The sequence below is a fragment of the Vulpes vulpes genome, chromosome 13 (genome assembly GCF_048418805.1).
Source record: "Vulpes vulpes isolate BD-2025 chromosome 13, VulVul3, whole genome shotgun sequence".
Classification (NCBI taxonomy): Eukaryota; Metazoa; Chordata; class Mammalia; order Carnivora; family Canidae; genus Vulpes; species Vulpes vulpes.
Window position 1 is genome coordinate 16,103,729 of NC_132792.1, and position 72,089 is coordinate 16,175,817.

Consider the following 72,089-nt stretch of genomic DNA (forward strand, 5'->3'; position numbering starts at 1 on the left):
CTAAGCTAAATAGAACCGTGGGTTATGTTTACACCATCACCATTGGCACCTTCACAATACAGGAAGCCCCATTCCTGTCTTCCCTCGTGATTTCTCAGTGAATAAATGGAAAATCCAGAATTAATAGTGTTGGTATCTTTTTGTGTTTCTATGCAGGGAGTAGAACATCTCTTGGTATGTGTTAGAGGAAAGATCTCGGGGAGATCTGAGGTTAAGGGTGGAATCTTCTCCACCCTGCATTTACCGTGACCAGCAGAATTCAGGCATGAGAGGTTTTCTGCATAAAGCTGAAAGATGGGGGTCAAAGTCATACAGACCTGGGCTTAAATCTTGGCCCAGCTATTCCCTGGCTCTCTGATTTTGAGTAAATTCCAAGTTCCCTGAGTTTCACATATTTAAAATAGCAATGATAATAATAATAAAATAAGGGAGTTATTGTGGGGATTCAATGAAATAATGTGTATAAGGCAGAAAATTGCAATGCATAGAATATCCAATATGCATTGCTTGTTATTACTGATACTTCTATTATTATTATGATGACCATCATTTATGTTGCATTACCTGGATTAGGCTGACCCTGGGGATTTGTACTCCATCTTTCTTTCTTTTTTTTTTCTTTTTTTTTTCCATCTTTCTTCTTCCTAAAAAGTCCTTCTTTGTTTGATGAACTTTTATTTATCCTTCAAAGCCTTTTTCAAACATGTAGTTGGACACATTAAGACTCAGCCACCTTAGTATCTTCAAAGTCTACCATAAGAGGGGCTAACAAATATTTGTTATTGTTCATTGAATAATAACCAGCTAGAAGGAGGAGATTGTGCAGATTACTTGAGAGATCAATATGCATTGTAGCCTGGATGTAAGGAGTCATCCCAATATTGGTTATCATTATTGTTAATAACAAGAGCACTCAGTCATGGAGCGCATCCTCTGATGGTGCTATGGAGAAGCTCAGGAAGTAGTATAAGCTAGGACACTGTGGAGAAATGTCCTATATTGGCCAGCTGATAGGGATAGCTTGCCTCTACCATGCCTTCCCACTCTGAGATTGCCAAACTGCTATGTGACCAGTGGGCATGTATGGAATAAAACAAACATTAGCCTTGGAATCCACAATCTCATAGTCAATCCTGGATTTCCCCGTCACCAGCTACATTAGTTCAGAAAAATCACTTACTCTAGGGTTGTTTTTTTTTTTTTCTGTAAAATGAGGATGATAGCAAATCTCCTTCATTTATGTGAGGAGTATTTGAAGTAATGTTTATGAAGGCATTGCATAAAGTTCCATGAATGAGTAGCTACTATTAATGACTTCTGAGATAATAATTTTAATAATGGAGAATAAAGGCTGCTAATTTGAAAGAAAAAATCAACCAACCAAAATAGCACTCACTATATGCTTGCTTGAAATTTTAAGACTGGTGAAGAGAAAAAAAAACACCCTGGAGAGAGAACTATTCCATAATTTGGGAAAACAGCTTAACGGATCCCTTGCTTTCCATGACAAGCCCCAGAGAGAGTCTAGTTACCAATGATTGAAACGGAGAAAGCATTAGAATCCTTTTGTGGAAACAACCATAGGAATTTTTATTTCTTTTCCCCCAAGTAGGCAGAAGCAGGAGGACAGAGAGGAAATTTGCTAGATAGGGAAGGGGCTTGGTGCAGGGAGAAACGATCTAGCAACACGTTGTGTGCTAGGCCCTAAGAGGGAAGTGATCCAACCTAAGAGAGAAATCCCCTTGTCTAAGTTGGGTACTCAGTGATGTTTGCAGCCCATATTAGGGTTTCCAGGTCTGTGCTGTCATTCAATTCTTTTATCCCCATGCCATCAGTAAAGACAATTATATATACTAGACAAATTGCCACTTGAGTTAATACTTTGGGGGAAAGGAAGCAGATGGGGTGGGCTGCATCCGTGCAGAACAGTACAGAGAGGGGGGCAGGTGCCAGAAGGAGCTGTTACCAAAAAGTCCAGAGGTGATCAAGAAGTAGTGAAACATACAAGAGGTGATATCCAAAATGCACAAGAGGTGATATCTACAATGTCTTCATCCTCCTCCCAAAATTTTCAGAAATATTTGTGAGGGGACTGAATTTCTTGCGGCGAGTGAGGGATATAGTTTGAATATTTTTACTTCCACATTAAAGATAAGTCTGACCTAGAGGGCCAGGGTACTTGAGATCACTTGGGGAGTAGTTGTTTTCCATTTGATTCTGAACCAGGAGGCCAGTAGGGATAAAACTTTCCCTGTTCACTTTTGTGACTCTGGTGCCTAGCACAGTGCTTGGTGTTTAGTAGATATTGAGTAAATGTTTGCATTGCATTTAAAAATTATTTGTTTAAGTAAATGTTTAATTCTGGAGTATTTCTAGATTTACAGGAAAGTAGCAAAGATGGTCCAGAGAACTTTCATACCCTTCCCCCAGCCTTCCCCATTAATGTCTTATATTACCATAGTATATTTATCAAAGCTAGAATATTACATTATAATAAATTAAAACCCAGATTTTATTCAGATTCAGCAGCTTTTCCACCAGTGTCTTGTTTTTTTTTCTTTAGGGATCTCATCAAGGACAGGACATTACATTAAGTCACGACCCTGTAGTCTCCTTTGGTCTGGACAGTTCTTCAGTCTTTTCTTATTTTCTATGATCTTGTCAGTTTTGAAGAGTCCTCATCAAGCATTTTGTAGAATGAACTTCAATTTGGGTTGTCTGTTGTTTTTCTCATGATGAGACTGGATCTCTGGGTTTCTGGGCTGGCTCATTGCCCACTGGTTTAAGATTCTTCCCTAAAGAAGTTGCAAGTGGGAAGATGTCTATAGCTGGTGAGATGACCTGGTGGGCACAGTTCAAGGGGTGGGCTGCAGTCTACAGGGCTTGCTCTCTTCTGTGCCGAACTGCCATGCTCCTCAGCTCAGCTACTTCACAGTCAGGGCGAGAGGCTACTGACAGATGGGCACAAAGCCATCTGTATTCCTGGACACACAAGCCAGTGTGTGAACCTCTCTAACAGCTCTTGGCCTGCAGCAGGCCCTTGATTCATGGTGGCTCTTATCATCATGCATCCAGGGACCTAACTTTTCATGTAAAAAATGAGTTTAGGATTACCACCTTGAGAGAGCATGGAATTACACACCTAGCTTGTAGTGATTTCCTTGGCTAAGTGCTTCCTTTGTGAATATTTCTGAGGGGAAACTAAGGTCTTGGGATGGAAGGAGAGAGAGGGGAGAAATAAGTGAGAATCCATAATATCTTCTTTGAAACTTATTATCCCAAAAGGTTTCTATATTCCTCTTTTTTACTGTCTCCTCTGACTGATATTACATTAAGTAATATATATAATTCTTTGCTTTTTAAGTTATTTTACCTTGAAGGGTTGACTTCCTGGTTGTTCAGTTTGCATTCCCACCTGACTGGAATCATGTTGGTCTCACAAGAGAGACCCTGGATATAGAAAAGGGATTTGAGGTCTAGAGTTAGAGGATTTGAATGCCATATCATACATCAGGGTGTCTGTCCACTTGGGTAAGCCCATCATTCTCTCTGAGTTTCAGGTATTCATCTATAAAATAGGATGAATAAAACTGACCCTGTAGGAGTGTTACAAGGACCAAAGGGAAAGAGAAGTGTATGTGATGAGTGTTTGGTAGGCGATGAAGTCCTGTTGAAAGTTGTGTTGCTACTTCCATAATTTCCCTCTTATCTCTAAGGCAGAACTGTTGAAATTATATGGAAAAGGAAAAAAATATAACTGAATGGTTCAGGTCTCCTGAGTGGATACTGAAGGCCAGACTTGTGGATAGAAGCAGGAGGAAATAGGGAGAGGACTGACTTTTGCATACAAACATTTCCTCTCCTTGATTGACCATAGTTTGGGCTTCTGTCCAGAGCTTGCTGGTGTCATTGGACTCCAGCCAGCAGCCCAGTTCCAGGGTGTCCCTAGGCCTCTGATCCTTGGGTATCAGGGCTTGAACTGAGAAAAAGTACATACTGGAAGGAATGATGTTTGGTGAACACCAATCCTTAGATGGCATTGATCTTGGGGTAAGGAGGTAGAACCTATAGGAGCTTGGGTTTTGCTGCACACCCTTCTTACCTGTTCTGTGAGTTGGGGCTTATAAACAGTGTTAGTGTTTCAAATTCTAGGCCCCCAGGCAAAGCACTTCCACAAAGACCACTACTTTTTTCTTAAATGGATGTCATTCTCTCCTCTTAACCTCCCCCATCCCATTGTGTAGGCATTTCCCATTAAATTCTTCCCTGAATGGCAGGCGAAGTTTCCAGAAGACAGCAGGGCCTTTCAGATCGGCAGATTTAGGAAAGAAGCAAGGATAGAAAAAAATTACAATTTTTAGGAAACTATAAGTTCTTTATCTTGGATGCATTTGGGAAGATTATGTTCCCAATGGCATCTTGTAATCTCTTCCTGCCCCCCACACTCCTACTGCTGCTGGGATTATGGTCCTTGTCCCTTAATATTGTATGCTCTTTTTTTGACTTTGCATAGCACTAGATTTTATATACATTATCTCATTTAATCAGCCCAACACCAGAGTGGTTGCATGATTGCCTTGCCTGTTGGCACTTTCTGTTCCATATTATAGTGACTAGTGCACTGAAAAGCCTTGTTACCTACTTAAGGCAGAATTTTTCATGAGGACATGGATTGTATTTTGCTCATCTTCATATTTCTACAATACTTTGCTCAGTGATCGACACATAATGTGTTCCCTAGGTTATTGTTGAATAAATAAATGGATTTAATGATGGTCTTCCATATTTTTATGGCAATATTTTGCTCTAAAAACAATGGGTGTTTTCAGAGGGTAAATGTATTTCCTGAAACTGTGCCAAACATAAACCTTATATTCAAGAGCTACAGATGAAAGAAATTGTTTTGCTCAAGCTATTGTATTTATTGCCTTTTCTCTGGTCCATAAGCCCTTTGGAATTCTGCTGTCCTTTTGGGTATGAGAAAAGAGAAATCAGAGCCAGCCATCAACATTACTAAAAAGGCAAGAACAGAAAGAAGTATAAGACGACTGAGACCTGGACAATGGCCCTGTGTTAATAGCTCATCAAAAGAGGTAAAGGAACAAAGTTGTCCAAGACTAGAGTATGAGCACAGGCATAGGCTTTGAGAAAACTTAGTCCCTTTAAGAAACTGGGCTCCAAACCTTCTTGTTTTCTTCTCAAGGAAGTCTTACAGCTGGAGTAAGTAGAAAGTTGTATAATTTTCATACATCTTGGGCTTTGATAATTCCTGGCATGATGATTTGGAAACCAGATCTCATCTAGAGGCTAAGCCAACTACATTGACCCATATCTCCATTTTTCTTTGTGAAATTCTCACTTTTGGTTCCTCAGAGCTATGAGGAGCTGCTTTGTGTGCTGGACCCGTGAGCTAGCCCGTTTAGTATTACATCTCTGACAAGGGGTCGGGTGGGGGCATAGCTATTTTCTTGGATGTGACTGTCATAGGTAATAGGTATGCTCCTGTTTTCCAACTTTTCTTGGTAACCCATGGCAAACATTGAATAGGTTTTAACCCTTCCTGAAACGACGTGATATGTTAGCCTGAACCATTTCTTTGAAGTTAATAATGTTCATGATTTTTATTGCCTACAATGGAAAAACTCCCCTTTATTTGTTCAGAATAAAGTAACAGGTTTAGAGGAAACTCTCAGACTTGGGTCAGACGACTTGAATTTTAATCTCAGGATTGCTACTTACTCAATTTGCATTTCTACAATCAAATCTTTCTGGGGATACATACATGCATATATGTATACACAGAAGTAAAATGGTTTAGGGGATTTGCAGTTAGTTGGTCTGATCAGTGTGAATATTGGAATCAGATGGCCTGGTTTATAAAATTCCTTCCATTACATACCAGCTGTGTAATTTTGAGACATTTATATAGTTCCTTAAAGAGCCTAAGCTTCCTCACTTATAAAGCAGATAGTAGCAGTACCCAATTTAAAGAGTGGTTGCAGGGAATAAAGCAGCAAATTAGTGCATGAAAATGCTTACCACAGTAGCCAGCCCATAGTAAAAATTTAAAAAATGTTAGCTATAAAATGTTAGCTAGATGTTAATATCATTATTGTTATTATAATTTACATTCACATATGCTAGTTGTACAATCCTATATGTCACTTAAAATCTTAGCTTCAGATTTGTTATTTGTGAAATGGAGGAAATATAAAACCACTTTCACTGAATTATTGCTTTATAATCAGAAATCACTATATAATTCACTAGAAATCTCTTCCTTAGGGATTCAAAGTGAGTGTTCGGTAATACTGGTATTTGGGATTTGCTGAACTAATGTATAGTTATTTTGTCCACATCTGTAATGGTTTAATAGATTTCAACCATATCACTCCTTGGCATGTGGGTTGTTTTGTTGTTGTTGTTGTTTGTTTTATTTCACTCTTTGTCTTCATCTGGCAGCTTGCCCAATCTTTTGGTCATTGGTTTAATTTTTTCTGGACCTTCTCCATCTCTGTTGTTATCATTCTTATGGAGCTATGACCAGAACTTTCCTGGAATATACACAGATGTCAAAAGCAGAAAGAAGACAGCAGAAAGTTAAAGTGTGTGTTGATGATGTTCAGTTTTGTTTTTGTGACTATGTCCTGTTCAATCTGGGAAGTAAGCGAAAGACAGATATAATTAAACAACTCCCCAAGTAGTATCCAAGCCTAAAGAAGGTTTTCTTAGGTCAAAGCCAGTGAGCTCATATGGGCTAAGCATTTTTTACTGACATGCCTCTACCCAGCTTACAGGCTAGTTGTCATTTACTAGGCTGACATATTTAACTCGGAGTGTATGACAGAAAGGGAAGGAGTTTTCTTTTATGAAATACAAAATACTTTTTTTTTTTTTCTGTGAGCTTCACTTCATTACTACCTAACTTATTTGACAGACGGGAAGAAATAACGTAGAAAACTACCCACTCCTCTGAATTGGCCCATTCTTCTAGAGAGTTATTGATCCCTGAAACTGTCAACAAATCACAGCTAGAAAAAAGTCATTCCTGCCAATGAGAACTGGAATAAGAATGCTCATTTTCTGGCACATGGCAGAAATAATCTTGATTGTTTTAAAGGGAGCCTACCCTCCAAACTCTTTGGGAGAAAAACAATGACCATAAAATAACTTTAATAATATTTGATGAAATTTTGACCTAACTAAAAGGTTTCTGGGTCTTTCATGTTGAAACAGTTTGCTTTTAGGGACATAGCTTTAGATACATTTACTTCCAAATGACAACATATCATTCATATCAATACATATCACAGATAATTCAAATTTGCTGAATTTGGAAGTTTAACTGCTTGATCAGTGGCAGAAATGCACTGATCCGCTAGAGTTTTTAAAGTAGTTGTAATAAAAGCAAATGTTGAGTCTTTTTGTGTCTGTTGCTGGAATAGTTCATAGGCTATCAATGCTCTGACCTGGGAACTTAGAGATCTCTGAACTCCATCATTTCATGGTTTTGGAGTGAAGTCTTTATTTATAGGCACTGTTGCCTCTGTTGTGTTTGATGTCTGATTAGCTAGTGCTATCTGCCTGCAATTCAGGGAGAACTGATAAAGTCATTCTCAAATTTGCTGGCTCATTAGAATCACCTGACAAATTAAAATGGTTTGGACCGAAGTAATTTGAAGCACTCCAGTTAATTCCAAAGCATACTGAGGGCTTTATTTTATAATGGCATCCCTGGTATGTCTGCTAAGTGACCCCTCATTAGTCACTTAGCCCTCCTATATTCTAATTTCTTTGGGTAGAAACTTCATGAGGTAGTTACTAGTCACAGTTTCTCATATTAATTGTTAAAACCACATTGAAAGCCATATAGTCAAGTAAGATCTATTGTTCTCCATTCTTAAACATACATTCTCAGTATTGATTCTAAGCATTTCCCACCTGAACAACTGCCATCATTTGAATGCACAAGGGGACTTTTGTCTGTTTTTCTTTGATGTTGCTCCAGTTCTTAGAATAGAGTCTGGCATACACATAATAATATTAAAATCACTTCAGTGGAGAGGGAGTAATAAACTCTTAAAGAAATTGATTATACTTTTATTTTCTGCAGTTTTTTATATGTATATTTGTTAATACATATACAAAGATTAACCATATGCTATATTCTACTTGGTTCTTCATAAAATTACAGTTAGAATATTTATGAATAATGAGAAAAATATTTTCCCATATTGTTTTTCCAGAAAATCAAAAGCCACAATCCCTAGATTTCTTTAACAAGTTTAAGAGATAAGAACAAGGATAGCCCCGGTGGCTCAGTGGTTTAGCACAGCCTTCAGCCCAGGGCCTGATCCTGGAGACGCTGGATTGAGTCCCACGATGTGCTCCCTGCATGGAGCCTACTTCTCCCTCTGCCTGTGTCTCTGCTTCTCTCTCTCTCCCTCTCTGTGTCTCATGAGTAAATAAATAAAATCTAAAAAAAAAAAAAAGAGATAAGAACAATAGGGACACTTGTGTGGCTCAGTCCATTGAGCATCCAACTCTTGATCTCAGATCAGATGTTGATCTCAGGGTTGTGAGTTCAAGCCCCATGTTAGGTTCCATGTCTGGGTGTGGAGACTACTTAAAAAAAGAAATAAGAACAATAAAAATGACAATTTGAATACTTTGTATGAACCATGCATGTATTTATTGCCTTACATCCATTTAATTCTCAAGAAGTTCCTCTTATTATTTCCTTTTATAGAAAAGTAGATTGGGATTTAGATGGGAATCCTAGTGAGTAGTTAATCTATTGCTCAAATACCACCTTCTATTTTTTTCTTCACATGTGGTCTCCTTGTATCTGTAACATTGACATGCCCACAGAGCACAGTTTCCTCTCTCAGGGTTTCATATGAGACTGTGTCATGGTGAGATCTTGCTGTTTGTTTACTTTCAGTCATGCTGGGCTTTGTCTACATCTATTCAACATAACTGCCAACTATCAGCCACAGAATACCCCTTGGATATACATCTCCTCCTCTTGTGACAATTCCTTCCAGATTTAAGTCACACACATATTCACATTCACACACACACAGCTTGAACCACTTTGCTTCCATGCCACTGAAGACACTGCCTAGTCATGACCTCATAGGAAGTATAATGTTTGATGAGTTTTGACAAATACGTATGCTGGTATAATAATTTCTACAGTCAAGATATAGAAAATTTCCATCATCCCCCAAATTCCCCAATGCCACATTTCAAGAAAGTTGTTCCCCCCCCCCACCCCTCTCCCCAGGAACCACCAATCTGCTTTCATCACCATAGATTAGTTTTGGCTTTTTTAGACCTTCATATAAATGGAATCAGACAGTATGTGCTCTTTTATGTTTGCTTCTTCCTCTCAGCATGTTGTTTTTGAGATGTGTCCATGTTTTGGTGTGTATCAGTAGAATGCTCATTTTTATTGCTGAGTAGTATTCAATTATAATGCAAAATTACAATTTGTTTTTCATTCCCTTTTTGATAAACATTTGGGTTGTTTACAATGTTTCTGTTATGAATAAAACTGCCTTTTGAACATTTTCATTACCTGCCTCCAAACTTGAATCTCTTTCTTGGAAATTTAAAAAAAAAAACTACTTTTATGACCTCCTTAATGTCATTCCCAATTTATTTTTTAAAACCAGTGAAGTCTTTTATTCAGAAAATGTAGTGAGGAAAGCCAATTTTAAGAAGCTGTTTTGGTGGCAGTGGTGAGGGAGCCTGAAGTTTGCAACTTACCAGCATTATACTCAGAATGCCTCCCAACTATGTGTAGCTTGAAATCCCATAGAATCATTTGAAACTCGTTGGTGCAATGGAAAGATTACTATCCTAGGAGTTTGGATCTCTCAGTTCAAGGAGACTTCAACATTAATGTAGAAGAGGGACTTTGAGGTGGCAATTTAGGTTGAATTTGTAGACCTAGCACATGACTGACTCTGTGTATTAGTCTGCTTGGGCTACTATAACAAAATACCACAAACTGGTATTAACTGGCTTAAACAACAGACATTTATTTTCTCCCAGTTCTGGGGCTTGGAAGCCTGAGATCAAGATGCTGACAGGATTGGTTTCTTCTAAAGCCTCTTTCCTTGCAGATGGCTGCCTTCTTGCTATGTCCTCACATGATCTTTTCCTCTGTGTATGTACATCCCTGGTGTCTCTTTTTGTGTTCAAATTTCTTCTTATAAGGACACCAGTCAGACTGGATTATGGCTCACCCTAAAGGCTCATTTTAACTTAATCACCTGTCTCCAAGTACAGTCACGTTCTGAAGGCTAGGGCTTCAAAATAGGAATTTTAGGGGAACAATCCGGCCTACAACAGTATTTATACTGAGGGTGGTTTGAGCAAAGGTGGGATTAAGAGTGAAATTAAAATCAGCCCCAGTTACTCCTTGACAATCAGCTGTCTGAAATTTAAATTATTTTACTCATCAAATATTAATTGGGTACCTACTAATGTATTCTAGTCACTTAAGGAGTTTACAATCTAGGAGATAGACTTGTAAAGAAATAATTACAGGTAAAAAAAAATTAGGCAAATTCTAGTATAGTTGAAACTGTGTATACCCTGTGACCCAGCTATTCTACTTCTAGGTACATATCTTCTGGTAATCCTTGTACATATGTACAGGGAAACATATTCAAGGTGGTCCAGTGCACTGTTAATGTAATAGATAAAATTTGGGAACAGTATAAAAGTTCATCAACAAAACAATGGAAAGTGGATTGTATTGTATTTACACTGTGGATTGTTTTAAAGTAATAAAAATAAATCAACTTTATCTATTATGTATCAGCATATGGATTGATTTCTAAAACATTGATCTCCAAAACACACACACACACACACACACACACACACACACACACACATATATATATAACAAGTGCTGCACAAGTTGTATGGGGAGACAGACACATCAAAATAACAAAATAAAATAACATGAAAGAAAAAGCTAAAGAGTAAATCTGAGGTGGTAGTTGACCAGAAAAGGAAGAGGGCAAAGAGTCCTGGAGAGGGGAACTTCTGGTTCTAGGGAAATAGAATTTTTACTACAAGCTTTATATCATTAGTAACTTTAGGCTGCAGAGATGTTTGATGTCTTATCTGCTTAATTTACCACACTCTTGAAAACAGAAATTACTGCAAGGTTAGTGAAAACCTAGGGATGATTGAGACACTGATGAAGACCTGTGCCCACTTAGAGAATTTAAGAGTTGGCTAAAGTTCCACCAGTAAGATCCAAGTCTCAATCTCCAGTTTTCAGTGGAAGTTGCTATTAATAAAGAAGTCTCTTTTTAGTATTGTGCTTCCAAATGGGTTTCATCCTGAGAGTCACGGATTATGTGTCCTAGTGGCTACTTAGAGTGCTGTGCTCTGAGGTTTTATATGGGCTCAATGAGAAATCATGCCATGAATGACTAGTAATGTCTGCCACAAGTGAGGAAAGAAGAGTGGTAGTGATTGTTATGAGTATCTGCAGTGCTAGATTGAGTCAACCATGAATCCACAGATATAGGAATCCAGATAAGCCTGTAGCCTCCTTCCCACCCCTCTTCTTTTGTCTTTCCAAAGTTTGATAGTTACATCACTATGTTTACTTTTTAAAGAAATGTATTGGTTATCTTTTCAACTTAAAATAATAGACATCCTAATGAGCAGATGAGGATACTGAGGCCAGAGAGACAAACAATGTCATTTGTTAAAGGGGAGATGGCTGGCCAAGTTGACTGAGTCTAGAACCACGGCTCTTTCAATGTTATCAAGCTGCCTCCTTGACAGACCTTGGGTACCAGTGGCATTCATTCTTTCATGCATGCATGCATGCTTTCATTCATTCTTCACATATTGATTTGATGACCACTTTGTGCCAGGCACTGCATTTCTCACTTATTTCTTGATGTGGGGATGGATATTTAGGAGGCTACTTTTTCACTACAGAGGACGCATGATCAGTAAACAGTGGCTACTTCATGACTTTTGGAAAGTTACTTCTCTCTAGGCCTCTGTTATTCTATAAAATGGGGATAAAGATAAATTCAAACCTATTAAACTTATCATAAAACACTTCATGAACTAGGAGAATTGCTAACTACTAATATTAGTGGTTAGCAACTCTCCTAGTATTAGGGCATAAGGATAAGTTTTTCTGGAACTTTCTCAAACTCAAACTTTCTGGATCATAGGCATCTCATATTTAAAAGTGCTCTTGACTAGTTATAAATTTGGAAAACTGACTTTATGTCACTTCGTATAGGGGAGAGAGTTTCCCAAAGAGTCAATTTCTGCTCCACCTCATGGTCTTTGTGAAAACTGTCCTTTCTAGCACACATTCACTCTCTTCTTCCTGTACACCCCAGTTTCCCCATCTTTGAAAGTGGTTGGGGGGGATGAGGTAACTAGGTGATGGACATGAAGAAGGGCATGTGATGTAATGAGCACTGGGTGTGATATACAACTGATGAATCACTCAACTCTACCTCTGAAACTAATAATACACTATATGCTAATTAATTGAATTTAATACAATTAAAAAAATAAAGTGGATGAGAATGTTTCCTTAAGACAGTAAAATGATCAGTGATTGCCAGTAGCTTCATGGGGAGGGAGAGAGGGATGAATCAGCAGAGCACAGAAGATTTTTAGGGCAGTGAAACTTCTTTATAATATTGTAGTGGTGGAAGCATGTCATTATACATTATTGTCAAAACCCACAGAATGTATAACCCAACGAGGGACCTCTAATGTAATCTATGGACTTTAAAGAATAAGGTGTCAATACTAGTTCATCAGTTTGAGCAAATATGCCACACTAATGCAAGATGTTAATAATAGGGGAAATGAGGGTGGAGGATAAGAGGGAAATGGAAACTCTCTGTACCCTCTGCTCAGTTTTTCTGTAGTATTAAAAATCCTTTTTTAAAAAAGAAATCTAACTACAAAATGCTTCCTTAGAGGACAGCTGTGAGGGTAAAATGCTTAGCACAGAATATATAAATTCCACTGTAAATAAGAACTCCCTTCCTGTAAGAACAATCTTTGTAGCTTTTAGGTACTATTCAGTTACTCAGTTTTTGTGGCTAACCTTGGATTGTCAAAATTCTCTAAATCTACACATCTAACCAATTTGAGGGGCTGGTTAAGGTATCTTTGTGAAAAACAAAAATGATTTTTAGATGTATTTCAAAATAAGCTGCAGAAAATTTGACATCCCTTGAAGATCCCAGCAGAAGCCTTTATTTTGCATCTGTTGTGAGGTAGCTCCCAGGGCTTCACATGCCAAGGGAATGTCTGAGAATCTGAGTGACAGCCTGGCTCTGCATCTATGTGCAGCGCAGACCACATGGGGCTTCAACTGACACGGCAGATGCCAAGCCAGCCAGCAACAGGAGACAGGCCAGAGCAGTCCTGGGACTGATTTGTGGGTGGTTCTGCAGCCCAGGCTCCTCTGAGAAGTCCTGTAATTGCCTTGCACGTCCTGCTTGGAAGTGGGCCTGGAGCACAGGTCTGCTTAGATTCTCTATGCTGCCTTAGCACAGCTCGTCCTTGTCCCATTTTCCCACAAACCCATAGATCTCCCTCTGGGAGCATTTTTATTTTTTTACTAGAAAAAAAATTTCAAGCCATAGGGAAGATAGATGGCCCATAAGGAAGAAAACCCAGAAAGTAGGCAAAGAAACAATAAAGAGACTAAATTAAGCCTAGGGACTCAGTTTGATTTCCCCTGTGGTCATGAGCTTTGATTTCTAATATTCCTCAATCTGGTTTCAGGTTAAAATCACAGACTCTTAGAGCTGAAGACTCACCCTGTCTGATTTCCTCTATTTCTAGAGCAGGGCTTCATAGCCCAAAGAGGTGACACTAATTGCATGGGGCAACTCAGAGCTCGAATAGAAGGCACTGTGCCTGCCTTTGGTCTTTTGAGCTACCTGTTTCATAGCTAATCTTTCTCTAAAGAGAGCCTTTTCTGCTAATACTATTTTTTCCCATTGACCTCTGGGAGGAAGGAGACATGGTTATTTGCCAACAGACTCTGAGCCCCAGATGTATGCCTTTAGATTTATCCTTTCTATCATCTCCCTCTATTTTCTTTTGATTTATGATAACAATTGCATTTTGTTAGAGGCAAGGGGCCTCCCTTAGGTATATTTTAAGTGCAGTTTCTGCTAGGGATGTTGGAGAATTGTGTTATTAAATTAGTGAGCTGGCAATATTAACAGCTTTTAACATTAGTGATGAGAAATAGTCCTGGAGACCTTGAACTACATGACCTAAGTCATAGATATTGATGTTTAAGTATGAATCAGGGAGTCAGACTGAAGACTCCTCAGTTCAGCAAGGATGCAGATCGGAATGCAGAAGGCAGCTGCCAGGCGGGCACTGTGAATGTGTGTGGGGAATAAAGTTACGGCAGTAAGGGAGCACTATGAGCATTAACATAGTGTCCACTGAACAGATTGGAAATTTTGACTTTGTAACACTATGACTTCTTATCAGCTGCTTGTCTGCTAAAGATCACTGAGATATTAGCTTCATCTTTGATTTCATAGGGATAATAAGACTTGCAGCAAAGGGATTTATGAAGACCAAATTAGTTCATAGATGTGAAAATGTTATGCAAATGTTAATTAAAATCATGTTGGTGTGTGGTCAGCAGACTGAGAAAGTTTCTGGCACATGATAATTATGTGGGTGGTTGATAAATAGTAGATGAATGAATGAGCAAAACAGCCCAGAAAACTATAGACAAATTGGGGGGAGTATCATTGAACTCCTACAACATCGATTGCTACTATTAGGCAACATTTATCAAGTGTTCTTTATGAGCATGGAGCTGTGCTGGGCCCACAATATATCATTAATATTTAAAAGAATCTGCTCTTGGGGCTCCCAAGTGGCTCAGTTGGTTAAGTATCTGACTCTCGGTTTCAACTCAGGTCATGATTTCAGGGTTTTGGAGTTGAGCTCCGCATCATGCTGTGCACTCAACAGGGAGTCTGCTTGAGAATCTCTTCCTCCCCTACACCCCTTCCCTTGCTTTCTCTCTCTCTCTCAGAATAAATAAATAGGGATGCCTGGGTGGCTCAGCGATTGAACATCTGCCTTCAGCCTAGGGCGTGATCCTGGAGTCCTGGGATCAAGTCCCACATCAGGCTCCTGCATGGAGCCTGCTTCTCCCTCTGCCTGTGTCTCTGCCTCTCTCTCTGTGTCTCTCAAAAATAAATAAATAAATAAAATCTTAAATAAATAAATAAATAAATAAATAAATAAATAAATAAATATCTTTAGAAGAAGGTAGTGGTATTCCTACTTTATAGATTAAGGAATGAAGGCACTTTATGTAATGATTCTGAGGTGGATTATATTATCCTCCTTGATTCTTCACCCTCTTGCGACTTTACCATGTGCTTCTGGACTTCCTTCCACTGAAGAGATATGAGTATTTTGAGGCCTCTTGATTTTGGGTTTGGTTGTTAGACAAGATTTGACCAATAGAACTTGGCAGAAGTGATGGCATGCCAGTGTCCAGCTGAGACCTCGAAGACTTGTGTGTTTTTGCTTGCTTTCTGGTGCTTTTACCATTGTTATGAAAACATGCCCAGATACTGGGAAATACAGTTTGCTGATTCCAGGAATAGAGCAGATGTGTGGAGCAAAGCTGCCTCAGAAAAGCTTTTCTGGTCATCCTGAAGGCATGTGAGCAAGTGCTACAGGAATCAGAAGAGCCACCTGATTTGAGTCTAATTTGGAGTAGCCAATTCTTGGTTGACCTGCAGACATTCAGGTGAAATCAGTATTTTTGCTGGATGCCACTGAGGTTTTGTGCTCATTTCTTAAACAGCAAAAGCCAACTGGTGCATTGTCCTAAGTCACAGAATTAGGATGGTCTAAGTTGGGATTGGAACCTGGATTTGTCTGAAACCAAAGCCTTGCCATTATGCCATGCTTGCAGACCTATGAAGGGGAACTGACCTGAGAAGTTCCTAAGGGAGGTAATTAACAATCACTACTATTTATGGGACACCATAAATATGTTATCTTCCTGAATCCACGTAGCCATGTACAATCTACAAGCCAAAGCAGTAGGTTATTATTTCCATTTTATAGATGAGGCTTGGAGAGGGTAAGTGGTCTTTCCAATGTTCGCATACTATAAATTGGCAGAGCCAAGATTCGTATCCAGGTTTGTCTGTCTCCAAAGCCAACACACTCTCTGCTTCTGCTACATTTGGGTAGGTTTCCTGGTGTGCATGCATGTGACTCTGTGTGTGTGTGTGTGTGTGTGTGTGTGAGTGTGTGTTTGTGTGTCTGCATATGTGTGAGTATCTTGGGAGGAATTTTAGGGGAAATTTATTCACTCTGTTTTGTCTCTTTTTCTTGTCTGACTGATTTGCCTGCAAGGTGAGGATCCAGTTTCCAAGACAGAGTGTACTCCATGGCCAGGAACACAATGTGTTCTGAAATTTCTACCAAGGGAAAAGGAGTGTTGTGTTGTTGTTTTTTTTTTCTTCCTTACTACATTCATGCTTTTATCAATGGCTATCATTGTTTGAGTTTTCAAAAGTCATCTCATTTTTCCTGCGTGACATTTTCTCCCTTTTCTTAACAAATTGGCATGTGGGAAAGTGCATTGCATCTTTAAAAAGGATTTTTCAAGAAGCCTCACCAACATCGCCCTCCCAGAAGACTGCTCATGTTGAAACCATTGTCAAAATATGGCATCCTGCCATTGGTGAGAATGGAACTTGTCATTTACTCCAAAGGCTATTGTGGAAATTTGTCTTCTAGTCCTATCCCAAATCGGCAAGATTTATTTTCCTCTCTTTATGATGCAGTCACAGCTCTTAACTTCTTTGAGTTGTTTAGATGGTGAAAACCAGCCTTTGGAGATGAGGATGGTGTAAGGTGCATGACAAAGGGAAGTGCAAGAGGGTGGATGAGTTCCATGGGAATGTATCTCCAGTGGGATCTGTAATCCAAAAGCATTTGTGGCCCAAGTAGAAATAGGCATGTCTGAAAATCACTGTCCATGACAGAGGTCAGGAGGACAGGAGGCTCCAGGGCATTGTAGGCTGTAGTGCTAAACTGTAGATTTTGGTGCTAAACTGGAATAGGATCACAGCTCCACCATTTAGTGTACATGCGAATTTTTCAAGTTAATTGGTTTCTTGGCATTTTAGTTTCTTCATTTACAATAAGAAGTGTTAATTGGGAATCTTTTAGCTTCAAGTGGTAGAAGGCAATGTGAATGAGCTTAAGAAAAGTATACTCCAACAGCCCACAATATTGGAAAAACCTATCTTCAGCTCTGGCTCCCTGCGGGTTTTTCTGGCTTCGGGTAGGGCTGGATTCAGGGGTTCAGAGGTGTCATCTGAGTTCCCTTTTCCTCTATAGCTCAGCTTTGCCTACTTCTACTTGTTCTCAATCGTAGGCTACTCCTCTATGATGGCAAGATGGCACCAGGATTTTCAAATTCCTCAGAGCACATGGACTCAGAGAAACAGCAAGTGCCTTTCCAATGTGCTTGTGATCTATCTCTACATGGGAGTGCCTGTACTAGATGTCCTTTGTATTTCTTTCCAGAGATACTCCCCAGAAGGAGGAACTCTCCTCCACTCTGCCTTAGGAGAGTACATGGAACATGTCAATGTCTTCCTTGCCTTCTGATTTCTGGATTTGGCCAATGTGGATCCCTGGCAGGATATTGAAGGGAGGAAAGAGAGTGAAGTTAGGATATTTATTCCCTCTGCTTCCTCTCTGAGATGTTACTCTCTGAGTATGTTCCCCCCAATAGTTCCTCAACTGAGGATTACACCTAGCAACAATCTCTACATGGCTCCCTTTGCCTCCAGATTATACCCACTGCTCCTGCTCTTCAGGATGAAAAATGGTACCAGTCCTCACAACCACTAGTCCTGGGGTACTGTTCCTTCTCATGTAATTTCTCCAAATGCTACATTTTGAAAATAGTCCTATTAACCTGTCCTCAAATGATTTAGAGTGTGCTCTCTGTTCTCTGCTGGGACCCTGACTAGTAAAGTAAACTGTTTAAATGTGTAGAGACCACTGATATAAGTTAGGCATCAGTGTCCAGATGCTGCTTTCCTTAGCATTTTCCCCAGCTTAGTGGTTCCTACACTAAGCATTTATGTTCACTCTCCTTTGCACTTTTGCTCACTCCCATGGACAGCTTGCCTGTTGTGTAAGGAGGTCAATATTTCTGTCTCTGGCACTCACCTGTATGTGGCATATGCAGTAATTGCAATCTCTTACATTTGTAAAATGTTTTTTTTAAGATTGTATTTATTTATTCGAGAGAGAGAGAGAGAGAGAGAGAGAGAGAGGCAGAGGGAGAAGCAGGCTCCATGCAGGGACCCTGACATGGGACTCAATCCTGGGTCTCCAGGATCACACCCTGGGCTGAAGGCGGCACTAAACCACTGAGCCACCTGGGCTTCCCTGTACAATGTTTTGAGATTAAGGAGGCACTTTCACAGACAGCCTTGGAAGAATTTGTTGGCATAGGTGTTATAGCCTATATGTTAAAAACATGAAGAGTATAGTTCAAATGGGCTATGTGGATCACCTGGGTTACAGCCAGTTGTGGCCAAGCTGGAGTCCAACCCTGGGTCTGTCTAATGTGTAATGGATAAAGGGACATAATTAACTCATGGTTGTGTTCCTTTTAGCTGAAAATCATTTTAAAAGAAAAAAAATTAAATTTGTTTAGTGTTTCCGTGCTCTTTATTTGTTTGAGCACTTCAATTTGCACTACTGTAACAGAATACCATAGACAAAGATGTGTTTCTCACACTTCTGGAGGCTGGGAAGTACAAGATCAAAGGTATCTCAACAGATCCACTGTCTGGTGAGAGTCCTCCTCCTGGTTCATAGACAGCTGTCTTTTCAGTGTCCTCACTTGGTGGAAGGCTGGCTTCCTTTTTGAGGGCACTAATCTCATTCATGAGGGCTCCACTCTCATGACCTAGTCACCTCCCAGAGGCCATCACATTAAGGATTAGGTTTCAACATAGGAGTTTTGGAATGGGAAGACACAGACTATAGCGAGGACAGAGAAGATTGTCTGTTCTTTCCGTTTGTTTGTTAATAGGAACATTTTTCTGAGATAGGCCAGTCTGGGAAATACTAGTCTAGATGATATGGTGTAACCACTAGGCACATGTGGCTATCAAGCACCTGAATTATGGTAATTCTGAAACGAGGTGTGCAGTGAGGATAAAAATGCACACTTGCATTTGGAAGACTCAGTATGAAAAGTAAGGCCTTCATTAATATTTTTTATATTGATTACATGTTGAAATGATAATATTTTGATATGTTGGATTAAGTAAAACATATTATTAGAGTTGTCTGCCCTTGTTTATTTTTACTTTTTAATATGTGGCTACTGGAAAATTTAAATCACATACGTGGCTTGTATTCATGGCTCACACTGCATTTCTACTGGACAGCGCCCACACAGTGTTGCTTGAACAGTCCTTACCTCCCCATGACTGACCTCATTCTCTGCCTCTGCTGCCTCTCAGATCTCATTTCTGAGCACTATCCCCTTGCTACCTCTGTTGCGGCCATAGTGTTCCTCAGATATGTTGAGAACGACTTCCTAGGACCTTCGCATTTACCATTCCCTCTGGAATGTTCATCTCTGCCTAAACCCTCATTCCTGACTTCTCTTTGTGCATCTGCTCATATATGACCTTATTAGAAATCTCCTGATGTTTTATTTAAAATGTAGGTTTTGTTATTATTTAGGTATGGTGAACTCAACAGATCAGAACAATTGCTTTTGAAAAGATATTTTGTTACTCACTGCTCCCAAGAGGAAGGGGCACTTGATGCCACACAAGGCCACATAAGAAGCATGAGGGTCGGGGATCCCTGGGTGGTGCAGCGGTTTGGCGCCTGCCTTTGGCCCAGGGCGCGATCCTGGAGACCCGGGATCGAATCCCACATCGGGCTCCCGGTGCATGGAGCCTGCTTCTCCCTCTGCCTGTGTCTCTGCCTCTCTCTCTCTCTCTCTCTATCATAAATTAAAAAAAAAAAAAAAAAAAAAGAAGCATGAGGGTCAAGTAGTCAAGTAGGAGGCAGAGGGAGTAAAGGAAATGTGAGCCAGAACCTTTATTGTGGTTTCCTTGTAAAAGAGCAGGTTTAGGATTGGCTACTTTGAATAATTTCAGCAGGCTCAGAAATGTAAGGGCTCTCCTCAGTTGTCTGGTACCTGGGAGGAAGGGGGTGGTGGTGTGGGCTCTGGATTTGTGAGTTTGCATAGGAAAGGCATGCCTCTGGGCCAGTCACTTACTGTCTCCAGGAATGGGCTAGCCTTGGAAGGAGCAGTGTTTCCAGGGTCGGTCAGACTCCAAGTTGTCAAGCATTAGAAATACAGAAAATAAAAAGACATGATTAATACACCTATTGCTCTTCATACACATCTTTTTCTTTTTTAGCACTAATTTCTACCTAGCATATTTTATACTTGCTTATTTATTTATTGCCTGTATCTTCCACTGAAGTATAAACCCCTTGAGAAAGGATGTAGTGCTTGTGTGTGTTTTTACTGCTTTGCTCTTAGCACTTAGAAGAGTGCGTGGCATGTGACAGGAGCTCAATTAATAGTTTTTGAACCAAAAGAGGAATGGATGAATGGATGACTCAGTTGAGGGATTTTTTTCCTACTAGACCCAGATACTACCTCAGAATCCTCTTCCACATGCATTCTAAGCAGCCATGACCAATCAGGATTGGCAGTCTCGATGAGACCCATTCACCACGATGCTGCAGAGAAAGCCTTCTACCCATTGTCTCCACAGGGCATGTCTCCTGAAAGGGAATCTTAAACACATTCGCTATGGTAGATTTTCTCTGAAGATGGCTGCCAATAAGTCCTCTTGCCTCCCTACACATGTTTCTCCTTCTGCTTAGAGATGGAGTCTGTTTCTCCTCTTCTAGAACCTGGGCTGGCTTTAGCCAGTGGAATGGACAGAAGTGACACTGTGCCAGCTCTGGGACTAGCCTGTAGGGGAGGTGGCAGCTTCTGTTTCCATTCACTCCAAACCAGCTGCCATGCTAAGGAAGTCTAAGCCTTATCCTCTTGGAGAGAGAGGACGTGTAGAGATAAGACTGAAATCCCTCACACTAATACCAGTCACTGAAAAACTCCTGCAGCTGGGCAACCAACAGCCAGCACTAAGGTGAGAGAGGCCTTGAGAGAGGGCTCTGCAAGCTTCCAAACCACCCCAGACATCAGCCTGATGTGAGGGACACGGTGTAGAGCAGAAACACTGCCAGTTAAAGCCCAGATCACAAGAAATAAATTGTGGTTGTTCTACCCCACTAAGTTTTGAAGTGGATTGTCATATGGCAAAAGATAATTGATAAACCCACCTTTTCCTATGTCCCCATCCTCTGCTGATGATCACTTTGCCCTTGGCCGAGGCCAGTGGCCTGCATGGTCATGATGCTACCCTGATAATGCCTCCCCTCTGGCCCGCTGCATGGTTCTGGGAAAGGTGGTAACAGAAGTGGAGATGGTCTGATGGGGTTTTGGAGTCAGGCCAACTTGAGGTCCAGCCACTGCCAGCTTCTGAGGATGGTCACACTTCACTGGGCTTTTATGAAGATGAGAGGTGACGTGTGCGTGTGAAGTGTCTGGCACAGAGATGAAAAACAACCAGCCCAAACAAAATTCATCCTCAAAATTTTCTTGCATAAGGCTTTGTCTTACTTTTGGAAAAGTGAGACACTTCCAGCCAAGCACAAGTAGGTGAACTGTAGGGACTTTGAACGTTGGCCCCCAGGAAGTCCTTTCAGAGGCTTTGTTGTAGCAACAAGCCAACAACAGCAGCCCATTCTCTGGAAGTCCTGCCCTCTGGGCCTGCAGCAGGGCTCCAGCACAATCAGGGCCTATCTGCTGATTGCCTTGACAGTGACACACAGCTCTGAAAAGAATATGCTCTCCCAGGGCAGACTATTTTGTAAGAAGACAATGAAATCCAAATTTACTAGTTACTGTATTTGGGGTTAGGGAAGGAAACAAAAGCTCTCCAATTAATTGTTCATCCTAGGCCATTTTATTGCCTCTTAACATTGCCTTTTTCTCACCAAAACCAGTACTGCAAGGAAGTGGCTATGTGGATGCTGACAACTAAAAGTGAGAGCTGGCTGGAATTCATGGTTAAGAAATAGGAGCTGTCAAGTTGGCTTTCCTGTTGGGAAGCTGATCCAGCCCAGGAGCCAAGGATGGGCTAGTGTAGACAGGCCTGACTTCACAAAACAGACATGGGGATTAGGAGGTGCCCAGAGTCTGTGGGTACAGGGATGAAGCCAAACTGTTATCCCTTTAGCTCTCCTAGAGGGAGTGAAGATACCCAGCAGTTATGCACGGGAATGGCACACCAGAGAGCATCTGTTCCAATTGGCCGGTGTTCCATTCTCATTGGCTGATTGATTGCTTAATGCTGTGAGTACAACCTCTACTGAAGGGCACCGGTGGATAGAGAGCAGGACCGAATCAGATTCCTCCTACTTGGCATTAGGACAGCAAACTGGATGTATTGTTTAGTCACTCCCAGCTAGCTGGTTTTCTTGAAAGTTTCCTTGGAGGGAAGCAGCAGAAGTGATGGGGAGAATGAACATTTTGACTGGGAACAATCATAAAAGTGTTTTAGTTGGTAGATCTGTAATCTTCAACTTCAAATAAGGAAAAAAAAAAAGCTCTAAATGAGGGTAGCAGAGCCTGTTCTCCCAATGTCTGATTTATCGTTTTCTCCCTGTGAAGAACCTCTAAATTTTGTCTTGGCTCATGACTACATTAGAAGACTCTGTTTCTGCTGGCAGGGATCTCCTAGGGTGCCAGCAAGAAATGGTGACACATTCATACTGGGTATTTGACCGGATTCATAAAGTGATTATTTATAAAGTTGTGTTTAGGAGTTTTGGAAACCCAGAGGATTATATGCAGAGAACTGGTGCTACTCCCAGGTTACCAAACCATGTGGAGGGAGATAATTGACAGGAGCCATGACCTTTGGGACAGGCAGTGGCTATTAAGGGGGAGGAGTGATGGTGGGAGTGGTCTGTCCTGGTAGGGAGAGTGTGTTATCATTGACATCGTTTAGAATTGTGCATGGTTATAGTAAATTTTTTTTTTTTGTAAAAATTGATTTTAGTATCACTTTTGTATTCTCTACAATGTACCCTTTATTGTTAGTAACCTGAAGTAGATATACTCACTCATACATTAGATGGAGGGATAGAGCCAACCCCTAGCCACTTGGAAGGGAACAAGCTGGGGAAATAGATCCCCTCACCTCACTTCTTCCATCATCCCATTTCCTGAGTGTGTCTCTTATTGGCTACATCAGCAGAAGCCAGAGGGCAAGGGAGCCCATGGTTGTCATTCATTCAGGTGAACTCCCCAAGGCACAGAACAGGGCAGAAAAGGGTGGGGAGTAGATGGGGTAGAGGAACAAACAGAAAATATCCAGCACTGAATTGAAGCATTGAGTGGATTTGCAACTCTGTGAAGTTTCCTTGAGGGGAGGAGGTGTCCCTTGTCTTCTCATCTCCATTTTCCTCACTGTGAATTCAGAAGTGATGGCTGCAACTGGAACAAAAATCTTAGAGCACAAGATAAAGTACATGTTGCAGATCTCAGAACAATCAGAAGGAGCTTAGGAGGGCTTACCAATTATGGAGGCCCCATGCCTGCCTCCATTCACATGAAAAGGAGACACATTTCTATTTTGTTTAGTCCACTGTTTTTTTGTTTTTTGTTTTTTGGCCAAAATCTAATCCTACCCCCCTTGTGATGAGTTCCTTCTAGCCATTTAAAGATTTCTAAATGCTACATGTGGATAAAATAGTACAAAGTCTCTGCTGGCCCCTTATTTTGGTCTCTGATGTTAATATTTGTGGAACAGAATGGTCTCATCTGTTCCATATGTATTTTCTCAAAAGGAAAGATACAGGATTTGAAGACACTAACCTTTGGATTAGGAAGCCAGAGTCTTACTTGTGCGGGACTGTGGATTCTAGCATAAAGGAGACTCTTCATGGGCCCAGCATACCCAGTCTTTTTCTTAGGAATTTCAGGATGTATATGCCAGGTGGTCTGAGTAGGGGAAATAGATAAGAGGAATATGCCTGCATAGTGGGCATGCAGCCGGTTTGGGGTAGTATACCATTTAATATTCTTTTGGCTACAAGTAACAATAATCAAATAAAAGCAGTTAATGTAGACAGGTTTATTTTCTTATGTAATGAGAAATTTGGAAAAGTGGGTTTGAGGATGGCTGATTCAGATGCTCGATGCTGTTAAGGCTCTGGGTCAGCTTCTTTCCAATTCTCTTGCCTTCCCCTCTTGGTAAAAAGGTGACCGACTAAACTCCAAACATCTCATCTTCAAATAACATCAAAATCAGGAGGGAAGGAAGGAAGGAAGGTAGGAAGGAAGGAAGGAAGGCAGGAAGGAAGGAAGGAAAAGAACATTTTCTCCTTTCTTTCTTTCTCTTAAGAAATAACATCTCTCTTAAAACACTGCTTCCTTTATCCCTTTGCAGATTTCCTCTGAATTGCAATGAGTCTAGATCTTGTCATTTGGTTACTACCCTAAACAGTCACTGGAAGAGAGGAAAAGGATTAAATGGCTGGACTAGGCCAACCATGCTCCATCCATGGGCCTGGAACCATCTTCCCTGAGTATACCAGAACCTAATACCAGCGCCAAACTGGGGATCCATTAGGAGGGGAGAAGGGGAGAATGTCCAGCATAGACAGTCACAGATGGAAGGAGGTAGAAAGACTATTTAGAAAAGAAAGAAGGAAACCCAACAGATAATTGAACTGCAAAAAAAATTAAGAGGAATTTTAGGCTGAAGTTAACTGAACAAAAGTTCAGAGTCTGGGCCACGATTAGGGGACAGAAGATTGGTCTCCATGACTGAAAGGCACTTAGAAGAGAGGAATTATAAGTAGAGAAGGAAGAGGTCAATTATTGATTCTCTGCTTCTATATTTTGGACCTAGCAAACTGAACTGTTTTACATAAATTAGCCTGTTAATATTTGTATTTGTCAATGATCTGGTAGGAAAATAGGAAAATTATGACTTATTTCAATTGGACAACTGAGGACCATTTAATACAGAGCCTGTTTATAAAGATATAAGCAGGGTGTAAGGAACCAACAAGGTATACTGCAGGATCTGAGGGCTACCATGGGTGTGGTGCCATTACCACCCCCAGGATTGAAGAGGCAAGGTGGGGAAGAATGATTACTGTAACCTGGAGAGAGATGTAAGGAAAGAGCTGCTTGGTAGGAATCGTGGCTTTTGGGAAAGAAATATAGCTAACTCATAGCAGCCTGGCAGAGGGGGTCTCAGGAGACTAAATAGCCCAACCTCTTTCTCTTCTGTCTCTGATAGGATCCCCATCCCCACTCTTTGATTCAACAAAACTAGAAACCGAGGGCTAGGGAACATGTTGATATAGTTTATAGAGGATTTTTTTGAGCAAAGTGAAAGGATTGAGAGTGGATCTTGAGGTGCCAGTGGGAAATGTAGGAGGGATTCTAAAAATTATAGTAGACAAATTAATTTTGAATAATATATCTTTTAGTATAGATAAAAATGATATGAATAGTAACAGTTGATAGTATTAATAGTAGTACATTTTTACAGCAAATTTTGCTAGATGAAGCTTGAGGCTTAGAGAGCTTAAATTACTTATTCCAAGTTATGGCATCTTGGGATTCACATACATATCTGTCTGTGAGGGCTTGCTGCATTTCCATCAGAGGCTGGAGGATGACCATGGCTTTCCTGGCATTATGAATCCACATCAGTTGCCTTTAGCTATTAAGGATGTGGGAAGAACAAGTGATCATGAGGAACTTCTTCCCTGTTGTTAATTCTTACTTTGGGGAATATGCTTAGGACTCTGGAATGCGGGAGGAAGCTCACCCTTCCCTCTGAGTCCTCTTGTATTCGGATAGTGGTTTCTGTCATTGTTTATCTCATATTATGAGACTATCTTTTGATTGTTAGCACCAGTAGCCATTCTGGTGACCTATTCAGAGGGAAACTTTCATCTTTAAGCATAAAGCTTGACTACAGGGACTGGTCTGGTTGAGCATAAAGCACTATCATGTTTACTGCTCCCCAACTCTCCTTCCAAATCTGGAAGTCTTACCACATTTTCCAGAGCAGGGATTTCAGAATAGAGAGAATCACTGGGATGCTAAGTGGGAAGAAATCTGGGCTCCAGAACAGGAGGCTCATGGTTGCTCACGGTGGTAGATTAATGAATCTGGAAACCTGTTTCTGGTTCTGTCCCTCATTGCTCTTTATAGAAGATATATTTATATGCAATGTGCATACTGCTATTTTGAGAGGATCCCTCAGCTTCATCTCAAATATGGTGCCTGAAATCCTATGGTCCATGATACATTCCTTTAAAGCAGTTTGATGTATTATAATTATAACACTAGCTATTCTTTTTTTTCCCATAGGTACTCTATTGTATGCATCATCTCATTTAGTACCTACAACAAGTGGTACTGAGGCTTCTAGCGGTTCAGTCACACACAATTGATAGTGAAGTTGGAGTTTTAAATTAGCTTTATTCAAAATCCAACTCTCTGGTACATTTTATTAAGCATGGTTTAAAGCAAGATAGGCATGGTTTTGATGCCCAATTCATACATATGCAAGCTGTGGGATTTCTAAGCCTCATTTTCTCTATCTCAAAAAAGGGAGCTGGGTGAAGAGGAAACAACACAAAGAAGACAGGCTGGATGAACTTGAAATTTTTTGGAATGTTTCTAAAATCAGTCCTGGAAAGTGGGAATGATTTAAGAGTCTTTTCTTGGTGGATAGAACCATGATCAGATTCTCTCATGATAGGGCAGCAGGAGGTAGAATATTGACACTGGGGAAGAAGTCCTAGGCTTAAAATAGTAAGAGTGGATTTTGTTAACCACTTGATAACTGAGTGAGCTTGTGTAAGACTCTTCACCACTCTGATGCATTCTGAGTCTGTTTATAACATATACGTCTATTCTATAAACCTACACAATACTGAGAGTCTCAATTGATTAAATGATAAAATGTCATGTTTTAAATTATTGTATGCTATATAATATCATTTGTTATGTCATCATTGTTTTTTCAATGAATAAACTGAATCTTTACAGGTAGAACAAATTTGTGACCAAGGTAGCATGTTTCTTTTTTCTTTATATGGTAGTTACATTCCCACTCAGTTATACAGAATTGTTTGACTTTGATACACTACCATTTTTAAAAAAGATTGATTTATTTATTTTAGAGAGAGAGAGTAGGGGAAGGGAGACAGAAGAGAGGGAGAGAGAATCCTCAAGCAGACTCCCACTGAACAGGGAGCCCAATGTAGGACTCAATCCCAGGACCCTGAGATCACGACCTGAGCTGAAATCAAGTCAGCCACTTAACTGACTAAGCCACTCAGGTGTCCCAACATATTACTATTTGCCTTATTTGCCTTTTAAAAATTTTAAGATAGGATCCAGTGAAGAGATAGCTATCATAGAACATTTATATGATAATACAGCTCATAAAATAATTTTTTATAAATTTGTGTGAAACATAAAACAATAAAAGGTATTGATAAATATATGGTAGATTGCTTTGATCTATTACATATGTCACATAGAGGCAAGTGTATCTAATCAACTGATTCAATTCTTCCCTGAGCTTGGATGCCAGCATGGCGATTTCCCCCCTTTTCAGTATAACTGTTTCAGCCTCACTAGTATGGTTGATAGTGAACAAGTGTTGGAGAAGTAGAGGAACCATAGAGAAGATGATACAGGGCCTGTGGCTCCCACCAAGATACAAGCCACAGAAACCCACAGTGAAGGAGGATCTTAGGGTAGTTATTTCTTTGTTCTAATTTGAGTATCATTGAAGCTCCATTTCATAGATAAGGAATAATTGGAGCTCTGTTATGTTGCCTAGAACCAGAAGCACCAAAGCCCATCTGTGTATTTTTCACTAGGCAAGTCAGACTCCTGGACATTCCAGAGAAAGTCAGCTGTGGCTATGCCATATAAATACAGGCAAATGAACAATACCAATGATGAATTTTTAAGAGAGTAATTATAGGTCTTTGAGGTGACTTTACAGACTACAACTTTCTTGCTTGCCCTATCTTTTGGTGTCGCTATAAAATAGAACACAGCCTGAGATTGGCGAATCATTTCTCCTCTTTTTATACTTCAGGAACACAAGAAATGTACTTTGAACAGTCACTATTAGAAACTAAAGAAAGGTAGGATCTGTGCAATATTAAAATTATCTTGCATTTTTGTCCTTAGAATTACTATGCTTGGTTATAAGGATGGGTTAGATCAGAATAAAGACCATTAGGCCATCCAGCAGATTTGGGAGGTATTTGCAAAATATCCTTTAAGATATGTTTTGTCTATAATGGATTTATATCTTGAATGAAGAGTAGGCAATCTATCTGATTTGTTTTATTCTCATACATGGTTTTGATGACCAGACTAAGAAGAAACAGAAGGAAAACCTAATTAGAAGCCTTTGGGGTTTGCTAACCCAGGCTGGAAAGTACCCAAACCTCCCGTAACTCTTTAATTTAAATTGCATGTTCTCTTTTTGTTACAAAATTTGATATAAGGCTTTCCAAAGTAAGGGAGGGGCTTAAATGAAGTTTAAATGATGTTCGTGTAAATTTTAACATTCCACTGCTGCACCTGTCAGATCCCCAAAGACGAGACTTCAGATTTGTTCAAAGTTCAAAGCAGGGGCTAGAGATAAATCCTATCCACTTCACACCTATAAATGTAGGGAGTGGTGGCTGGTTGATGATTGCTTTTTATTAAAAAAATTTTTTTGGAACTGACTGAATGTAAGTTGGTGTTAGCCAAATTGAAGCTGTACTTTCTTTTGAAAGCTGTAACAGAATTCCAAAGCACATGGAGAAATTTCAAAACTGTGGTATCCTTTAAGAAATTGGTAGATTGGTTCAATCTTTTTCTCATTCATTCATTAATTCATGGCACTGTGATGAAGTCATTAAAAGTATAAACTTTGTAATCATCCATCCAAGTTTCAGACCCCAACTTTGCTAAATATGGGGCCATATTTAGAATGAGCAAAACTCTTTGGGACTGTTTTCTGAGTAGTGAAATGGAGATAATTATAATGATAACTACTTTATAGTTTGTTTAGCAGATACAGTGAGTTCCAAGCCTGAAGTTAGTGCTCAGTAAGCAATAACTTAAAAAGTCCACCCATCTACCCATCCATCCATCTACCCATCTAACCATCCATCCATCCATCCATCCATCCATCTATTCTCCCTCATATCTGTCAACCGTTTCCTGAAAACTTCCCATGAGCTTGACCCTGATCTAGGTCCTAGGGAAAAGGTGCTTCATGTTCAGGTCTTTTAGTCTGATTGTATATAAACTATTATAATACACCATAGTTAGTGGTATGACCAACATTAAATGGAGAGAAAGCTCTTCTAATTTACCTGGGGCGGATAGTAGGACCTCCTTTTTTCTCCTCAGTGAAGAGAGACCTGTAAACTGTGTTCACAGAAGTAGATAGGCTTAGGGATAGAGACTTATTTTGGCTTAACACAAGGGAGGTCTTTCTGGTAGAGATGCTGGAAGATAAAATAGGAGACCATGGGAAGCAATGGTTCTTGTCTCTAGAAGAGGAATCTAGCAAAAGCTGGGAGATCAATGCAGAGATGTTCAATAGGGATCTCAAGCACTTGAATAAGAGATTGAGTAGATGACTTAAAATGCTTTACAATTCTGAGAATATATGATTCTTCAGGGATATACAAGGGCTTAGCTTACCTCTCTGAGGTGGCTAAATCAGAATGAGGCCTGGCCAGTCTGGGCAATGTAGCTGCCTTGGTAATCAAGAATGACCAGGATGATGACGTGTTCGTGCTGTGATATAACTAGTTTTAATTTATTTTTATTTTGAAAAATAATATAAGATCCATGGATGCATTTCTATTATGGAAAAATTAAAATACTATCAAAGCATCTAGAATAAAAATAAAGTCTTCTTTCTACCTTCCTCCTTGTCCCTCTTTCTGCCTCACTCTCCATTTCACAGGGCTCGCCCACTCATATTCCTTCCACAGAGACAGTGACTCCACCTTTTATACCCTAGGCTTCCATACTTCTTTTCATTAATTTCTGTGCCTACATAAGTTCATGTACACATATTTAGTTTTTCAAAAACCATGAATGGGATCATACTACAAATACTATTCATTAGTTTATGTCATTTAGCACTAATTGTGGAGATATATATAAATATACATTGGGTGATACATATAAATAAATGCTCTTCATTTTAAAAGCCACTTTCTTTTCAAGGCTGCATTGTGTTCCATATTGTAGCTATAACATGATGGTAATATCACTTATAGGCATTTTCATTGTATTCATCTTGTTGCTATTGCAAACAATACTGCAGTGGGCATCCATTAATGTGCCTGAGTGCAAGTATTTTAGTAGGATAGGTTTTACAGATTCCCTCAAGTTGAATTGCTCAACTAACAGGATGCACCTTGTAAATTCTGGTGAATAACACCCAACACTCTTCTAGAATATTGAACCAGTTTATATTTTCGCCTACAGTGAAAGAAAGTGACCATTTTGTCACAATATTTGTGAAATAATATTACAGAAAACCAGAATATGTCACTCCAAAATATGCCTCTTTGACATAAAAATTAGTTCAAGCTGAAGGCAATTAAGAAGGAGCAGTGCTTGCTTGCTTTGGCAGCGCATAAACTAAAATTGGAACGATATAGAGATCAGCATGGCCCCTGCACAAGGATGACATGCAAATTTGTGAAGCATTAAAAAAAAAAAAAAAAAAAAAGAAGGAGCAAAGCTTCCCATTGTCTGCCTGGAGGCAGGATATAAACTCTCATTTTACTGTAGACAGAGTCTTATCAGTCCAGAAACAGTACCGGCGGAATCTGCAAACAAACCTTACTCCATTAGTTTCCTCCACGTATTTACCTTCTCTTGGTTCACCACCTGCAGCAATCTAAAATTTGGGCCTGTCATTTCTCTATGAATTATTGTCTTTAGTTGAAGATGCTATAGAAGCTGGAATCCTGGGCTGCCCCTTTGGGTTCCTCTAAGTTTTTCCCATGAGATGTGCACTGCATGCGTTTATAAACTGGTTTTCCTTTGTTAATTTGTCTTCTTGTTAAAGAGCCCCAGTTGAAAACTTAAGTTGGGTGGTGATAAATTTTCATCTCCCCTACAATGTATTAACAATCTTTTATTTGTCCATCTATTAGGTAAAAATAGTTTCTAGTTGTTTTAATTTAGATTTGTATGATTACCAATAAGGCTGATCTTCTTTTAATATATTAGCTGGCAGTCCGTATATCTGTGAATTACATCTTTATATAGTTTGCCTAAAAATATGCATGAGAAATACTTAATTGTGGATATTAATCTCTTTTATGTGCATGCATATATGGCAGATACTTTAGTTAAAATGAATTAGTACATTTTAGTTTTTTCCTATGGCTTCTGGATTTTGAACATTGATTTTTTAAAAAGATTTATGTATTTATATTAGAGAGGGAGAGTGAGTGTGTGAGCAGGGGGAGGGGCAGAGAGAGAGAGAGAGGGAGGGAGAGAGAAAGTCTTAAGCAGACCCTGCATTGAGCAGGGAGCCCAACTTAGGTTCAATCTCATGACCCGGAGATCACAACCTGAGTCAAAACCAAGAGCTGGGTGCTTAACTGAATGTGCCACCTATGCACCCCAAGACTGTTAATTTTTAATGTGTTAAATAACTATTACGTCATCATTGAACTAAGAGGTCGATGCATGCATAAGAAAATAGAAGACATTATGATGTTCTTTGTTTTTAGTCTCCTTTTCTACCACTTTCCTTCATATTCTCTACTTTTAAGCTTCAGGGTACCACATGCCTTGTTGCAAATTCTGGGGTTTATGAACTTCTGTGTCTGATTCATTGCTCATGCTACTTCCCCCTCAGGAATATCTTTCCCATATCCCACCTGAGAACTTCTATTCATTCCCTTGGGCCCCAGTCACATGGAAGTTCTTTGGGTGGAAACTTCCAGAGACACTCTAGAAAACAGAGAAGAAAAATAATCCCCTCATTTGGTTGCTAAGGTTACATTACACTGAACAGGTAAAGTAGGATGCTGGAGTCATGGAAGTTTCTCTGTAATTGTGTGTTGCCTCTCAGAAGAATCGTACCTGATGAACCAAAAACTGTATCATTGCTTATTTAAGTAGCCCAATTTTCTGCTTCATTGTGAATTCCTGGTGTACTGAGTTGTGTTGCTTCTTCTTTAGCTTGTTGTGGGTACTCAGTATGCATGCAAAGATTTCTCATTGAGATCGAATGGTATGGGTTGGGCATGTTGGCATATATGGTCTATGTCGGGCAATGAAAAGGGATACATTTCTTCTTTTTTCTCTTTTCTCAAATATGAGCTGCTATCAAATTTAGAGAAAATATTAAGGTCAATTATAGTATGCAGTTAATCTCAAACACTTGGAAATCTCTGTTACCATTGCTTCCTTTACTTAATTCTTATTCTGTGTTTTTGGCTAATTGCCGAATTTTGGAGCTTTTATAAATGGCTTCATAACTTTCATGAGTATTCTCATGAAAAAATATATATTTAAATATATAAATTGAAAGATGGGTAATACCTGATGGTTTGTCTATATTATTATTTATTTTTAACTCAGATAGCTTCGTTAAAGTGTTACTTGGAGAACAAATAATAGCAAAAACATAAAATAGAAATTGAAAATTAACCACCCCTCAAACCTCAGTGCCAAGCGCATGGCAGTACCACAAACATGCATACTTCATGGGATATTATAAATGAAATAATTGAACTACAGATCTGGTTCTGAGCTTTCTGCAGCCAAGGTAAAAAAGAGAAACAAAGATATCTATAAGATGTTTATTGTCTTAAATTATCCCTTTCACTGATTTTTTTCTTTAAATGCCTGCACTTACTGGCAAATCCATGCTGTCTATAAGCATTTAATCTCAGCTTGTTTCCTGCATGTTAGCTGCATACCACCAGATTGAGAGTTTTTCAAGGGTAAGGACCTTCCTTCACTTTTTTGGAATCATCCAGGGTAAGTGATTATCAAACTGATATTGAAGGGTTAGTGCTAAAGGGACAAAATCTGGCAATCTCCCAGAAGCATCAAATTTAAAGAGGAAATGGGGGTGAGGAAAATATGCTGGATCTGAAACTCAGGTCTGTATGACCCTGCAGCATGTCTTTTTAGCCACTTCCGGAGCTAGGTTGCGGTGTCCCCATAGCTTGACTCACATCAGTCCATCAGAATGGAGAAGGTTCCAGAGCTCGGTTCTAGACTATGATGTTGTTCTTTTTCATTGTAGTGCTGCTTTTCCTGTTTTAGGTTTCCGTGCTAAGGAGTAAGTCAAGCTATCTGTGAAGTTTACTTGACAACGTGAGTTGCTACAATGGCCACCATCTGATAAGGCAGAGGCTTTTCCATCACACTGCCTTTCTTTTCTCTAAGATTTATTCTATGAAAGTGCCATGTGGTCTCAATCAGCTTTTCTCCCTTGCACCTTTGGTTTAATAGGCTTCTGGCATTTGGGTGTGCCTGAAACATTGATTTTTTTTCAACATTAAAAAACATGTATATAAACTATAAAATGAAATAAAGACAGAGAATTAATATCCTGTTTTTTGAGACACAGTGACTAATTAGAATGACACAGGCCTGTGGGGGGTTTAATGTAGCTAATCTTTAGCAGGTGTGTTTGCTACCAGCTGACAACATCTTTCTCAGAAGGAAGGTAGAGTCAAAAAGTGCTGGAATATCAGCAAAATAGAGCTAAGTGATTCCAGCCATCATACAATGGAGAAATCCTAGACCTTCACTGTCTAAGATAGAAATCCTTAGGTACATGTGGCTGTTTACATTTAAATGATTAAAATTAAATGGAATAAAAAATTCAGTTCCTTATACTAGCCACATTTCAAACAATCAGTTGTCACATATGGACTATCAGGCAGCACAGATATAGACCATTTTCGTCCCTATGGAATATCCTTCTGGGCAGCAAGCACTAGATTCAAATAGGTAAGGAATGTTGGGGTGATGAGACAGATGAGATAAGAATTCTAGCTCTGCCACTTTTTAGCTGGGTGGCCATGGCAAATGATTTAATCTCATTCTGCGGCAGTAGCTCTTTTTATAAAATGAAGAAAATACTGCTTAATGTGTAGGGTTTCAGCGAGAGTCATCTACTTGCTGCATCTAGGGCTGTACTTCATCTGAGAGATTGCCCCCAACTACCTTATCAAATGTGGCCACCACCTGTTATTCTTCACGCCAGTGAACAACAGCAGAATATGCTACTTTCAAACACGCCCCTTTTGGTATATTGATTATGTTGAACTATAGGCACTTGTAAAGTAGTCAATGAAAGCACAGGCTTTCTCTGAACGTCCCTTACCTGCCATCAGACAGCTCTTCCAAAAGAACTCAATTGTTTCAAATCCCCTCTCCAGGAGTTTCATCAACCAGGAAAGGTTGACTTATCTCAGAAGAGATTAGACGTTGACCACACCCAGACAAACTTTGTCAGAGACTATCACACCTCTCATCCATTCTAAGGGCCCATTCATCTTTCCTAAAAATTATTTCCTGTCCTCTAAAAGGGTTACACCGCACCTCCCCCTTTCCCAATGAAGATGGTTTTTAAGTCTGAATTCTAAGCCACCTCAGAGAGTTACTAATTTTCACTGGGTATCTCTCATGTATATTTTGTTTTTGTTTTGTCAATCTGTCTTTTATTACAGGGCTGTCAAATAAGAATTGAGAAGGGTAGAGGGAAAATGATTTTCCTCCCCTCCACCACTCTATCCTTTTCTTCAAATCACTTACCATTATCTGAAATGATTGAGTCCCGTCTCTCTCATCAGTCTGTCCATCTCCTTGTCTATTATATCTTGTTAACACCTCCCATTATACATATACACTATGGTTTTTATGAAATACCAACCAATTCTCGAATTCTCTGATACCAACAGGGTATCTAACGATTTAATTTGTTTTTGATACTAACTACCTGGGGTAAGTGCAGACCTCACAAGTTAAGGGCTCAGTCCAATGAGACTGCTCCTATTTCAGATAAAAGCTAAAAATGAGGTGCCCAGTCTACCTGCATTTCTGCCTGGCCAACTACAGATTTAGGAGTCCCCATGAGCTGCTCCTCAAGTTCAATAATTCACTAGAATGATTCACAGAACTCAGGAAAGTGCTTTACTTAATAATTACTGGCTTATTATAAAGGGTATGACTCAAGAACAGCCAAATGGAAGAGATGCATAGGACATGCCAGCATCTTGATGTGTTTGCTGACCTAGAAGCTCCGTTAGCTGCATCATTTCAGAATTTTTATTAAGCTTAATTATATAGGCATTACTGATTACATCATTGGCCATTGATAATCGAACTCAATCTTCAGAACCCCACCTCCAGTTCTACCTCTTAGGCGGGGGCTGAAAGTTCTAACCTTCTAATCATGTGGTTGGTTTTTCTGGTGGCCAGCCTCCATCCTGAAGCTATCTGGACTCCTCTCCATGAGTCACCTCCATGGTATAAATTCAGTTATGGTCAAAAGGGGATAATTATGAATAACAAAATACACTTCTATCACTCAGGAAATTCCAAGGGTTTTAGAAACTTCATGCCAGGAACCAGGAACAAAAAATGAATATATATTTTAAAATCGTAACACACATACAAGGTGTCATAATGTAAACGTCATCTGGGGAGAAACTTTCTTTGCCTTATGTACAATCCCTAGGATAGTTTCTAGCACATAGTAGGTGATTGATAAATATTTGCCAATAAAATGAATAGCAAGCTCCTAATTAGTTGAGGAGCCATGTAATACAGTAATTAATGGTCATCATGCTGATGAAAATAATAAATACGGTAAAAAACAGCCATTATTCATTGAAAAATTTCTATATGCTAGGAACTTGCTAAATGCTTTAAGTACATTATCACATTTAATCCTCACAGCAAACCTATGAAGTTGGTAATACTATCGTCATTAAGTTAACAATGAGGAAATTGAACCTCAGAAACATCAAAAAACTTACAAAAGTTTCATATCTTATAAATTATAGAGTCAAGATTCAAACCCATACCTAGGCTTTTAATTACTTTATCTTAGTGATACATATTATTAGAAGAAAATATGTTTTTCTGTAGTCAGGGAATTTTTTTCTTAGATTGAGGTAGAAGCTATAGCAGAGTTCAGAAAATATTCTCTACCTTAGACTCAGTTCCCCTTAAACTGATTGTTAGTAATTTTTTTTGGCTTGTAATTAGGCTCCTGGGATGATAAAATAGGCTTATATTTATATAGCCATGCTTTTTCCTAAACAGGTCCATGGATCAAGACATAATCAGCATATTAATTATTTGATTCCCCAAACTGTCTCTAGATTTTCAATCTTCCAAATCTCTTCATTTGTGGTAAAATGAAGCTGAAGAATCCTGTAAGAGGCAAATGATTGCATCTCTCTGAGAAAGGGCATTGGGTACTGAAGCATGCCAATGATGTAGGCAATGTCCCGGGAAATGTTAAAGGATCAGAACAGAGCAGTGGACCCAGGCCACTGTAGTGCTGGTAGGCAGGGCTGAGCCCCCTTTAAGCCTTTCTTGGGAGCACCGCCCACTAACCCAACAAAGGACCTTCAAGAAGATTGAGAATTATATGTTGTGCCATCAGAGTTGACTCACAAGGTTCTTTGAGCAGCACAGAATGAGGAATGGGACTTGTAATTAGCAGGCTGAGAAAAGCTGCGACTAGCTACCTGTTACTTGTGACCTTGCTGCGGCCAGAGCAGGTCTGATGATTTTTGGGAAATAGGTTTTGGCAGAGACAGCTTGTTTTTTCTGAATTCCCTTGAACTGTGCAGTCTCTGCTTGGAGAAGCATTGGGGTTTGGTGGAAAGGGCTTTCACTGTACATCTCCTTCAATGGGTAGGGTTAGGGAGCTAGAGAGGAAAAAAGCATCTGTAGTGATGGGGAAAACTTTTAATTATGGAGTCAAGACTATTCAAGCAAGTGTTTTTTTTTTAATGGAAACATTCATGATTTAATTTTTTCTTAGAAATAATGAAATAAAAACAATGTATTCCTTATGGATTACTGTGTGCCAAGTACTCAAAATGCTCTAAATATATTAACTCAATTAAATCTTAACATCCCTATGAGGTAGTTAGTATTATTTCCTAACAGGCACAGAAAAGTTAAGTAATAATTTGTATTAATTATAATGTTTAGCTATCTTTCAACATAGTATTTACATTTCTAATTTGTTCATAAGCCACAAAGGCAGATCATAGTCTCTTGTGCTCTTCCTTTCTTTATTATGCTTTGAGTCTCAAATCAATCTGATTGATTTCTTCCTAGAGATGATATTGGCATTTTGGCACGGACTACTTTTCATTTCATGGGATGATCCACTAAGGGTATCAAGATATGCTACCCCAAATTTTGCCTTTTAGGCACACAGATCATTTCAAGTAAAGGGACACTGAGAACCACTAGGTGCAGAAAAGCTCTTTACCTCCTCCTAACTGCCTAAAAGTAGAATATAAATTTCTCCCCTTTTAAAGGAAATTTATATTCAAAAAGGAAATTTCCACTTGTAAAAATGTCTCCATATTAGGAAGAGATCTACACTCTGGAGGCAACTCTTATCACCTGGGAGACTCCCATCTGCATAGCAAGACAGTCTTTATTTACTCTTTTCCTTTGCTTAGCCTAAGAAGGTAAAAAGCCTCCTTGAGCCACATCTTTCTTTGTGAACTCCTGTGTGTACTATTGAAAAATGAAATTCAACTGTGGAATTTTAAGGTTCTTACTGGCTTTATTCAACAATTCAGGTTGGGCAGCATCACATCTAGCAAGCAGAATGAAGCTTTAAAGAGTTGAAGAAAATGGAAGACTTATGGGCAGAAGGAGGCAGGACAAAGGAGGTTATTCTAACAAAGTGCTGATTGTTTCAGGCGAGGTCATCTTTCTTTGGGGGATTACCTCATAGTGCTGACCAGGTAATTCCAGAATGACTGGTTAAGATTACATTCCTGGGAGAGGCTGAAATTACAATTAGGTTAGGTATTAAGTCTTGGTTTGTTGACATGGGGTTAGCACAAGTGACTTCATTTTGGATCTGTTGTCTCTTTTTAAAAATAGTTTGTACATACTTAAAACTTTTTTTCTTGTTAACCTGCCTTTTTTTCCCAGTTTGATTAGTGGGCCCCTTACCCTAAGAAGGTAGAAGGAAAATGATTTTTCTTCACCTACACCACCTGCTATAGGACGTTTAGAGCCCTTGGTACTCACCCTCCACATGCCAATAGTATATTTTCCCTGTTTTTTAAATAACAGTCAGCCCCCTTCCTGAATATCCAAAAGCCCCCAGTGGGGTAATTTCACCTCTAGTTGAGAACCACTGAGGAATTTTCTATGCATTTACTTTTGACCTGTCCTTTAATTGTTTTTGAACATTGTAAATTGTCAGCAACAGGATAATAATTATTACAGCTCTTTTTTTTTTTTGGCAGGTGTAGATAATGTTCATCATTGTGTCCTACCTGAGAATTCTTTCTTCTTGAATCTAGATTCTAGAGTCTCTGTTGTCAGTCTTAGCTTCAAGGATTGGGCTCCATGAAAAACTGAAAAAGTGTTTCCAACTTGGGTCAATTTACTATTCTCACTGTTTATATTCAAAACTACTAAATTCCCTCTTTTTTCCCAAATTTTGATTATACCCAGCTTCAATGTCCGTGTCTGGTGTTTTATAGAATTTTCATTCTTCTTGATTGTATTTAATAATTGGATTTTGATGACCATGTTTGATTTCTGGCTTAGCTCATCTCACTGTTCTTGTAGCCACCATACCACAAATGAATATTTCCTACTCTAAGACCCTAATTCTGTACTTGTGTCCCAACTTTGGTCTTTGAATTGAGATTTTCTCTCTTTGGAGTATAGACCTCTAGAGGAACTCCCTGGATGCTCCAAGCCTTCATCTAAATTGAGCCAGTACAGACTCATGGTGCCCTTAAATGCAGCCTAGTGAATTGACTTTGTTAGAAGAGCCTAGTGGCTCATATTGGTATCCCACTAGGTATTTTTTTAAATTTTAATAGAATTTACTTCATAACCAGAGATGTGTGCAGTAATTTCTCATTCCTTTTTATGTTTTAAATTGCAGATGTGAAGGAACAATTCCAGTGGGAGACTATCAGCTACCCCATATTTTCCCCACATAAACCATCCTTTTCCTTATTTTGATTTTTCTTCTCTTACCCTCTAGGAGTGGTTGTCTTGTAGTCACAGAATGCCAGAGTTAAAGCATCTCAGCAATTACCTAATTCAGTACCTCTTCAGCTGCTGAATCCTAGCATTTCCCTTGGATTCTTATTTTATATTACATCTCTCTGTTTAAATTCCCCTAATATTCATGCATGTTGTCTACCTTTTCCACTATATTCTTTAACATATTAGTGATAGTTATTTTGAAGTTCCTGCCTGATGGTTCCAGCATCTCAGTCATCTGAGTCTTGTCCTGTTGATTGCTTTATCTCTTGACAGTGGCATTTTGTTTTTGTTTATTTCTTTTTGTTTTTAATGTGTCTCATCATTTTGATTCATTGCTGCACATCATGTTATGAAGTACAGAGACTGAAGTGAATAATGTTTATGCTGAGAAATGGATATGCCTCTTTTTCTATCAGGCAGTTACTGTGTATGGGGTTGAGTGGGTCTAGTCAGGTGTTGAGCTAAATTTGGATTTGTGTTGCTACTATCAGCCTTTAGTACCCTAGAACTTCAAATTGTTCCGGTAATTTAAGTATCCAGTAACTAAGCACTGTCATTACCTGTGCTTAGAGTGGGACTTCGAGGCTAAAAGGAACTTTTATCTGACAAGCACTTTGGCCAGAGTTTTATAAATTGTAGAAAAAATTAAATTATAATGATGCATTTGCACACTGGCTTCCTGAGAATAGATTGCTTTGATTTTTATCACCCTTATATTGACGTTTATAGTTACAGCCTTGATACACAGCCAAACCACAAGTCGAGATTTGGAGTAATGAGCATGGGGCTATAAAGATGGGTCATCTAATAGGATGGTAAATCAAACAGTGACTCTGTGGCTGCTTGAACTGCACTGAATGAATGAGAAAAGTAACAAGTTGTACGTTGTTTTTCTTAAGGTTTATATAAACCTCCTTTTTTCTTCCCTTAAATTTGATTCTTTTGGCTCCCAGCCCAGCATAAACTATTGTCAGAGCTTTTTGGAGCCAGTGATTCTTTGCTCTGCACTGTACTCTTCATCTTTAGGACATCCTTATGCATAAACTCATGAGATTATAGAATCATAAAAGTGACCTGCAGGGTAACTAGGGATTTTTCGGAAAAGGGTAAGCAAGAGTTCTTATCTAGATTTCATAGATTTTTGAGGGGGAGGGAGAGACCATGGATTATGTTTGGAGAGTCTGCAAAACTCCCAAGATTGCACATAAAACTAATATATATATGTATATTTTGTCCTGAAGAGAAAGGCTGTAATATTTTTCGGATTCTCTAATTGGCTTATGGTACCTTAAATCTTTGCAACAATTAGAATAAGATACCAAAGTAGGTAGTAGCAACTCTTCTTCAACTCTTCTTCTGCCACGTGGCCTCTCTGCCAGGCATTAGGGTCTGCAAATTCCTAGAGGCCAGGGCTTTCTTACTTGTTTTCATCACTGTCTACCTTCTAGCATGGTAGCTAGCACTAGGATACTGTCACTGTAGGATAATACCAAAACTTAAAAGACATCTTTTCAGAAGAAAAAAATTATATACTGGGCATGATTAATGTAGTTGTCACTTCAATTTCAAAAATATTAAAATGTGAAAAGATGTTGGTTTCTGAATTGAGAAAATATGATAGCAAAATTTTAACTCTTCCTTGTTGACTGGATAAATGAATTCATGGTAATCAGCATGAATAATTATAATTGTAACTACCATTTATTAAGTACTTATTATGTGCCAGGCACTTCACTAAGCCCCGTACATGTATTATCTCATTATTTGATATTTCAACACTGCACAGCAAGTTTTACTATCTCAGTTTGACAGATGGGAAAATTCAGGCTAGGAGACTGAAGACTTTTAAAAGCTCTCAGCACTGATAAGGGGCAGAACAGAATTTGAACTCAGGTTTGTTTGAATATAAATTTCACATGTAAAGTTTGGGAAGTAAAGCCATATGCAACAAACTTATAAATAGATCTCCATTCTTCCCTCTCACCCCAATCAAGACTGTAATTCCTGCTATTAGTCTGGGTGATGCCTTGGCTTCTTTCATACACTCCCCACTATCTCCAGTGTATCAATTCCAGTACTGATTAGAACTTTAAGCCATAAAAATGGCTACAGGTCTAATAAGTATTAACCAAATGGAAGTGTGGCTAATGGTGTTTTCTAAGAAGAGAAGGCAGTAGTTGCTTTGTGAGAAGATCAGAGAAAACCTTTATAAGGAATATGGATTAGGATTTATCACAAATCATTATACGAGTGTGAGGGTATGCATATAAACACATCTGTTTCTTTCACAATATACCAGTGGGCTCATTGATAGTAGTAATATATTGTCCTTCTAAATATGTTAAATCTAGTAAAAAAAACCCACAAAAATGAATTAAAAAAAAATGAAGCCTGGCTGGCATATATGAGTGCTTATACTTTTTATTTTTTGAATGACTTTAAGCAGAGTGATGGAGTTGTCATTTTAGGAAGACATTGCACCAAGAATTTTTAATACCATAGGCAGAAAATATTCTGGAAAACAGCACAAGTATTTTAGGATATAATTTGAGAAAGGATGAAATCAAAGGATAATCACCATTCAAAAATATATGGCCATTCACTATTCACTGGTATTTTCTCTAAGAGTTTGGTAGAGTCACAGGTTGATAAGCATTTGAGATCACTCCAATTTTAGCACTCACATATGCCAGGCTTTTTTCAACTCCACTCTTGATAATAAAAGCACTTCTTAGTGTCAGGACGCTGAAATCATAAGTTTTGCTTTGTCCCTACAGGAGTCCCTTAATCTCAGTCATGACGACAGAATACAGTAGGTGGAATTCCTTAGTGGATCTGCAGGTTCTCCTAATGTAACTCAGATTCTGTTTTCTTGGGTTATGATATTCACTCCATTAAGATTGACACATTACTTGGATCTCACGTTTAGCATATTCTTGGACCTCTAGTTACTTCTTCCTGGAGAGTTGGCAAGAAGTTTGGTAAACATTAACTTTTAAATCTTGCAAAGGAAAATTTAGCTTAATTGAAACAAACCCCTTTGGTGCTCTCTCAAGTTAGAGCAATAATTCCATAGAAATAGTGTTAGCCTGTCAAAATATTTTTTAAAAAAAGAATGATTTCTCTTGGTTCACTTCAGAGATTACCAAAAACTATTGCTGATACCATTAATATATGATAGTTTAGAAAACATCTTTGTGCTGCCCAAGGTAAAATAAAGAGATTCTTTTTAATATTTTGTTTAATATGTATGTTGTGTTTTTGTTTTAAATATAGGAAATAGTCTTGTAGAAAGGACTTAGCATTCATCATTATTTCTTTTCTTTGGAATTGGTTCTAGGTAATTTATTATAAGGTACTATCTTTTTTGGATATACCACTTAAATTTTGGGGGTATATTTTAGTTTTATTGTGATATCTTTATTTCTGTTCTTTTATATTGAGGAGTGGACTTTGGAAGCAAAAATACTGGTTTTGGAGGCAGAAAACTTTAGGCTTTGGATAAGCCATCTGACAACTGAATCTACTTCCTTATCTAAAAATGGGAAAAAGGATTGCTTTGCTTCTGAATTTATAGAATCCTTCTCAAGGCAAAATGAAAAAATGCATGTCATAATTGCTTTGCAAACAAACAAAAGGAAATGTGTGTATTTTTTTCATCTGTTGAATAGAAGAGATAACACCTATTCACGGAGTTTGTTATGAGGATTAAGTAATTCATACATATAAAATGATTAGAATTCTAAGCATTCAACAGATGTTAGACAATATTATTATTCTAACAATTAGTTGCATTAAACTTGTAGTCCAGAGGTTCAGTCTTGAGTATTATGCAAGGCAAAATAATCCATCTGAACAAGGGTAGGGCATCGTGAAACCAGAACCAAACCTGGCTAAGAACTAGAAACAAAAACAAAAGGAAAAAACAAAACATAGGCTCACAGAAACAAAAAAATCAACAAAGATAAATTTGTAATGTGCTAAATACTGTTTGTGTCTCCTCAAAATTCATATGTTGAAATCCTAACTCTCAAGGTGAGGGGATAAGGAAATAGGGCTTTTGGAGGTGATTGGGTTGTGAAGGCAGGGCCTCAGGAATGGCATGAGTGTTCTTACAAAAGAGGCCCAAGAGAGATCCTTCATCTTTACCATCATGTGAGGACACTGTGGGAAGGTACTGCGGACCAGAGAGCATGTACTCAACAGATACCAATGTTTTTTAAAGATTTTATTTATTTATTCATGAGAGACACACACAGAGAGAGGCAGAGACACAGGCAGAGGGAGAAGCAGGCTCCATGCAGGGAGCCCGATGTGGGACTCGATCCCGGGACTCCAGGATCAGGCCCTGGGCCAAAGGCAGGCCAAACTGCTAAGCCACCCAGGGATCCCCCAGATACCAAATTTGCTGGCACCTTGATCTCTGACTTCTCAGTCTTCAGAATTATGAGAAATAAACTTGTTATTTATAAGTCATCCAGTCTGTGATGCTTTGTTATAGTAGCCTTAGACTAAGAATGGTGCTTCTTGGAAATAGTTTCAAGAGGAAAAAAAGTGTGTGGGGGGCTTAAAATACCTACCAGGTGTCTTTTTTTTTTTTTTTTTTTTTTGGCAATTATAGTTTAACTGGCTCCAGCAGGTGAGTCCACCTGGACATCTTGGTGAGACCTCCAAAACTATCAAGTTAAATTTTCAAAAACTTAGAAAGATGCAAATATAAAATGAGTATGTATCAAATATATAATACAAAATTAGATAACTTACCTTTTATTTGTATTTTGATTTTATTTTTTAGTGATAGAAAGACACAGTGGGTTTCAAAGAGGGGAATGACATAATATGATTTATGTTGTATGAGAATTCCTGGGAGAATCTCTGTTTTGGGGTGATAGACTTCAGGAGACCAATGGAGGGAGCAAGAGCACCTTCCAGAAGGAAATATTTAGTCTAAGTAAGAGGTTACGTTGTTGTGGACTACAGTGGTAATGGCTGATGCTAGGAGAAGTAGCCATCTTTGAAATACATTTGTAAGGTAGAGCCAACAGGATTTGCTGATGGATTGGATGTAGTGTGTGAAAGTGAGGGGGTCCATTAAATGCTAGGTTTTTGGCCAAGTCCTGGTTATGCAGTTGTGAGGAACACAGATAAGCTCCTGCCCACATGGAGCTTATAGTCTACTGAGCAATTTGTTTTAAAAAGCAAACACTATTTGAATCCCTTCTTCCAAGTCGTTTACAATAAATATTATGGAAAACACAAAGGGAAGACAAAAGCCTACTTTAATAGGTCCTGAAGGAAGGCCTCAGAAGGCAGGGAAGTGAGAGGTGAGAAGGAGTATGTAAAATAAGGGAAGAACTTTCCAGAAAGAAGACATAGCTACACAAGGGCTCTTAAGAGAGAAAAGACTCAAGTTTTAGGAACTTAAAGAACGCCTGCATGGCTGGAACATCTGGAGTGAGGTGGAGAGAGGACTGGTTGTGGTTAAAAAAGGGAAGAATTCTGGAGCATTGCATGAAATGTAGGAGAATGTTGCTTTTTCTCTTGTCACAACAGGAAACAGTAGTCCAGGTGAGAAATGCTGGTTGTTCAGACTAGTGAGGTGGCAGTGAAGTGTAGATGAATGAATAAATGTAGGGAATGGTGTAAAGGCAGAGTCCATCACATGGATCATAGTGGAAAGATCCCAAAGGGGATTCAGTGGAGGAATGAAAGCTTTGGTGTTCCCTGGCTCTCTTACTAACCATAGATATTACCTGTGGATAAGACTTCGCCTTCTCTCATTTCCATGTTCCCCCTCTGTGAGTCTAAGGCTCCAAGTCCTTAGACAGTGAGAGAAGCACAATTAAGCAGAATTAATTGGCTCATGGATTCCAAGAAGATGTTGGAAGCATAGGGACTTCATCAGAGCCTCAAAAAATATTAGAATCAGGTGCTCAATGATGCCACTGACTCTTTCATTAGTTTCTTTCTGGGTATCAGCCTTGAAGTCTCTCAGGAAACCCCCAAGATTGTATATTTTCAAACTTCCGCCAGTTAGCAGAGACTGCTTTTGCAGTGCCATGTTCAAAATCCAAGGAAAAAGATCTGATGGGCCCAGCTTGGGCTAGGTGCTTACGGTGGGATAATCAACCATAGGTAGAGGCATGAGATCAAGTAAAAATATGACAGCTTCCATGAAATAAGTCGAGAACAGGGAGGAGTTTGTGAAGGGGTTATGGCATTACAATTCTCGCATTACAATTCTCACATCTGAGGGTATTCAGAAAATAATTACTGAGCATCTACTACTGTGTGTTAGTGTATGTTATATACTAACTGCTTAAGATATAAGATGTCTGCTGAAGTCTCTTCCAGTCATAATATTCTGCAATTCTGTGAGATCTTACAGGAAGATGGCAAAGTAGTCAGTGTTGTTCTGGTGAATCTGTGAATTTTAAACAATTATCTTTAGGTTTAAAATTCTTTCTCAGGGGTGGAACTAAAATAATTTAAACTCTCTGGACAAAACAATGCTTTAATTTTCTAATTTATTATACCTTGCTCTTTTTTAAAAAAATCCATTCACTGTAGGGAATGTTACTCAACACTAATATTGCATGCAAGGCTTTCAATCTTGAGTCCTGAGTAGACCAGAACACACATATGTAAGTGGCTTGGCTTTCACTTTTCTTTGTCTGGAAAGCTCTTCTTCCCAAGTTTCCGCAGAATTTGCTTCCTTATAACCTTTACATTTTTGCTCAAATGTCACTGTGGCAATGACCCTCAAAGATGCTAAGATCCTATCTCTGGAACCTGGGAATATATTGGGTTACACATCAAAGGGTAATTAAGGTAGCAGATGGAATTAAGCTTGTAATCAGCTGACTAGCAAGAATAGCATGGATTATCCAGGTGTAGTCAATGTAATCACAAGCCCTTAAAAAAAGGCAGGGGTGGAGGGAAGGAATAAAGGGAGGCAGAAGGGGTTTAGTTGGAAGATGTGAGTACCTGGTGAAGTTCAGACAGATGCAATATTGCTGGTTTTAAAGATGGAAGAAGAGGACCATGAGCTAAGAAATGTAGGTGGCCCCTAGAAGCTGGAGAAGGTAAAGAAGTGGGTTCACCTCCAGAAAAGAAGGGAACCCTGATGACACCTTGATTTTAGCCAGTAAGACCTGATATTGAATTTCTGGCCTGTTAAACTGTAAGAGAACACCCTTATTATATTTCATAGCATTGGAGCAACTCATTTAAGTTACTAAGTTACTAAATTTGTAGTAGAGAGGTAGGCGGTGTGACCCTGTGGGGTCATGGGTAGGGGTAAGAGGGGTGGGGGAGCTTTGGAGTTACTCTTTATTGGCAAATTGAAAATATAAGGGCAGGAATTAAAGGGGGGGAAGTAGAAGTGGGGTCACTGAAAAAGTCAATTACCTAGATCACCTACAGCTTCATAAAAAGGGGAACTTCACCTGTCAGGCAGCCTGGTTCTTTATCAAATTGTGTAGCTGGCAGCGTGTCCATTGGAGATGGATGTCTTTCAAGTTGATGTTTCAGCTGTCAAAAGCTTTTTACATTAGGATCAAAAAAGGCAATTGTCAGGCATTTTACACTACAGCTTTCTCTCAATCAAAGCATAGTCTACAGAGGATTGCAGGGGTGTAAGCAAATACCTTGTGAGGCAGATACATATAACACTGAGTACGAAGCTGCCCGAGAACCTAGGTAGGGCTGCACAGAAGGTTCGGGAAGGCTGTAGCTAAGGTCGGAGATCAGTAATAAGAGATGCAGATTGGGATTCTTACACAAAAGAAATTTCACTGTATTTAGAGCTTTCTGCTTGCCCCTACTTTCTCAAACCTTTTGCCTTCTCTGAAAATTACAAACTTCAAGAGGTCATGGACCAGATCTGTGTTGAAGCAGGCTAAGAAAATCAGGCAGTGAATTCAAGGTTAGCTTAATATGCTAATCCCTTCAGCTTATATATCTCTTTAGAACTCTAGTTTCATGTGTATCTTATTTAAGCATCAGAAAGACTGAGCAGAATGTAGATTAGATGTTTTTATCTTACAAAGGCTGAAATCACAAAGCCTTGATGAAAAGAGTAGTATAATTATTGGCATAACTCCTCAGTATTTATGAGGTGTTTTCACATATATCTTGATCCTTCCCACAATTTTGGGTAGGTAGGTAGGGGGTAGTGTTCTTGCACTACCTTTGCTGATAAAGAAATAAAGAAATTATGTCTGAGGATTTGAAGTGACTGCCTGGGATCATGTAATTGTGAAGAAATCAAAACTGGATTCAAGCTCCAGGTTTCCCATGCCACATCCAGCTCATTTTTAATTTATTGATTATGAGGACCTCTAAAGGATGTAGTAGAAAAGAACTCCAGCTTTTTTTGGGGGGGAGTTCAACAGTCTCTGGTTTTTCTTCTTTTTGTAAGTCTTTGGGTGAGTCACTTAAACTCTCTATGCTTTAGTCTCTGTATATGTAAAATGAGAATAGTGTAGGGTTGTGGTAAAGATTTGGCAAAAAACAATTTGTATGTAAAATGCCTACTGGAACCCTATTTGGTTCCCCAGTAGATCATCAGTGAAAAAATTATGTTGATGATGATTCTCATTTGCAGTTGGATTTACAGGTATGGAGCTTAGGGGAGAAGTCTGGCCTGGATTTGGGACACATGGGCATATTAAGGTCTAATACTTGTATTGAAGGAAGTTTAATAAACAACCTATTTGGTTAAGACCTGAAACATTGAAGCATTGACCTTTCCATAGTCTTTCAATTTTCTGAACCAGAAAGACTCTAACCCTGCCACCTAATCTCATCTCTGTGGGGAGTACCAGAGACTCCCTTGCTCTGGCATCAACAAGAAAAAGGTACACATGACATTTTGTGTGTAAGATTGTCTCAAGGGCTATAAAAACAGAATGTAGTCAAGCTAGGAATGGAAAAAATCCACTTTTATTCTCTGCTTTCTTTGTATCTGCTGAGTTATTCTCTCCTTCTGAAGACCAAATTTCTTTATTACACATGCTATTTCCTAGGTCAACATCTCATTGTTCCAGGCCACCCATGGAGACTTGCTTGATACTCACGGTTGAGATTCTAATTCCTAGAAGACAAAAACTCCTTGTTGGCTTGGGTCAAGTGTTCCTCTTCTGACTGATTGTATTGACTAAGCTACAGTGAAGAAGGAAGAAGCAGATGGTATAGATATGATGGCTAGAGGCCATTCTGGTGTATGGGATGGGGTCCTAGAGGCTGTGCAGATAACACAAAAGTTGTTATTCTATTCTGTCTCTTCCTATGGTTATAATCTGACCTCATATAATGAAATAGATCATTATTATGATAGTCTCTGACCTTTTTCTGTCCATTTTTGAGTCTTGAGTTCATGGTATGCAACAATAATGATTTATTAAATCATCAGCTTTCATCTGCATCATCTTATGTAATTCTCATATAGCAGGGCAGTGAGTAGATGTTGTTTTCCATTTTCACTGGGGACCTGAGGGCACAGAGATATTAAATTCTTTGACCAAAGTCTACAACTAGTGCTAGAGATGGCATCCAAACCTGGTTCTGACTGGGCTGTCACAGACCACAATACTGCCCCAACCCTTTGCTTGTTAGGCCTGGTTCAGTACATTCTTGTCAATGGTTTGTTGTTGCCCTAAGGTTTTTGTCAACTCTAAGAACTGCCAAAATTAGTGCTTTTGGACACAAATTTGTTTAAATATTATTTGAAAAGAAATGACTTACTGCCTTTGGAAATACTTTCTGTGGTTTTCAGAGTGTGTTGCAATGATGGAGAGAAGTAGTGCAGTTTAGAGGAAAGGTTGGAGGGTCTAATCTATCCATGTGCATGTGAAGTTTTCTCTTTAATTCTGTAACATCCAGCATTAAACACATAGGCACACAAGCCTATACATTTAGGGCAAGCCTCCAAGGTGCTTTGTTCTTCTGCTCGGTCTGGGCTGATAAGCAGGAGCAGCTCTAGGGTCTCAGGACTTGGTGGACGCACCTCTCGGACCCGGTGCTGGAAAATTTGGTAGGCTTTTCCCTCCATAAGGCAAGAATACACCATGTGAAATGCATCTGCAGAGCTCTATTTACTTAGTTTCTGGTTACAGCTGCCAAGAGTAGGTTCCCTAATGTGCTGCAGCTTCTGTGCTAGCTGAGGTTGGGGAGGAGGCAGGCAACACTGAGTCTTATTATGATGTGGGCTAAAATCACCTCCTCTACGAATGTAACAAGCCAATAGGCGTGTAATCAGAGAACTGGGATCTTACTGAGACCTCATTTTTGCTCAGAGCATGCAGGCTTCTCTTGTGTGTGTTCGAGGTAGGATAAATTGTATATTTAGCCATTTAGCCTGGGACTGTTCTCCTGTCAATTGATTTTGTTCCTTTTCCTCCTGAGTCAAGCTTAGTGCTTTCTTTGATCTTTTTGATCCTGCTTTTTTATGGAAAAGCTACTTTTTCCAAATCCCAGCTTAGTATGAAGAGATACTGCAGATCTCCCCTGGTCATAGTCTGTATTTACAGGGACGTAGGATTTCCCTTGGCAGACTCTAGTTTTACCACTTTGTTAGCTATCCTTGCTCAGTATGGGTCTCCATTTGTTGATCAGTGCCTGGGCGTGAGGGATTGGCCTACAGAGGGAGACAGAGGCTGTGTCAACAATTCAGGCCAGGGGGACAATTCAGAAAAACTGGTTTGGCCACTGTATTTTGGTCAAGACTGTTATTTTCATGGTTTATATGTGTGACAGAAAGTTCCGCAGAGACCAGCCGTTCCTGATCTCACAACAATGCAAGCCTACCATACGTTGTGACTTGATGACAAATTAAAATAAAGGTGTTTTTCAGGACCTTTTGGCTTTCTTCTGTGTCAAGCCAAAGGGAAGCCAGTAGCAGAAGAACTCCTAGACCTTGCTGTTCTTCCTTCAGAAGGACCAATCTTCTATGGAATATAAAACTAGTTCATTTTGAGGATAGAGTTAGTCCTGTTTTATCCTATTCTGTGCTACTGCCTGGTAGCACAGAATGATGTGCTGCCTTGTTGCTCGATGGCTTTAATATTTCACCATCTCCAGGACTCCGCATCTGTTGGAGATGTGAGAACCTGAGAGAGGGTATAGTATAAAACTATTTCTGAGTTCTAGGCTTCATTTCTTAAAACAAAATACAGCAACTCTAGGGTTGGGTCACAGGATTTGCTGAGGTTTCTCTTGGCTTGGAGAGAATGATGAATTCCTTCATCAGAACTAGCATAGTGGTTTGACTCTCTTCCCTCCTCACCTTGTGTTGATCAAGTAAATTGGGGATTCCTTAGATTCCCTTCCTGTTCTAGGACAAATAGGATGGATTTCTTCTGGGGAAGGGCTATCCCTTCACCCAAAAGAATGAGAAGTGGGGGGATATTTGGTTTTCTCTTAGGGTTTTTGTAGGTAGAAAGGACTTCCAAGAGGAGGACTGGAGCTGCCATGGTAGGAGACCCCGAATGCATCTGTGTATTTAGGTACACAGAGCTGTAGAAACAGAGCATCAGCAATGTGGGCATTGATAAAGAATTTATAACTATACAGGTCTAGTATCTCAAGACTTGGAGCTGTGTTTGTCCTGGGTTGATGGGACAGTGTATAAGCTTGGAGAAGATACTGCACGAGCAGAAGACAGTTGCTCATTCTAGCAGAGCCTTAGCTTCTTGAAATTCCTTACCTGTGGTGTTCTGGTAAATGTTTATCAACTGGATCTCTTTTTAAAAATCTGGGTTTTACTGTTTGCAATTTTCCTAGTATAAATATTTGTAATATTCCTTCAGTGACTGGTTTCAAGGTACCAATGAAACCTTGCCGATGGAAGAGTTGGAAAGAAATGTGCACACCCAACTGTTATGAGTTGGTGTAAGTAGGTTCCAGCACACCCTCTCCCTTATCTTCCTGCAACATCTTCCATGCTCATGTGCTCAGAGTCTGCCAGTGCAAAGCCCCTGAACTCAGACATTTACTCTTATTTCTGGACAAAGAGTACCAGACTTGAATGTTGTCTCCTTGACTGATTTTTGTGAAGTAGATTGGAAGAATTTAGAAGCCTTCACTTATTTTTCTCTGGGACAAACAGTAGTATGTTAGAAGCTGACACCAATATTCATGATGAATCATTTTCTCCTTGGGCCTAATCTGGAAGATATTATGTTTACCCAAATACCAGAGGTTGTAAGTTTCTCTCCCATCATAGCAGAGACACTCAGACATGGTTTATTGGATACTGAGTAGGAGAAACTGTGTTGAGTTCTAGCAGTGAATTAATAAAGCAGCCAATTCTAGAATTATAAGTGACAAGTGCTAGAGTTTTTGTAGAGCATATTGGCAGAAATCAAAGCCTCATAAGAACTCAAGTACATTTGAGAACACCCCCCCCCCCCCACACACACACCCCATAGTTAACAAAACTTGAACTTTGAACAACTGCAATCTGGGAGATGGATAGTTCTCTAAAAGTAGCATTGAATATTCAGATACAAAAGTGTAACCATCACAGCACAGACTAGAAAGATCAAAACAAAAAGGAATACTGGCTGGATGGAGTTGGAGATGCCTAGGAGGCATCTTCAAGCTCTCAGGGCCTAGGAGGCATCTTTAAGCTCTCAGGGCCTAGGAGACTGTGTTCCTAGTGCATTAGTATTTTAATATGCATCAGATATTATGGAGGGGATTTGTTTAAAGTACAGTTTCTCAGGTATGGCAGATGCTGTCAGTACACTGCACGTATTTCCTGGACTCAGAGACACCATAATGCCAGGACCTACCACTCTTTGCTTGGACTTTTCCTCTGATTGGAGGGATATACTCAATCTGAACTCAGGGCAGGCTGGAAATTACAGGGAGTTAATGCACTCTCAAACAATCATGAATGCGAGTTGGAACATAATCTAGTTCCTTAAACTTTAAATGGTAGAACTTTGAGCTATGGCTACCTTTGTGGTTCTCCATGTGTTCTGGGACCCTCTGGGGAAGCCTAAATTCTTTTAGGTCCGAGAGATCAAATTATCTTGAACTTATAACAGGATATTGTTTCCTCTTTTACTCTGATTTTTCTTGTAAGGGTACAGTTTGTTTAAAGTCAGTGAAGTTTTGACACATAGAAATTTGGCAGTATAATGCGGCCCTGAATGATACATAACTTGGTCACACAGTTACCTCATTGCTTTGAGATTAAACTATCTTGTGCAATTTGGCAACTTTTCCTGCCTTCAGTTGCATTGTTTGATATGTGATAGGAAATCTTTTGGCTTATGTTTCAGTAATCAAATATAACAAAACTTCATCTACTTGAGTGTGCTTTGCCAGAAAATATGGAATTGTGGTTGTACCAGTCAGAGTGGGTAGATCATGCCAAAATCTCAGTGACTTAAAACCACAAAGTTTATTTCTTGCTCATGCTACGTGTTCTTCCAGGTTGGCTGAGAGCTTTTCTCTACATCACCTTCTTTCCAGGACTCCTGCTGTTGGAACAGTCACTGTTGGAAACATTGTTGGTCATTGTGGTTGAGAGAAAAAGAAGCGATACATTACTTACTGCTCTTAAAGTTACCCATAAAAATGCTCACATTTTTCTGGCCAAAGCATGTCCTATGACCACACTCACCTTCAAGGTTTTGAAGAAGTACAATCACACTAAATGTCTGGAAGAAGTAGAGATATTTGGCAGACTGAAATAATGGTTACCACCATTTACCCTTCTCACAAAATACTCTGCATTTAATAAAGAAAATGAATATACTCCTCCACAAAGGGATAAACTCACAAATTCAATCCATTTCCTGCACCCACAAACTAATTCCATTCCCTGCACCCAGCTTGAGAGGCAAGATTGCTAGATGATGTAAGGTGATTATTTTTTTTCCGCTGGGGGAAGGTGTGTAGTGACCTGTATAATACCATGTTTGAATTAGTTCCGCTTGATCCAGAGACCACTTGTTATGCCCACCCAAACCATAATATAAAGGATAAGGTAGAACAGAGACACTACAACAATACTTTTGTTCATATAGGTAAGAATGAGAGTGATACAGTAGTCCCTTTTCTGAAGCGATTTTGAAATCTCACTGGGCAGACACTGAAGATCTACCTTGGTGGTGAATATTCCTTGGTTAACCCTGGGGTGGTGGTGGTGGTGGTGGTGGTAGGGGTAGGGGTCATCTTCCAACTGAGCTGTTATTTGTGAACTTCAGATCCAACCTCTATGGGTTCATTCTTTTCCATCATTCTCTTTGACCACATCTGAAGAAGGCATTGGCAAACGCACCCTACTTTGGGTCTGAATGTTGTCTTAGCTTACCAATGGTATTTAGATAATTAAAAAAACTCAAAGTTGGTTTTAAGTCTCAAACAGTAGAGTCCTTTTTTAATCCAAGTTGGGTTTTTTTGGCAATGTAATTCTCTCAAATAGAGTTGCTTAATCTATTTAATCTCAGTCGACTTCATGTGCCAATAGAGGCTATGGTTCTTACAAATATATCCCTTAGATTGCTTTATTTTTCTCTCTACTTAATTGTGGAGATGTCTATTTCCCATTAGACATTCTAAGACCAATGTCTGATAAATGTTTCAACTTGAAACAACTTATATCTGGTGGTTCTCTGGTTGTTGGGATGGGAGTTGTAATGGAGGAGAAACTTTGATTTGTAGTTGATTTCATTCAAGCTGCTCTAACAAATTACCATAAACTTAAATAATTCTTACAGTTCTGGTGGCTGGAAGTCCAAGATCAGAGTGCCCAGCATGGTGAAGTTCTTGGCATAAGCTCTCTTCTGGTTTAGGTAGTCATCTTCTCCTGTATCCTCACAGGAGACAGCTAGTTAGCTGTTTGGCACCTTCTTTTAACTACACCAATACCATTCATGAGACTGGCAGTCTCATGACCTCCTTACCTCCTAAAGGCCCCACCTTCTGATACCATCACACTGGGGTTAGGGTTTCAACAGATGAGTTTGGGAAGACCCATTCAGTTTTTTGAATAGCACTTGCTGAATTCCAGGGTGAAAATACTCCACCATGGCCCATTTCAAGCTACCAATATGACTGATACAATCACTGATTATACAGTATGTCCTCTACAGAGTTGCTGTAATAACCTCAAGAGCACAGAGAATAGCAAAATGTCACAAAATAATTAGAAAGTGAGCTTTGAGTATTCTTTTTAACATAATTTGTTATTTCAAATAATGGCTATGTTTAACAACTGTCTTACATATTTCTAAAACCTTGTTCATACTAGCTCATTAAGAGCCAATGACTAAGTTTATCACATCATGGCCTTAATGCATGATTAAGATTAGATTTTTTTGTGTGTGATGGCCATGCACTTGATTTAACTTTTTCTATGAGGCTGAGCTTTAACTGCCCATTATTGTTTTACTCATTTATCAGTTTTGGGATTGAAAAGTAGTTGCCTCAAGTTTAAGAATGCCCAGCTGAGAGCATTCATTGTTTAATAAATGTGGAGTAGGGCAGCCCTGGTGGCCCAGTGGTTTAGCACCATCTTCAGCCCAGGGTGTGATCCTGGAGACCCAGAATCAAGTCCTGCGTCAGGCTCCCTGTGTGGAGCCTGCTTCTCCCTCTGCCTGTGTCTCTGCCTCTCTCTCTCTCTGTATCTGTCATGAATAAATAGAAATCTTTAAAAAAATAAATTTGGAGTGGTTTGTTACATAGAGATATCTAACCTATATACTCAACAGATCTTGTGTATAATTTAACTGGCCAAAACCAAAAGTAGATTTACATAGGTTGAAATGAGGAATTCATAGTCTCCTAAATTCAAAGTGTAGTTTCAACAAGCCAGAAAGGGCTTTGGGAGCAGTTGGGATTTGGGAACAATAGAAAACAGATCTCCCTATTGGAGCTCTCTCTCATCTGTGCTCCTTTTCATGTGCATTTTCTCTCACCAACTACTTCTACTTCATGATTTTTTAAAGGTTTTCTTTTTTTTTTTTTAAGATTTTATTTGAGACATACACACACACACACAGAGGGGGAGGGCAGAGACACAGGCAGGGGGAGAAGCAGGCTCCATGCAGGGAGCGGTAAACCGCTCAGCCACCGGGGCTGCCCTTTTTTAAAGGTTTTATTTTGTTTTTCTGTATTGGAGGGGGGGGTTCGTTTTTTCTTAAGATTTTTAACTGGTGTTAAACTATGATCTAATTTGGATTAGTGCCCACTCATTGGGCACCAATCTATCATTAATAAATTGATTAAGGGTATGGGGATAGGGAGGCAAGTAATCATGATTGATCTCCAGGAGTTATACATCTACCCTTAGACTGTAGCAGCTCATTTTACTATCTAAATAGTGGAGTGAAGCCTGTATAGTTATCCTGACAAGGCAAAGCCATGCATTATAGCATACCCTACGCATGTCAGCATGTACCCTAGTGATAGAAGAAATTGTACACAGGCACCTGAGGGGTTACCTTTACCAATAGCTTTTTTTGTCCTGCATCCATCCAAATGAATGGACTCTCTGGAATGTCTGAAGTAAACAAGAATAAAATACTCAAAATAGAAATATTAAAAAGGCATCAAGGAGCAGGTGCCTTTTTAAGCTGAATCTCAAAAAAATCTTAAAATTACTTGTGCATTGAGACAGATTGGTTCTGTTAGGCTGCTGATCAGTTTTCAGTTTACAGATTGTATTTGTTTTCACATACAACTCCACAAATGCACATTTTAAACTCTAGGGTAAAATTTAAGCTATCGGTGTTGGAAATTAAATCCTCTAAATGAGTGGATCAGAGGTCAAATAGAGAAGACAAATGGCATGATGGAACTCCTATGTTAGAAATGAGGGCAAATAAATGGGTAAAAATATTCTCCTGTTTGTAGAATAGTGGTTAGGTATCCATGAACCCTGTGACCTGAAACATCTCTATGGGGAGCAGAAAAGTTCAACCCATTGCAAAGAGAGCCTCCTTCAGCTTTAAGATTCAACAATGATGCCTAATTTCTTTCCTTTTGAACAGGGTTCTGGTGAAGAAAAGCCTGCCTGAGAGTAATGCAAAGGTTGGGGCTGGTGTGAGCACAGGTTGTGTGTCATCTTACAAAGGTAGAGACTAAAAATTGGTTCATAAAGAGGTGCTAAGGTCAGTATTAAAAAACCCAAAAGCAGGATGTCTGTTTAGTAGTTGAGGAAGAGATTTGACAAAGTAGGGCCAAAACAAAAGAGGCTGTTACGGGCTGCATGTTTGTACCCCCAAAGTTCATATGTTGTAGCCCTGGTCTCCACTGTGATGGTACTGAAAGTAGGGTGTTGGAAGATAATTAGGTCATGACAGTGGAACCCTCATGATGGGATTAGCATCCTTATAAGGAGAGACATGAGTGCACTAACTGGCATGTGTTTGCTTGTATGCTCTCACCCCACCATATGAGGAAATAGCAAGGAGGAGACCATCTACAGGTCAGGAAGAGAGCTCTCACCAAGAAATGAATCTCCTAGTATCTTGATCTTGGATTTTCCAGTTTCCAGAACTGTGAGAAATTTTTGTCTCAGGTATCCAGCTTGTGGTAGGGTTATGGCAGCCTGAACTCACTAGGACAAAAGCTAATGCATCAGGAAAACTGAATGAGCAGGGACAAATCAGACAGACACAACCAGCAGGAAGTTCATAGGCAAGAGTGATTGGCACCTTTAGTGGCTAGGTACTGTGGTCTGGGGCCATATTGCTTGGGAGGATGTGGCTTATCATAGGTACTGCACAAAATGGACAGAATCAGTCCTAGTTGAGGCTGAATTTATACTTCCTTGGCAACAAAGAAAAAATGATTATATTTGTTTTATATGTGTGATGGTAGCCTTGGAAGGATATTGAAAGAAGCACCAAAGGGTAAGTGTGTGAAGGTAGTAGGTGGCCTAATTTGTTGGGTAAAAGAAGAGAGAAAAAATTTGTGTATAAAGGCTCATGGGTAAAGCTGGCCATATTTAATTTACTGATCTAATTGTCACAATTGGAGTAGAAACTCTTCTGTAGGGTTGGCCTATTTCCCAGGAGTGTTGTGAAGAGTTTTACTGTTGGGATAGTTGCACATTTGGACTTTGTGGAAAACATTCATCATTTAAAATACTCCCTGCTAAGTCTTTCACTGCTTGTAGGAAGGCCTAGATGTTTAATCATGCTGATTTTATACTTAAAACACAGATTCTACTTTTAAGGACAATGAGGGATTCTAATCACAATTTCCTTATGCTATATAAACTTGCATTTTATACTTCTTAAGGTAAATATTACTGAACCTATTAAGAAACCTTCTCAACTTTTTTCTGTGTGTTAGTTTTTAGAGTCTGTATTTGTTAAAAGAGCTAGTGCATTCACTCACTCTGAATTTCTTCCAAACACTTTAAATGACTATGTAATATGATTAATCACAGTAGATTTTTTAAATAACCTGTCATACTTTGCCATTTTTTTCCCTCTTGGTTACCTCTGTCCCCCTTTTTTTTAAAATGAGAAATGAGTTTCCTAGAAAAAACTTCTTGGCACAGATACTGATTCTCCCAAACTGGTAGGCAGCCATGCTGCTGTAATTGGGTCTCCCAGTGGGATGCGGTATCTGAAGTCAGGTTGTTTTCAAAAGTTAGACACTGGGGTTCTGGCTGTGACAGTAGAGTCCTATTTAGTCTTTTATTATTCTTGTTCTGTAACCTGACTTTGGTTCAGGAAGAGGAAATCCTTGGGCTTAATTGAAGACAATCAGCCAAAGGTCAGGAGGGTAATGCTAACCAGACTGTAGGTAAAGGTAGTGTGGAAATAAGAAGGTAAGTCTGAAGTGGATTCAAAGATTAGACACAAAGATGGAAACCAAATGCACCTGGAAGGTAAAACATACTTGAACCCTGAAACATAGAGAACCCTAAGGAGATATAAAAATAAATCAAGCTTATTTAGTTTATTGCCTTTCCACTTCTCTGGTGGCTTATCCAGCTGTTACCCCAGTTTGGGCAGGCTGTTTGTAGGCATGATTTTTAGGTGTTTATCGTGGGGTGCCTGCTAGAGCAGCTGCTGGTAAAAAGGCCCTCAATGCCTTCATTATGTCAGCTCCCAAACGTCACAGTTCCTGATATTGAACTGCTTTGATAGGAGATTATATAGTGTTTCATTTAAATTTTAAATGGCACATTGCAATGTGCTTTTAGGTAATCTGTAATGTGCCTCTGGGCATGGCACCAGTTTTATGTAGGGGTCTAAATTACACAGGAGAGTGGGAATGCTTTAAGATCAAAATGAGTATCCAGCCCTGTGTAGGGGACCTTCTGTCAGTAACTGTGTTGCCTCTTGTGGTCTTGGATATGGCTAATAAAATATCATATAAAAGTTACTGATTATTCAATGGATTATCCTTTGCAGAAGCCATTTTGGGTTGGCCTTGTTTTCCTTGAAAGGTAGCTGTGATACCATTTTACAGATGAGGAAGTCAAAGGTTGTTTAAATAAGACTCAGAAATTCTTATAGACTAGCGTTATGGTCAGAAAGCTAGATGGAAACAATGCTTAGATCTGAATCCCAGTTCCATTGCATATTACTTGTATTACTCGGAGTTATTTAATCTTATATCTCTGTTTTCACATCTGAAAATAGGAATAATGCTAGTTTCTGCCTCATAGGGTTATTATGAGGAATGAGTTAATGTTTTTAAAGCATTTATTTTAGAGCAGCAACTGGTACATGATAAGAATAAGCGTTTATATAGGTCTGTAGTCTCTTATCTGAAACCTTGAGGGACAGAAATGTTTTGGAATTGACAATTTTTCAGACTTTAGAAAGGTGATCAGAGACAGAAGTCTGTTTTACCTAATAGCTACAGCAGGATCTGGGCACACTGTAATCAAACATATTGACAGCTCTGCAGCCCCAAATGGATGAATATTTAAGCTAACTGGGGAAAATTATATAAACAGGTTTACGTTAGTTCAACTTAGTACCAAAACTTGGTACTAAGTTACAAAAACCTTCTGGTTTTCAGAGCCTCTTTTTATCTTGAAATTATGGATAAAGGATTATAGATATGGAGTACAGTGAATGGTAAATTATTGGAATCCAGAAATTTCCGAGGACCAGGCTAGAATTTTGTCAAGATTCTTTCTCTGTTTTGCACAATGAAAAAGGAGAACCTAAGTGGTTTGTTAAAGTTAACAGTTAAAGTTCTGTAACTGTACACATCAAAGATGGGACCAGATCTCTGGCTTCCTGCTGTTGAGCCCAATATTCTGCACTAAACATAAATGTTTTCAAAAGCATACTGCCCACCTCAAAACTTTAATCCTGTAGAATAATATGATATCAAAGGAATTCTGGGATTCTTGTTTCAGAAACCCATTACCTGTTTGGTTTTTTGGGGGTTTTTTTTTGAGTCTTTATTCTAAGGAGCATTGTAAATCTACAAGAGGGCAATATATTGCACATCTTTCCTGTATTTATTTTCCCATACATTCCTTCTGTGAGAACATTTCACAGAGCACACTTTGGGTTATTCTTTTTTTACATTATTCTAAACAGGAAAACCTTTATGATCACTGCACTGAGTGGATACAGGCCAGGTAGTGATTCCCCATCATTTTAAGAAATGATAGCCCATTTCTTTCTAGGGACATCATTCAAGGGGAGAACTTCATTCTTCCCAAACTCTATGCTTCTAGATGAGGTTGGTTTGATTGAAATGGTACTAGGATACCCAGAATTAAGGGATTCAGGAATCTGAATGTAGCAATTTTTAAGAATGTGAAGTCCTGAGTATTTATGGAAGACATTGTTACAAATCATGGTTTTTTGAAAAGAATGTGGGGTTCATAGATAAACAAAGTTTTTACGGGTTCACTGACTTCATTTTATTTCCCATCCCACAACTCCATTAGAGCAGCACAATTTCCTTATCCTTTGGCTATTGAAGAATTTCTGTTTCATCATTTTTACCACAAGGCAATGAGGGAGTTGATGCTTACAACATCTGTGGGTAAATCCATGGCTTGGATTGAAATGAACCTTGTGGTATGTATGCCCATGAGTCTTCTAAAGAAAACAGGGTTTCTTTTAATGTTAAGATATTCCAGAAATGTTGCGCAGACCCTTAGAGATGAGTTGTTCTTCCTGAAATAATACCAGCTCTTTTGGATATGCAATGAGAGGGGTACATTTTTTTTTTAATGATAGTTACAGAAAGAGAGAGAGAGAGAGGCAGAGACATAGGCAGAGGGAGAAGCAGGCTCCATGCACCGGGAGCCCGACGTGGGATTCGATCCCAGGTCTCCAGGATCGCGCCCTGGGCCAAAGGCAGGCGCTAAACCGCTGTGCCACCCAGGGATCCCGAGACGGGTACATTATGTGCTTGAAGCATATTGTTCTAAGGCACTTTTGAGAGACTTTTGGTTAGAAATTGGCTGTTTAGTTATGAATTTAATGCTGTTCTATATTCCTGTGAAATCTCTTGTCCCTTAAATACTTGCTCTTGGTTTCTCTTACAATTGATTATAATATCTCTTACAAGTTGATGATATTCTTTATTTAAAGAGTGTTCGCTACTTTAGGAGTGAGACTTGTACTTGTGGACTTCATCTGTGCTACCAGCAGCATGGGAAGTTTCCTTAAAAGGACCCTTGGTTCTTACTTGGGTACACATTATCATCATTCAGGATCTTTCAATAGTGCTCGGTGCCCAGGCTACCCCTGGCAATTATATCAGAATTTCTAAGGATGGGATCCTAGCATTAGTTTTTGTTTTTGTTTTTTTCTTGAAATCTAAAGCTGATTGAGTAGCTAAAGTTGAGAAACGCTATCTTCGTCAAGATATCTATATCAGGTGGTATAAATTAGCTATCATTCATAAAGCATTATTTCAGGGGTCATAATCTAGCATCCTGTGAGCTGAATCCAGTCTAAAGATCTGAGTTTTTTGTTTTTGTGTTTTTTGGCCAGCATCAAATGATAGATACACTCGAATTAGAAAGCCCTTATACAAGGCTTATACTCCATTGGCCTCAATCTCCATAATTTGTTGTGTTACATCCAGCTGCTTTTCAAACTTTGATATCTGCCTGGCTACTATAGGTTGGAATTTCTGATCACTGAAGTACCTGGAGGGGTTCTGTAGTTCAACACTACGTAAGATTAACTGAGAATGACAAAACCTACACTAAAGGCTGAAAATAGTTACTGTTTATGGAAGCAGAGAGTCCTACTTGTACCCTCATAGCAGAATTCTGTTGGGGCAAAGAGGTGTTCCCTGAGGTGCTAGGTAAACTAAAGCCCTAATCAATGTCTACCACGTGGTTAGTGGCAGTGGAATTGAGTGCAATGGACTCCTTCCCTGAGAGGACTAAATGAACCTGACCTCCACTCTGAGGGAGAGGCAAGAAGAAAATAGCAAGATGAGAAATAAGGTAGTAGAGGAAAGGGCAGAGGGAGAACGGAGAGACTCCAGTTTGAGGAAGGGCTCCTAAGGTGTTCTAACTCAGTGATGAAGGAAGAATCTTGAGGCTTCCTTCACTTGGAAGGGCACAGTGAGTGTGGCAGGGTGTTAGGGTTTAAGCTGCCTGGTGGCTGGATCTGCCCTTCCCTCCATTTCAGGTTCAGATATTCGACAACAGTACACACCACGCAGGGACCAGTGAATGCAAGTAATCAGAGGTTTATTATTCAGGGGTGAGCAGAGTGTGTATGTGTGGGATCCCTGGGAGGAGGATCCTGTTGGCAGGGTGGAGCTCAATGTTTGGACAAGAAGAATTCCTGATCATGGCAGCAAAAACAAGACAGGAGCCCTCTGAGATTTTTTTTTTTTTTTTAATAATTCCAGGGCAGACTAACTTCCATTGGCCTGTTCTCAGGTGTGTGTGGGAGTGGGAGGGGGATAGTTAACTTGCCCTGCGTATAACTTCTGGGGATAGCAGAAGTGAGTCAATATGACATATAGAGAAAGAATTAGAGACCTTTCATTCAACAATTCAAAGTGTATTTAGCAGCTACTATGTGTAGCCTCTGTAATCCAAATAGTTATAATCCCTTGGCAGAGAGACCCAGACCCACAAACATATCAAGGGGTAAGGATGCGACTAGGGTGGGATGTCAATCTGCAGTCAGGGAAAGCCTCTCTGCTAAGATGACCTTTGAGCAGAGCCTGAATAAAGGAAAAGAGGGAGTAGAAAGCTATGTGGGCAGAGCATGCCAGGCAGGGGTGCCAATTAGTGCAAAGGCAGAAGCATGCTTCGTAAGGGAAAGGTAAGGAGGCCATTGTCCTTGCAGTAGAGGAAGCAAGGTGAAGTCCAGGTCCTGTGGGACTTGGATGCTATAGTAAGGAGTTTGGATACCACCCCTTTTTCTTTTCTTTCTGCATGAGGGGAGAAACCATTGGAAGCTTCTGAGAAGTGGGAAAGAATAATCTGATCAATTATATAGCATTTTTCATACATAAAACTTGTGGATGCACACATTTATTGCAAGGGAGCAGGAACATGGGACAGAACTAGGAGAAGGGAGTAAGAGGAAGAAAGATTTATTTTCCTCCTGCATACATTCTCCTAAGGAAATGAGGCTGGAAAACTATCATGAATTAATTTACCAAGGATGGAATTTGCCTAAAAAGTAAAAGAAGGGGGGTGGGGGAGGAGAAGCCCTGAGCCTTTCACATAAAACATTACTGGGGGAAAAAAGCTGGATAAATCTGAAATGCTCCCAGAACAGACATAGCCATTTTGCATTTTGGTAGAATGATTGACCTTGGCAGTTGAAATCAATTGGGCGAATCTGGTTTGGATCAGTTTGAAGTGCATGTTTTAAAATCTCATACCTACTTTCAAAAGGGTGTTCATGTGTCTTATTGTAACCTTGAATGAAAACTAGCTCTGGTGTTACCTGCTCTATTTCATGGGGCCATTGAAAGCATTTGGTGAATGCTTAGCTGGGGGCCCTGGTCACAGCTCTAGTCTGGGTCCTCTTCCTCTTTTTGCTCATTGTTCTGTGTCTCTGATCCCCTGTCTGATGTTGTCTCTCTTGTGTTCATGATGAGATTTATTCAGGCTGGGCACTTATATTTTAGAGCTGACAATTCACCACCAATCATGGTTTTCTCTACATCTAGGTTTGCATAAAGTTCAGTCCTTCCCAGTTTTCTGCCTCAATGAAGTTCAGGAACACATTTTTATTCTTTTACTGATTTGAATCCTATCTGCTGTTGCACATACCTATGCAGAGTGAATGCCCTGGGAATAACTCCCAGGGCTGCACAGATCTCTATAAAAACCAACAGGGGAAAAAAACTCACAATAGCTTAACTTTGTTAACTCTTTCCCAAACATATTGGAGTATGGATTTTATTTTAAAAGGCAATGTATATTGATATTTTATGTAACTAGTATTCTGAGGGTCACAGGTTGGGTAATGTTCTGAGTTTTCTATTTCCAAAATAGAGAATAAAAATTGTTACTGATAGAATCAAGTCAGGGTTCTATGTAGCTCCCATATAGGTTATGGCTATAAAATTTGCACATGAAGGACTAAAAAATGATTGTACCCTGCAGCCACCCAGGTGATGGATGGCCTACCTGAAGACAGTCTAACTTCAAGAGGAATCTGGAGGGTTCACCCTGACTTGATTAAGAAGACCTGCTTTGTATCTTTTCCAACTCCTGTTAGGACTGGCATCTAGCCCAGATGGAATATTGATCTCATAGGAATTAAGGATACTGGCACTAACATTCATTTTTTCATTCAATAAATGTACATCAAATTTCTATCATGTGTTAACTATGTGACAAAGACTAGAGACTTACTATCTGTCCTGTGGTCCTTATGGTGACAGTGGATTTGCAGAGAGAATGATGATTATTTGCAATTCTGAGTGATATATTTTCAAAAGGGCAAAGAGAAAATGAAGTATGTCTAAAGAGGGACAAGCACCATGATTGACTCTGCAAACCATGCCAAATATGTAACAGTGGGTGTTAGATCTGATGGTTAAATAAGTATGTGCCTTCCAATGTTGGAAGGGTCACTATCTGGGGAGGATAGGAGCTCACCCTGAGTGGTTCTAGGGAACAAAACTAGAAGTATTGCAAAGAAGTAACAGGGAGGCAGTTTCTGTACGGGAAGCCCAGCCATAGAGTAAACTGTTCTATGGAATGTAGAACTTCCAGTCTTCAGAAATGCTCAAATGGAAATCTGTCAATGCTGTAGAGAAGATGCTGAGGTAGTGAGGAGGTTGAGCTGGAGGACATTAAAATTCTTCAAACTGTTAAGATTTTTTTCCCCTTATACATGTTAAGGGCCTTGAAATGCATAATCTTAACATTTCTGATCTATGTTAGTTAGGATGCTCTATGGAGGAGACACTAAGAATTAGAAATGCCTGTGAAAGATAAAGTTGTAGGAGGAGTTGGAGAAAAGCCTGAATAGTAAAGGTCTGACCACTGTGAAGGGGGAGAGGAAGGGAGACTGAGTAGGAATATTTCAATGACAGGGTGGGTAACTCTGAGAAAGTCTTGGGTAGGCTAATGGGGAACCCCTGAGCAAAGGTCCCTTGCTACAGGAGTCCTATTTTGGGCAGGAATGACCTGGTGGTAGTACCCCTGCTGTGCTCATCCACTGGCTGGGGGTAGTCCAGAGGGAGCATACCCTCCATGTGAACACCACAGTGGTTTGGACAACGCAGTAATTATACTGCTTACAATCCTTACCTGTGGTTCTCTCTTGAAGGAAGATCTGAGCAGCACCCATGACTGCCATGATCTCTAGTCCCTAGCACAGCATGTTATATACTTCACCACTACTTAAGGCTCAGTGTTGACAGGACATTACAATATTTGCATTTTAATAACCATCATTGTCTTAGCTAAAAGGCTACTCAGTGGTGAATATTAGGTGTTAGGTAAGGATAATCTCACTATCCAAAATAGCCCTACTTTTTAGGAGCTGAATTCACAGAGCTGGGTAAGTCAGACACATGGCAGACCCAAGGAAACCGGGTGCTCTGTACTTTACCTATGGGGTCTTGAAGTGGACAGGAGTTGCTTACAGCTAAACTGTCTGCATTACCTTGAATTCCACATATATCAAGAACCAGGACCAGGAAGGAACAAGTTGTAAGAAGGTATCACAACCCTGTTAAGGGCTATAGTCTTAGGTGTTATGCTATTATTCCCAGCTGTGTTTCTCTCTGCCAATCTACTTTTGGATCTGGAAGTACCTCTTTGAACTTTCATCTATTTCCTTGGACCTTGATGACTGATTCATCTTTTTTAGTTTTGCCTCTGGGGGCTTCTCTCTCTCTCTCTCTCTGGCTGCATCCTCTGTTTGTAGCTGCTCCAAATAACCATTTCTTTAAGTCTAAAATATTTCCCAGCAAAGACCCACTGAGTTGGAGTCCAGCCATTTCTGAGGAGAAAACAGGTATATGTCTACAGTTTTCCCAACTTGAAATTATTGAGCTGATGTTTTTATAAGTTGAAAATCTGTTTCTAGCAGAATCAAGGCTTAGTGGACTTAACTCCTTAGCCTGAATCTAGTCTCCTTTGTGCTCCAAAATAAAATTCCATTTGGTGCCAACAGTCATGCCTTAAGGGAAGCTAACTCTTGTATAACTTGAGAGTTGAATCTGAGTAATTCTAGGATAATCTCATCTTTCTAATTGGCTCAGGAATTCAAACTTAATCATTGCATGACATTTCTTGTACAAGACGGATTCATTTGGGATGGACATGTGATCTCATTCAAGAGAGTAAGACTTAAGGAAACCAGCTGGGACATGTGAGGAGTTGATATGCTCTTGAAGAACCACAGGAAAGAAAGGCCTTCCTTTACTTGGGCATTGTTAGACTGTGAGGTCTGGCACTGCTGAGGACATTTTATTCTTGCATAACAATAAAGTCTACAATTGGCAGAAGCTCATTGAATTCACAAACATAATTTCAGTCTGCGGAATAGATATGATATGAGATCATATGTACTATACTGAGCTGGGGTTTGCAAGGTACCTGGCATTTCATAGGTGTTCAGTATTGCTTTCTGGATGAATTTGAAAAAACCAATATCCTGGATGGCAGATAGATAGACTCTGAGATCTCCTCAGTCTGGGCTCTGTATTAACTTCATCTGAGGGCACAGGAGGTCTGGAATTCATGAAACCTCCTTTTCCCGTAGTATGAGATTCAAATGGTGAAGGTGGGTGTCTGAAATCAGATGGTCTTGGTTTGAATCTTGACTTTCTATTAAATGGTATGATTGGTAAAATACTTCATGACCTTCAGTTTTTCCATTTTAAGATGAGGCAATAATGTTTGCCTTCTAGGAGAAGTGGGCACTTTGTTTAGTACCTGGTGAATATTAATACTTAGTAAATGCTGGTGAATATCATTATTACTATCAGTATAGTAATATTAAGATTTCTTCATGAGGTTCCTGCCTGATAAGTCAGGTGAATCTTGCAGGGCAGGTTCCCATTTTGCCAACAAGGTCTGAGCATTAATTGTTTTCCCACTGTTTTAATATTTTTTTTCAACCCTCATGAATTCAGTTCCTTTTAAAGTACAGTCTAATCCTTTTTGAGTCACATGCCTGATATTTGTTGCCAGGGTAACCCATTGTCAAAGTGGGTAATGAATGCCTGTCTTCCCAATCCTGTGCAACATTTACCATCTCCTTTTATAATGCCTTGTGGGTCAGAGAGTATGCAGGGAAATTGGACTCTCCAAATCTCCTGTCCATTATTGCTTTTTGATAATCTAAAACATACTACCACTCTCACATGGTGGAGGCACAAGGGATTGAAGCTTCCAACAGCCTGCCTAGATTTCTTATAATATGCTATGAGCTTAATCCAAATCGAATCCTATTTGGATTGCAATATGGTAACTGAAAATGTACTGCCTTTCAACTTAATTAGTATTGTGATCATGTGGTTTTCTAAGCAATTACTATTAAGCCTACAGGCTGTCATGTACTGATTTGATAAAAAAAAATTCAACTCTTCCACTTCTACTAGAAAAATAATTATGCTCATCTCAACTTTTGAAGTATGTCCTGTAGCCAGCACTCATCTCCCTAAGTCCCACATTGAACTATTGTGTGCTTTTCTTTCACCTTCTGTGCTTTCTACTGCCTTTCCATAGTGGCCTACTATGGCTTCCCACCTGGATCTGTCTTTCCTGTTTCTCTGGACAACTGTACCCTATACATTGCTCCTTTATGTCCATTCACTTGCTGACTCCATTCTCTTCTCAGGTAGCTGGGATGGTGTCCCCTTACATAATTACTTTCATATTCAGATAAATGGCTCAGGATTGCACAAAGGCAGTTCCTGATAGTAATTAGTGGAAGACCTAGGTTGCAAAGAGCTGCTTATCTCTAAACTTCAAAGGATTTCCCTCCCCTTAGGACATCTGAACTTGTTCTTTGTCTGAATGGTCTCTTTTCAGAGAACTTTTCCTGACAATGTAGTCTAAAGGAGCAGCATTTCTGTTGTCTGTCTGTCTGTCTGTCTCTCTTTTGAATGGGGAAGGGCAGAGGGGAAGAGAAAGAATACTAAGCAGGCTCCATGTCCAGCACAGAGCCTGACATGGTGTCAGTCTCACAACCCTGAGATCATGACCTGAGCTGAAATTGAGTCAGATGCTTAACCTACTGAACCATCTAGACATGCCATATACTGTTGTCTGTTTTTGTCATCTGATTTTTATTTTTATCATTGGACTCCTTATTATCTGATACGATCTTGATAATAAACTTTTGATCTCCCTTGCCTAGAATTAAAACTCATATGTGTTTACCCTCATGGTTATCTTGGGTGATGCTTTCTCCTCAGCACTTAGTAACTGGCACTTAGAGACTTAATCATTTGAATGAATAATTCCATCTGTTTTAATAAAGTCTTTCTGATTTAATACCAATTATACCTAGATCAACGGATCTAAAATATTAAAACTTAAAGTATTCTTTATATTTGTTAAAGAGTAAACTAAAATCTCTGCATTATAAGTAATGGAAAAGAAAAAGAGAGGCTCTATGGTATCAGAGTCCTAGAAACATTCATGAAATTATAAACCTATTTTTTCTGATGTGGATATATGTTCTCTTAATGGTCTATGAGTGAATTACTGAGGACAATTTTAAACATTGATTTGTTTCTCTTCAATGTACTAGTAATGTTTGTTACCTGATCTTCACCTCTAGGAGTTGGGGCAATAGGAGGACCCATGAGGAGTCTTTGTTCAGATAAGACACTTTATTAATAGCAGGTACCCAGTACTTAATATGTGCTAGCCACTGCTTAGCTCAAATATATCCCTTACTTAAACATTTAATTGTGCTTAGCTGAATTAAATCAACCGGAGGCCAGAATTATCCTCTCTATAAATGAGAAAAGGGAGTTTTAGAGAAATAAATATATTGTTTAAAATGAAAGATATTAAGAGACAGACAAAATATGAATCCAAATACAAATAGGAAAAAAAAAAAAGACCTTTCTTTTCCCTGATTTTTAAATTTGCTAGCATTTAACTTTGAGTCTGTGTGTTGCATAAGTTTTTTTGTGGGGGGTGATGGTGGTAATTGTTATACCCTCTGTTTAGAATAGATTAATAAAAAGGCTTAAGAGTCACTGGCTTCAAGGTAAAAAAAAATTTGATTTATAATTGGTATAGCTGAAATGTAGAATATTCCCTAGATTTACCCAAAAAATAAGGCCTTCTTATATTGCTACCTCCCCAATTCTAGACATTGAGTAAATTTAGCAAATGGAGTCTAGTTCTGCAGAGAAGACAAGCAGTCGTTACCTTTATGTTAGTGTAGAAGCACCACTAGAGTAAGAAAAGAAAAATATTTCACAGAAAAGCCTCTAAGGTGAGCTCAGTAACCCATGAGTTCTTACTTTCTGGAGTGAAAGACCAGAGCCCAATGTACCGAGTTCCAAGAGCAGGTGGATTGCATAATAGAGGGGAAGGGTTGCTAGCCAGACGTTCAGATTTTGTCTGTCAAGATCACCAATCCTTTTCCTCTGGAGAAGAGAGAGTGAAGTACACAGATGCACAGAGGCTTCTTCCTCTGCTTGCCAAGAGGATAAAAGCTCCTATTTTAGTGGATCCAGACAAAATTCCACAATTTACATGGATAATTGGAGGATGTCTGTTTCTTAATCTGTGTCAGTTTCTGGGCAAGAATTTTGGGGAAGACATGGGTTTTTTGTTTTTTGTTTGTTTTTGTTTTTGTCTTTTTTTTTTTTTTTTGAAAAGAATAATCATCTGACTTTCGGTCAAATGGGTAAACAGATTACTGAAGAAAATGACTCTCACCCAACTCAATGTTGTGATGGGGAAATTATAAACATATGAGTTGGTTCTAGAACCCTCTATTCCCATCTGAAAATCTTTTATCTTTTGAGGTACTGAAATTTGTATATATCTGATTTCTGTCTTAGCCATGAGTGGCCTGTATGGATCCCTCCATTATTTGTGAATTTCTTTCTCCATGTACTAAACCCGATCTAACTTTTTTTTTTTTCCTAAGAAGAGGGGCAGATGACTCAACAGTGCATCCCTCAATGTTGATATTGTGGTTCAGAGCCACTTCATAGTCTTGAGTAAAATCCTGTCCATTTTATGCCATGCCTTTTTGGGATCTTTTTTTCTTTTAAGTTTCTTAGGGCAAGTGGAGCTCTCTGTTTATAAATGAAATGTATTACACCCCCCCCCATTTTTTTTCTGATTCTTTGCCATGTTTGCTCCATCATTATGTTTTTGCATCTCAATCTTGGCTTTGGAAAACCAAGGAGAAGAATTGGTTATCCAAAACAAATTGCAATTAAAAACTAAAATATCTAAGGTCATGTGTGTATTTTTCGTTTTTGAATAGAGACTAATAATCATGTACATGTATACATGTGGTTATGATTTTCAACATTGATTATGTAGATGGATTCTCCCATTCTTCTGGATTAGGCTCACACAGAGTTATGCTCAGAGGTAACAACCATTCCTTTGCCTGGTATGCCTTTTCTTCCCATCTAAGAACATCTAAAATATATTTTTCTTTCAAGGTCAGTCTCAAAGGACTAGATTAAAAGTGCTTGATTACAAAGATAATTCTACTGGATTTGGCTTCTATCACAGCTCAGTCACTTCCAGGTTGTGTAAGTATAGGGAAATTACTACTTCTAGATTCAATTTCCTCGTATAAATTAGGAATAACACTTTATTTTTTAATTTAAATTCAATTAGCCAACATAGTACATCATTAATTTCAGATATAGAGTTCAATAATTCATCAGTTGTGTATAACCCCCAGTGCTCATTATGTCACAGGCACAATGCTTCACAAAACATTCATGAGAATCAAATAATATATGAACAAGGCTTGGTACTGTGTCTGCTTCAATGTAAGCACTCAAATGTAAGCCATTAACAAATTATTGAGTTCTCAGACTAATGTGCAATTCTTTATTGGTATGCTTTCACCTTTCAGCTACTATTAATACTATTTCATCTCCAAATAGGAAGTGATGACTTCTTTTCAACCCAGATGACCCTGAATGTGTCTGTCTTCATGTTACTGCTTGTAAACTATCAGAGATAACTAGGAGTTGTGAGATATTTAAATGGTTCAGCTGTACCCTCCCACCTCATTTTCCATCATATGTAAGGTTTTGGAAGTTTTCCCATGGGTGTGATCTATGAAGAACATGTTATCATCATCACGTTCCTTGACTGCACTCTGAGGTTGCAGACACTAGGTATAAATAGGTTTGGTTTTTCATTATTCAACAAACATTTGAAAATCTATGTTCATAACATGTAAAGTGAGAGCCACTGCCTTTAGTCACAACATCAGAATAACTTTCAAATAGATTTTACTGCGTGCTTAGAAACAAAACCAATAATAAAACCACTTATTTTCAAACTTTTGACTTCCTTGTGTTAATCCTAGTATTATGCTGTAGGACAGAGAAACCCTTTATAAAATACTACATGTATAGCTTAGTTTGAAAAATGCTTTTCACCCCTCTTATCCCTAAATGAAAACCTATTTGACCCTGACACTTTCTACAGATTATTGTAAAGGTTTTATTTTTAACAGCGTCCATTCCTCTGCTTCCTGTTACCTGTTTTCAATTGCTACATGCATTGATAGCCAAATCAAACCTCTTGCTGCTGAAAACATGACTGGGTCCCCCCGTCTTAGCCCTGGAGAAATGTCTGAAAACAAAACCAAAAGGGTATACTTTAGGGAGCCTTGAATATTGTACTACTTTAGGCTAACCATCTGATTTCACCAGGCTTCTTGCTTCACTTTTTACTGGATTTGTCATCGTTACTAGGGGGGATGACTTTAGGATAAATAGAGTCTTGTAGGACATTATGGTGAGCATTGAATGGAAGTCTAGGGATTGTTCAGCTTATGAAGGCAGACCACATCCCACTGCCTGGGGGAAATTTGGGTACAGTTCTGCCTTTTCTCACAGAATCAGACTCTGATCTAATTTCCTTTACAGTTAAGGTTATCTAAAATATGTTCACACAGAAAGACAATGTATTTTTGGCTGTTAGCATTTGGTGTTGCCTTGGTGACAG

At 39.2% G+C, this 72,089-nt stretch overlaps 1 non-coding gene across 1 annotated transcript; it reads left to right on the top strand.

Moving 5' to 3' along the window:
• Positions 1–30,855: 30,855 nt before the first annotated feature.
• Positions 30,856–30,963, top strand: LOC112916066 (U6 spliceosomal RNA). Its single transcript, XR_003234247.2, has one exon. It is a non-coding gene; the product is annotated as a U6 spliceosomal RNA (small nuclear RNA).
• The last annotated feature ends 41,126 nt before the right edge of the window (positions 30,964–72,089 follow it).